General features: G+C 43.2%; 2 protein-coding genes across 2 annotated transcripts; one reads left to right on the forward strand and one right to left on the reverse strand.

Annotated features, from left to right (window-relative positions):
* Positions 1-864: 864 nt before the first annotated feature.
* LOC125768533 (T-box transcription factor TBX6-like) lies at positions 865-22499 on the forward strand. The gene is made up of 5 exons (XM_049436328.1): positions 865-1837; positions 7019-7181; positions 19589-19856; positions 19951-20088; positions 21071-22499. The coding sequence occupies exons 1-5, from the start codon at positions 1756-1758 to the stop codon at positions 21968-21970; spliced, it is 1551 nt and encodes a 516-aa protein (XP_049292285.1). The 5' UTR covers positions 865-1755; the 3' UTR covers positions 21971-22499.
* A 17437-nt stretch (positions 22500-39936) lies between these two features.
* On the reverse strand, positions 39937-46692 carry LOC125768534 (T-box-containing protein TBX6L-like). Its single transcript, XM_049436329.1, has 5 exons — positions 46109-46692; positions 44908-45067; positions 42113-42380; positions 41869-42006; positions 39937-41726 (listed from the first exon to the last, which is right to left on the reverse strand). Exons 1-5 carry the CDS (start codon positions 46194-46196, stop codon positions 41016-41018), a joined length of 1365 nt encoding a protein of 454 aa, XP_049292286.1. The 5' UTR covers positions 46197-46692; the 3' UTR covers positions 39937-41015.
* Positions 46693-72089: the final 25397 nt, after the last annotated feature.

The raw sequence follows: 72089 nt of genomic DNA on the forward strand, positions 1-72089 counted from the left end.
TGTGTAGAAAACCGTCCGTGTGTGATGCATTCGTACGATGCAAAATGAAGCAAGTGTAGGAGATCTTTTTACAGAATTCAAAAACAACGCAGGGAAAGCTAGGAGACGATCCTGCGGGACATGAACGGATTTAATTAAAAAGCAATAAGGTGGGCCATAAATCACCGATCGTGTCCATGATAAATCAAGTGAGCGCAAGGCTAATGTGTCGTGCAAATTTGGTGTTTTTCTTCCCCCTCGGTGGGGTGAAATGGTCACGAAAGCGTGTACGATCGTCCGGTAGAGACTATCCTTTAATGTACTTTTACACCGATAAGGACGATTGCGTAGGTTTTAGCAGCAGAAATTGAGGTTACTAATCATAGAGCGAAAACACCACCAATGCAAGCAATGTCATTTGAGAAAAAGCGGAAAGATTATGGTAATCTTCCATCACGTAAATTACACTCCATGTCGCTATACATGTTACCATCATAAATCATTGGGATCGATCAATTTTCAATTAATATTTCAAGATGTCTATTACTTTAATATATTTTAGATAATATTTTTAATTAATGTCGAATAAAGCCATTCGGGTTGTATTTAAGTAGACTCCACCATTAAGGGTTATAAAGGGAGTACAAGAACATTTTGGAATACATTGAAGATATTATTAAACGATCTGAAATTGATGTTATTAAAAACTTAACATTAAATTAAATTAAATTAAAGCGATAAAGACAGGTTGTTCAATATAAATTGAGAGAGAAGTTTATAGAAAAAAACACAACATGCTTTATTGGAAACTAAAGTGCTAAAAAACGTCTTTATAAATATTTTATTTATGATCCTCTCTTTTTTAAACTAATTTTTAAAACTTAAGTTAATTAATATACACAAAAAGGACACTTTAGTACAGCGCTTCATGCTGCTTTGTCTACTCCATTTTTGTTCAAACACAAAGAAGGCGTCACACACTCAACCGCAGCATAGACGTACACACAGCCATTTAGTAGGCGTGGCCATGCAACGTACGGCTGTGTGTGTGAATTTCTTCCATTTTCTTTCCATCGGGTCCGTGTATCGTCCGACTTCACCCCTTCTTCTTGCACGATTTCCCACGCAAAATCAACGCGAATCGTACAGAATTTTAGTTTTAATCCATCTTTTACGGACGTCGGTCCGGTCGAAACCGTCCGTAATTTTTTGTTTCTGTCGGCAAGCAGTAACGATCGTTCGTTTGGCCACAATTACCATTAACCCCGGTGGTTGTCAGGTGGCAGTGCATGGTAAATTACGTGTACTAACAGTGTGTGTCACGTTTTTTGTTTCTTCATATTGTGTAACAAATGTACCAAAAAGTTTATTTTTCGGTTGAGGTGTGTTCCGATGTTTCATTTTATAAACAATCCACAGTGAATGGAAGCTAAAGCTTGACTCATGAAAGTAGATGTAACAGTTTATAACATCATAAAGAAATATAAAAGAAATGAATTAAACAGTGAAACATGTTCAAAAAGTGATCCAGTGCTAGTAGCTTAGTAAACGTTGGTTTCAATAGTGCAAAATAAAACAAAAACCCCCATAAAAAAGTGTCACAATAAGCAATCAAATAATGTATTATGGGTTCCTCTCTATTGTACCCGTGTGTTGTTTGCTTTATGTAATAATGCCGACCACATAAACAACTGTGTGAACAACATCATCGAAACGGATCAGAAACACATCGATTTGCACAAAACAAACACTGTAAAACACCCTCCCGGAACCACCATGACGGATTTGATCGATTTACGAATGCATCAGCACATTGCACACGAAATCTATCGTCAGCAAATGTTGCAACGGATACCAGGTAAGAGATCTGAACGGAAGGAACCAAACATACCCAGAGATGCTGCCAATTAGGATGGATTGGTTCTGTCTCTGCTTTCTCTAAACCGAATCAAACATATGGAGGGGAAAATGAGGATGGGCCGGAAAACCAACAAACCAGCAGTCAAACACATCATCAGCCTCGGGAGCCTCAGTAAAGCAACCAGAATGTTGCACGATATGGCTGACGAGCCACATATATGTATATATGACAGATGCGTTTAACTGACAAATGATGGCCGCCTCCCTCCTGCGGTCGAGGACGCATCAATGCATCCCTAACTCTGCATACTATTCCACGTACGCATCATTACGAGAATCCGAATTGTTGTTTCCGAATTTCATTTTCGAATCCATTCAGAACTGATCACCTTAATGACAGGGAGAGAAGCACAAAGAAAGGAAACGAAGGGGAGAAAAACAGTTGGAAAATTTGTTCCCTATCTTTATAACAAGGCATGATCATCGACCAAACCGTCTCGCTTTCAAATGCATCAAACGGCTGTGTTTGTTTTAGAAAATTAGTCCCACAAAAACCACCGAACCGTTTCATCTGTTGCAGTCCCGTGATCGACGTTGTTGATGATGGTGATGACGAGGAGTCCTTTTTTTCTTCTGCCTTAGAGCGATCTCTCCCACACCGTCAGGACGACACGGGTCCGCATTGTTTTTGTAAGCTTTAAAAATGATTAATGATATCGATGCAGCTCCGGTTGCACATGTTGCATTTCTTCGTGCGCGAGTGAAAAGAATGTCCAGGTACCAAGTGTGTACCAGTGTACGATGGTAGATAGGAGTTGTGGAGGAACCGCATCAGGAAGAGGTATAATTAATTCCACACAAGACAATCCGTCAAATTTTTTCTCTCGAAGAAAAAAAAACAGTCCAAATCGATCGATCGATCTAGACGTCACCGTTGACGTCACTGTTTGAGATCCTGACGAGAAGTCATCCGGAGGATGACCATTATATCGGTGTAAGATCGTGGCGCTAGGTGGAATGTTGCTTTCTTTGTGCTGAGAATTTCATAAATCATACAAAGATCATAATCATAGGAAAAATGCTAACAAGCCTTGTAGAGGTGTCAGGGCAGAAATGAGGGTTAAGGATATAAGGAAAAATTCATCCTCCAGGAGGAGTTTTCTGTTCAATCGAAACAGTTTTGACTATTTGTGTTGAATAAAAACAAGAGTCATTAGTTTTTGGCAAAGGATATAATTTAAAAAAAAAAGTTTTGTATATGATCTATTGCTCAAAATTCTAAACAGATCATGAACAGGTGAAGATAGCCTGGAAGTCCTTAAATACACATGGCAAAACTTTTCCTTTATTTTCAAAACTGAAAAATTGTTGAGTATAAGAATATTAATTTGTATCAATGATAACAAATTGGCCAATACATTAAGCTATTTGATGTACCAAGTCCGGAGTTCTAGATGTGTATAAAAGAGTAAAGTACGATGAAGGAATGAAATGCCACCCTAGACAATATAGTCCTCAAACCACAAAACCACTGAAATTGTCTCACAACTAGTAGTAAACTATTCAGTTCAATGAGATCCATTCTCACATTTAATCATGTGAGACTACTACAAACTACAACACCGTCGGCGGGAAATTGGAGGATTGTGTTCTAGCCCTTTCTCGTTTGATCTGATTCTCCAACATTCCCTGTACATTACTCTAAAACATTGCTCTACCCTTCAACTCCCTTCTTTTCGTATCTTGGTCAATATTGGCTATTCGTAGATAAGGTTTCATACCACCTTAGACCTGTGAAAGAGTTCATTCATAATATTCCCGAAACCCGAATTAAGCATGTTCTAATGTGTGCTTAGGGCTTCCAGTTTGTCCTGACGCGGCTGGCAGTCATAAAACAATTTTAGCACCTCCAGAAATAGTTAAGCTTTAACGTTACTCCATGCCCGAAGCATTCGGTTCACTCTGGCTGGCTCACACAGCGGGCTTTACCAGGGAAACCTTCCAACTTTTCCGCCACTACGCACAACCTTTTTTCTGAGACACGGGAAACACATTAAAATGGCGCTGTCTCCAGATATTCTCCTCCCCGCCCTCCCCTTACCCGAAGGGCCTTAAAAGGAAGGTGTGCAAGCCGTGTCACGCAAGTCGTGACATCGGACCTCCGGATGTGGATCATAAACCGTCACAAGAGTCGCGCAAACCCGGGGCCTGGTCGTTTGGTACGAATGTTTCAACTTTCGGGGACCACCATCGTCGATCATAACGAAAAAGGCGGTTGACGATGATGATGGGCTTTCGCGAAATGACTTTCAATGAAGAGGCGAGAGGAATTTGTTTCAGTTTTTCTTTTTTGCTCTGTATACCAAAACAGCAAAACCACCATTCATAACGTTTGTCGTGCGTACGTTGCCCATGCGAGGCACGTAATTCTTTTACTCATGTCCGATCGCCATCATAGCTAAATAACAAGCTAAATAGAAACGTGCCATTAACCGCATGGTTTTTGCTACGAGATGAAGCGGCAGATGGGAAGTTGTTTGTTTTAGATTAAATCAGTTTTGTTTTGCTGTTGTGCTTGCTAAACGATTGAGGCATTATGAATTACTTTTTCTGAAGCATAATTTGTCATGGTGTCTTAATATTGTTTTAATGCTACGTTTATTTTTTTTTTTTATTTTAAAATTCATTTACGTGTTATAAAGCGAAAAAGTTGTTTAAAATCAATCAAGTAAAAGTGAAATGCAAAATTAAATTTTTTAATTTCCTTAAACCTTTTTTACCTTTTACTTCAGTACCTCTATTCTTAAACTTCTGACTAGAATAGCTCTAGAACTCCTCCTAAAACTTAACAGCCAATTGCTCAGTTCAACTCTCTTCATCTGTGAAAGATTCAAACGAGTAAAAGCAAGGCAAGAACGCATGAGCAGTACGAATTGATACGCGTGATGTTAAACGAAGAGAAAAACAAACGATGATCTTTATCATCGCTGTTGTCATTGCCTTTCCAGGGCTGACTTTTACTGGCAGGTCGAGTGCGCTGAAAGAATTGTTCGTTTCTTCTCCAACTTCCCCATCCACCCTTCACAACCCTGTTCACAACACACGTCTTGTTAACATTATACAGGGTTTCCCAGTTGGTTTTCCCATTTCTGTATTCTGTTCAAGTTGAACTAGAATGTGTCGAGTTAGATCTAGAAAGCTTTACATTTTTTAAATTTCAATTTCGTTTAAAGATTTCAAAAGTTTCGGAAAAAGTGGGAAGGATTCCAGATCTAATTTGCAGGAAATTCCGCATAACTTAAACTCGAAACCCCTGCGAGATATTGGGGGAAGTAAATGATGCTGGGTATAACTTTGATATCGACCCCCAAAATAGTGTGTATGTGGCAGCAAATGGATCGCAAAGGGACGTACAGTAAACGACGATCATCTTGGGACCATTGGGAAGCAAAAAAGAAAAACAATCAAAATTTTGCCCACCGTCCAGGAATCGGTTGAATAGGGATAGAGACATCGATACGAATGGGAGAGAAAAACCGCATCGTACCGAGCGATGCGATCTGAACCATCGGCGGTGGAATGTGGATATGAATGTTTGAAAAATCGGCGGCGCCAAAGCCTCACGACTTGTAACAAGAACGAATTAATGATATAATTTTTTCTTTCTCCTTCCTTCTCGTTTCGTTCCGAGACACTTGCTCGGCAGGCCGGCACTGTGAGACTTCCGCCTGAGACGAATCTTTCCCCAGCGATGAACTGTTTTTTTTTCGGTGTGTGTATTGCTGTTGTTTTCTTCCATAATATCGCCTCTCGCTTTTTCCTCGCAAAGCTTTAGCCGCTACCTTTTCTTTTCCTCTCGAAATAAATGACTATGAAATTTCCATTTTCACGGCTCATAATCCCTCTCGAGCGGGGGGAATGCACGGTGATCAGGCACGGCAGGAAAAAGACAAACAAACAAGCCCTTGGCGAGACGTGGTTGAAACAAAAGAAGACAAAAAAACTGACGCACAGAAATAAACATCTACCGAACCTCATCTTGACAGGGCACTGACAAACTGGTTGAGCTTCTCATTTCCCTTCCCCATTCCCTTCCTGCACCGCACTGTCTTGGGAGGGGGACATCAGCATCGCCCTTCTCCTTCAGTGGTGGTCTTGGGACGATTTGACGAAACCCTTGGAACCGGCACAATCATCTCCTCTCTATGGGCACTCTGGTACGATCTTCCTCGATCGCACCCGTTTTCGTTCCGTGAGAAGGCAGAAAAAAGTGCAAACTTAAGCACAAGCTGTACGTTGGTACAAACCCAACAGTGAGTTACGGAAAAGCGAACGAACTTACCTTCGGGTCCTTCTTTGGGCACTTGCGTCTAACACTTGCGAGAATCCTAGAGCTAATCGAATTGAGCTAATTATCTTTATGTAATGTTGTTCGGACACCTATTCTTCACCAAAAGCGCAACCCGGAATGAGTGGAACAAAGAGCGGAATTAACTTCACTTCCGGAGCTTCATTTAGAGAGTGAAGTTTTTCGTTCCGGAGTAGAGAAAAGGAAAGCAATGACATTAAAGACCATTGTACAATTTGGAAAAATAGTTGTCATAACGAAATCATAATATTTTTTAAAAGAATTGTAGAGGAGGGTTTCTAACGAATTCTTAATCATTAGTCATTGTATAACATTAGAAATACAAAAATTCACGAAAATCCTAAAATCTGTTTAATTTCAAATGTTTTAAAAGAAGGTTTAGATTCATTCTGAATCATATTTATTGTCAAATTGTTTTCAAAAGAATTATTATTTGCAATGTACAATCTGAATTTTAAATAGTTTTAAGTTACCTTATCAAAACAATAGAAACCCATCAAATGGGTACATACATTAAATATTTTAAGAATTTTTTTTCAAAGATGCTCCTTTTGCACTGAGTCACATTGATCAGGATTTGAAACATTTTATTCATTTCGATAATTTTCTTCTCTGATGTTAAACGATTTTGCGAACTTTTTTTATCAATCTTTATGTACAAGTATCTACTTCAATCTAAAAATGCTTAGAGTAATGATATCCAAAAGATAACAAATCATTTTTCTTCCCAGATCGGCGTTCACTTTACATTGTCTTCGTGAAGAATGAATTTGATTCTCTCACCATTTTTGCTTCGTGTTTGTATTACAGATCCGTTCCCAACGATGCTGCCTGTTCCGGTACCATCGATGCATGCGATGGCACTGCCACCACGCTACACCCTACCCGGCGTTGAGCTGAAGCTGCAGAACAAGGAACTTTGGCGGGAGTTTCACAAGATCGGTACCGAAATGATCATCACCAAAAGTGGACGGTAAGTGCATTCATTTTTAGTTTGCAGAAGAAAGTTTTTTCATGTTGTTTCGTGAAGAAAAACAGAAAGCATAATTTATGGCAGAAGTTATTATTTACAATGGCAATTATTATGCATGACAATATACTAACAGCTTGATAATGAGAGAGATAAATAAATGCAGATCAGTTTTTGGTTTTATTGCATCCAAATACCCAAGCAACGACTACTTTCCCATACCATATTGTTTCTATACTTTTCTGCAAGTGTAAAACCAAAGCTTGTCCTGAAGTACTCGCCAATGTCTAGGCAAAACAAATTCCTTCACATCCCTGCAACCCCGTCGGGTATGGCGGGACAACAACAGCAACAACGAAAAGAAAAACTTGCCGTTTCGGACGCAAATACATAAAACTGTTGTTTTACGCGCCGGATGTGGTTCTGGCGCCATCTGTGTTTGTCAAATCCTTCCTGCTGTTGTCGCCACCCATTTTAAAAGGACACAACGCACACACAAACACACCCGTAGCATGTTAAGGGCCACGCCGGTGTTTTCTTACTGGCGCCCTCCCGAAGCATTTGTTTGTTCCGGAATCGCAATGAATGGTTGCCGGTTTTACATGTGTTTGTCTCCTTGATGAGTAGAAGACATTGAAGACATTTGCCGGAGCTGTCAACGGTATAGAGCGGATGTCAGACCGCCAAATTCCAAAGGCGTTTTTGCTTGCCAGCGGGGTTTGTCTCAAGATTGTTTGCGAAGGATGTGTCTTTTGTTTTTGTTCCTCGTTTCTTGAAGCATTTAGTTTTTTTTTGGTTTCGGAAAAGAAGAAATTACCACGGTACGCCTGTTTGCGTACCTTCTCCGGTGGTTTTTGTTTGTCAACATCAATGTTAACTTAAAAGTCAAGCAGTTTGTTTGGGTGGGAAAATAACATGGTCAAACGTTTCAGGTGTGTTGAGGATCTTTCAAGTGTTTTCGAAATCCTTGAAGTTTGAATGTCCTGAAGTAGAAATGTTTATAAACATCGAACTGTCATTCATAACAAAGTCCTGAAAAATCCTAAATGTTATACTCAACTGCTTTAGCTGCTCCTTTTTTCCACAATGCAACAGGTTATCAATAACAAAGACTTAACGTAAGATAACGCATCTCCCCATTCCTCCGGCGGGGAATTTAAAAGCCTTTCAAAGAAATGTTTGGTGTTTGAATAACCAGCCGAGATGGATACCTTAAAACAAAGCTTTTACAATCCCATTTACTGTAATCGCAGCCTATATCATCTCGCTCTATCCCACCTTTCCAATCGCTCGTCATGATCGTCATCGATCGGCGGACGAATGCTGACGATCGAAGTGCACCGTGCGATCCTAGATTAAATCCCACCGAAACAGTGACTCTGTACAATAAGGGAACCTGCCACCATCATACCTGCAGCTGACCCTTAATCCCCGAAATATAATTTCCCCGAGCGAAACTGCACCCGAGTAACTGGCGCTCGGAACGAAGTAAGCCACTAATCAAAACTCCTACTTTACATTCCCCTACCCCAGTAGGGTGTACCTACTTAAGATTCCTCAAACCCTCTGGGGTTTAGTTTTTCGCATCCCGCACGCACTCGGGACCGGTCGATGTGTGATGAGATTATTTATATCCCGAAAGCCTATAATTAGCCGGAAGAAATATTTCCATCTATAATGCGCTACATTAAATATTGTGATAGCCTCGCGCGGGTTTGATACAAATATCTGGAGGCTCACATCTATCTCATCCCATTTATCCGGACTAACAAGCCTGACCCCGGACGCTTCACGCCGAGGCGCCTTGAGTTGTTGTTTCACTCACATCTCTTCCAAATGCGAGATTTGTGGCTGTGCCTGGAACAGTGCGTATGAGTTTGTTATTAATATTTTTTATTATTATTCCTGTCTTGAGATCACGGAACCAACAAAAACCACGCACAGCAACAAGTGTAAAGTTTATCACACATTACCCCGTAGGAAAGTGATCCCGAAAGGGCGTTTGCTTTCGGTGTCCCGAATCCGCTACGAGCGGTCCCGTTCGATCGAGACATGATAGACGGCGGACATGAGCTGGTGCGACCTAGAACATTGTAGTCCACAGGAAAAAAAAACACACAAAATCCACTTGACACACAGACACCCCGAGACGGGAGATCTCGATCGGGCCTGGGAAAAGCGAGTCTTCGAACCCCTGACCGAACGGAGGTGTTTCACGGGTTGTCTGTCTAGCTACCAGCATGTGGTCCTTGGCGCCCGAATATTTTACACCCCTTGAGCAGAAGCTTTCCCGGGGCACAAATGATCTGGGCCAAAATCAAAAACACAGCAGCAATCTCGAAAAACAACACGAGACACCATTCGGTCGCAATGTACGATCGTCCTACAAGACACATCGTGTTTCCAAAACACACCAACGGAACCAGATGATGGACGGGTTTAAAAAACATAAAAAGCCACAAATATGTACATTTGTCCTAGCACAAGACAACTGCTGCTTAGTGGCGCAAACCTTTGCCGATTGAAAAACCCCCACATATTGAAGCTAAACAGCGAATGTGTAAAGGATGTTCACAAGCCCACAAACAAAATGTCACACCCAAAATAAACCGTTACGGGAAACACATCCATTGTGGACGATCGCTTCTGTCACGATCGATCTTGGTGTAACAAGGGATGATTGGGACGCGTCACAAGTGGTAATATCTTCCCGTGGTAAATGACCGAACTAGAGCAATTTGTGTCCTTTTTTTTGGTCCTCCACAGGGTTTGCTCCTTACAAAACCTCAACGATACTGAAACGCTTTGACGCGGTGGTGCGTAACGATCGTAAAGGATATATTTTCCCTTCCTATCAGGTCTATAACCGTGTACACATTAAGATCGGGAACGTGTACACGATTGGAGGTATTGACAGTTTCGGTAACAGCTGACGAACAACGGCAACAAGTGGGTGACAGTTAAGCTGTGAATGATCGAAACGGGATCTTGGAAGCGACAAATGCAGCTCGCTCTGTGTGTTTCGCTGCTCGAAGGAAATGAAGCAGAACGGATGACAAGTGCGCTGCAGTGTTTTAATTTATCTAGGGTAAAGTGTTATTTTTAGGGTAATTTTCACTCGTCGTATAGTTTTCATCCGCAACAAGTGTTTCGAAGAAATTTATTACATTTCTAAACAAAACAACTGGTGGTTGTTGTTTCAACATGAAATCTTTCGGCGAAGGGAGTGATTGTGTATTAGGATATACTTGGAAAAATAATAATTAATATTTATACCTAATAATAAATAAATAACTCTCAATCTCTAATAGGATTCTTCATGAAGTTGCAATGATTCAATGTTCTTAAATGAAAAATCGTGCTCTGCACAGTTTGCATTAGACATGAAAACAATGACTCTTTTCAGAGAGTTGAAACAGAGTGGAAGCGTGTTTATAACTAATTGAATCTTTTACTCACTCTTTTGAGCTACATAAAAATACATTACAATAATCCTTTAACGACTTTCGATTCTAACTCACTCACCCTCTGTGTCAAAAAAATAGTATTGTTACTCTACTTGAATTATACTAACGTAATTGCTTTCTTTTTATTCAACTGTTTCGAATTGGCATAAAGAGTAATGAACAGATTCATAAAAACTCTAGGTGTTAAGTTGGATCCATAGATGCACCCGCAGGACTCAACTCTTTCACCAACTCTTACTAAAAGTACATATCTCAGTTTATATGGTGACTGAAAGTTCAGTAAAACTTAGTTAAATATTGATTAATATTAACTAAGCTATAATTATTTTTTGTTAAATTGCTTCAACTTAATCTACAATCGTTTTTCTATTCAACGAGCAACATTTAAATTTTCACTACCGCTGGAAAATTCCAGAATTTGGAATGATTTCTTAAACTAAATACAATACTTCATCATATGGTTAGTGTTCTTGAATAAATTACAAAATCTTGAATTTTTCGAGATTCATAGGCAAATAAAGAATCAATAAAGGTCCATTGGTACGCAAAGATTGGTAGAACATTCAAGAGTCGGTTTTTCTGAAGAGTTTTTGTTGAAGATATAAATGACTCTTCCCAAAAGTTTCAGGCTCCAACACTCATAATAATTCATATCCTAATACTCGATGTCAATTAAAGCTTGTGTGGTACACTTTAATCATGTTCGATAATTGCAAAGTAAAAATCCCATTGCAATAATTTACTCATTTTTATGAGTAGCTTACAAAGCAGTAATGAATCACACTAAACGCGTGTTTATTGTTTGTGCGTGTTTAGCTATCATTCGCAATAGAAAACGGGCGACTAACGCGTTTGTTAGCAACGCGTTTACATATGCAACAGATTCGTGCCGTTGGACAATTTATCAATCCATCAATCCGCATGATTCAATTTATCTCTAGCACGTCAGCCGACAAGCAATAGAAACGGTATGAATAAATTATTACACTTTGCTAGCTAATGCTACCGAGCGTAGTCATTTCATCCCCCCCGTGCCTAACTCCAACACTTGCCAATGCTGTGAACGATTATTAATTTGAAAAGTCAACATAAATTAAATCCAAACTTACCATTACTCGTTACACGGCGTATTCTCTCATCTCCCTTGCTGCTGCTTTAGCTACAACAAGACACAGTTTAACAAGACGCCAGCGATTGAATAGTGACGTGACGATGTGGAGAAGCCAGACACTAATAATGAGGCAAAAAAAGCAACAGATCAGTCCGCGAAGAAACAAAACAAAACGAAACAAAAAAACAAAACCACGGTCAAACGAGAGAAGCTGGAAGAACCAAACAAAAAAATGACCCGTGAAAATTGTTCTAGCACTGTGAGCGCCTGTACGGGTTCACAAGGAACGTAATGAGTATAATCAAAAGCACGCAGGCGAACGCAAATACCGTACGTTTGTGTGTGATAAATGTGGCGTAGGGCATTTTTCACGTAATAAAATTATACGCACCCGAAATTTCTTCCCCCAAGTGCGACGACGACGACGACGAAGGCGTCGTCTCGATTCATCTCTACTCGTCGTGACCCGCCCGGATAGACGCCGGGGCAATAAATTCGTTCGATGGTGAACCGACCACCATCCTACCGGAAACCGTTAAATTCGAAGCACCAGCACCGAGATTCTTCCTTCGGCCTTTTCCTTACGAGTAGGGACCGGGATTTTTTTCTCGTCTGCATACCATTCTCGTCAATGGGCAGCTTTTGTCCATAATCTCGCATCCTAGTTTTCTAAGTCTCGCGATAGAATTGAACCATTCGGGGCCCTTCCCTTGTGTGCTTTTGTTTTAATGCTTTTGTTTCTCACTGCCCTACTAGATGAAGCGCTACATACTAGATTTGATTTATGTAGATCCATTCTTGGGCAGAAACTAAAAAAAAACTAACCCCATCGAAGATCATCGGACCACCTGATGATCTGTGGTTCAGCAAAAGGGAGCGAAATGGGTGGAGAAAAAAAAGGCTGAATTGAAAAACAAAAACAAAAAAAAAAACAATATGACAGCCCCTTTTTAGAGGTCCCCAACGATCACGGAGGGATCATTTCCTTCGGGGTAAGACGGGGGGTAACAGTGGGAGTTGCCACCCTTACCAGCGAGCTAATGAGCTAGTGGCAAACGGGAGAGCGGAAAAAATACACACACACACTCACACATTCACATGTGATCACATAAAAACATATAAAACATAACCTGCTGGTGTGACTCCCGCTGCTCTTCTGGGCGAGCCCCACCGGGCGCCCCTCCCAACACGCTTCCGCGCTTCGGTTGCATCGGATAACGAGCAACGGGTGTTCGGCCAGTGCTTGCTTTCCGTGAATGAAGCAGTCCACCCTCCGGGAGAATCGAATGAGAACCGCACACACACACACATAAGCACGCCAGCGTCCACCCAAGGGATGCGAAAAGCGATAAATATCAATGAAGCGAAGAGAAAACGAAGAAATATAAAATGTTATTACCATGTTGGCGCCTCCCGGACGAGCCGCGTGCAGAACGGAGTGGACACTCGCTTCCCCCTTCGCTTCGCACAAACGGCAAGCCTTGGAGCAATGGTGGAATGTGTTTTTAATTTTTCAATTTTCAGAATTACCCGCCTCGGTTCTCTTCGGTTTTGCACCCTCGGTTCGCCCGGTGAGGTTCGTCGCTTGTTTTGGAGCAAAAGGGAAGTCTTTCGTTCTTTCGTACAATTCATTCGTTCGCGTCAGTTCGATTTCGTTTCCATTCGTTTGTTTTTCTTTTTTGCTTTCGAATCGGAATCGAAGAGTTTTGCGTTCTAGCGGGCACATAATCACCCATCAAGCTCTCCTTCTGCTCCTCCAAATTCTACAAGCTTGATAATTATGCGCCTAAAATAATAGTTGATTGTCAAAAACAAGCAGAGCGCGATCATGCGATCTTGCGGAGGTGGGTTTGAAGGACAACCATCGTAACGTCTCGGTGCGGTGGTGATGTTCATGATGATGATGATGATGATGACGGGCGCCCTTGTTTTCCTCCGGCCATGTCCATAATCACCGACACCATCACTTCTTCCTTTTCCGACACCTCCCCGCCGATCGTGCCACGAGGAAAATCATGCCACAAAAAAACCACCTCACCGAACACAGTTCGATCGGTACAAAACAGAAAACACACCAGAAAACTAGCTTGTTAGTGATCGTCGAGAAAATTTTTACGCATTCGTAACAAACGCACACACAAACGTGCCAGATTAAGCGCAGAACTGTAAAACAAAATATCCAATAATTTCGCCTGATTTGCCTCGATCATCGGGTTGTTAAAGGGTTGTTTGGTTGGTGGTTTTGTCCGTTTCACCCAATATTTTGGGTATTTCACGTTCGTTAAAGCATGCCTTGCGTCCGTTTGGGTGTTTTGATTTGTTTGAGTTTTCCCTGACACCTTCCACCTAAAAATCGTCCCATACCCAGGGGGGGGGGGGTGGCGGGAGAAGTTCGAATAATAGGCACCGAAGGATTTTCACTCCTTCACACCGGCCATGGGGGTGCTGTTTCTTTTTTTTTCGGGGCAGTTAACTTTAATACCTACCGGACGGCTCTTGCGTCTGATTGATTGAATTGATTGTTCTTACGACCTTACCAGGGTACCGGACAGCCGGCCTCGATCGCTTCCAATCATTCTCCTACGCAGGGTGAGATGCCCTTGCGATCATCTCCAGGCTCCCATTTCGTTTGTTTGCATTTCAACTGTTGCAGTGGGAAGCGTTAGCGCTGTTTGGTGAGCCCTGTTTGGGGCAGTTTTGGGTTGGGTAATGCCACTATCAGTCAGGGTGAAGCTGTTGCGTGGTGCACGGGGTGCTGGGTGCGAGATGCGAGAGGCCAAAAGTAAACAGACAATTATTTACTTCTAACCAAATCATCACCGGTAATTGTAATTCGAACGTGTTGATTGTATGTAATTTTCCACACTTGTTAATGAGAAGCAATTATATCTTCGAAATAATGTGGAGGAGAGCAAAACGAGCATCTCACAGACGGCTAACACATTCCAGTAGGAATGGTCTCGCTGAATGGAGATAATCTTCTACATTCGATCGCTGATGCTTTGCAAACGTTTTTGAACGCCCTGATGTTGTTTTCTTTTCATTCTTCACGAAAACACGATGCTTAAATTGGTACCGATCGTGTTTGGATGGATTGTTCTATTGTTGTCTTTGTGTGTAGTGTGAAAATGCAATGGATCGATTCTGTTCAAAAGATAAATGGGAAAGATAAAAAAAAAATATATGTAAACAGGTTCCTAACTACCAAGCAAGCAAGCCAGATGTTGCGACTCACCAGTCAAAAAGAATAAATTCCATAATATAATAAAATATCTTTACCCGAGCAATCCCTTTTCGAGATCATCCCGCAGCTCAAGTTAACACTAAACCTTCCCTTGTCAATCACGATCAATCTTCAAGTGCAAAAAAAAGAAGAATGATCAATGTTTCATCTCATAGGGCGCTGTAAAAACAAACACCTAACGGTGTATGCCGAACAAAATCATCGTTTAGCTGCCAAGCTCAGTAGCTCCCAATTAGCAAAATACACATTCCTACAGCTACTACCTACTAGCCCTCCTATTGGGGCCTTCCATTAAAGGTCCGACATGGCGTCTAGGAACGTGAGGGCCATCGCTAACAGGGGCAGCGCACTCCCATTAACGGAAATCCAGCCACCGTACAGTGCGATCGTACGTGAAGGCGCAAAAAACTGTCTAGCACGCTGATTGATTTTATATTGTATCGCTAATTTGCTGCACACACGAAACATACATAATTCATGCGCGCGCGTTACGTCCGGCGAAAGAATCGGTGGAATCACCTGCCATGACTAGGCTGACATATTAACTTGCCACTCACCATTACGCGGACGGGAAATTGGGAGTGATTTCTTGTTGATTTTTTTGTTGTCCATATTTCGATGTGGAGTCCTTTTTGTAGCCCACCCCTTCATACTCTGATTTTGTGGGTTTTTGTTTGCTGCTTTTTTCAACTTGAATGGGGAGAAAACAAAAACTTCTCAATTGTTTTTTTTTCTTCCTTTTTTATGATAATTTTACGTACGTAACGTTTAACCCGCTCGTATCAGGAACTGTAAGGAATTCCGTTGTCGAGTATATCCATATGAAATCTCACAGTGAAAGACCATACTGACCCATACAAGGTGATGCAGTTTTTTTGTTTTTCTTTAATGCACCCTACGTCCTATAAAACTTTTTTTGTTGTTCTACCATCAAAGTGGTGGGCTTCCACCAAGGCGATATTTTCTTGACAACACAGCGATACTGAACGCTTGACGATTGGTATCACAAAACTGCTATAAAAAACTGCCACTCATGTGTGGATGATTTTATGTGCTGCTCATAAATTGCAGCATCGCTACTGGTAGCTGTCCGACTTCATCAGGAAGCTTCATGGACAGCGCTGGAGTAAAAAGTTGTTTCATGTGTTGAATTGCTTCTCACTACGATCAGGAGAGAGATCTTGTGGCTTTATATCTTACCACGGTGCAGTAAATTGGCACACAATTGTACGTTTGGTTACTTCGCGCCTTCCTTGATTGACAATTGAGTTCATATTGACAGTGAGTCCAACAAATATACGTCTATTGCGTTTGGTGATAGATATAGCAAATGTTTTATTTTGTACCAACTTATACAATAGAATAATTCAATAAAAATATTCTGTCTTCTCAAAAAATATTTCCCGGCATGGCGTTAAACGAGTTAAAAGTCGGATTTCTGTATATTCTTCAAGGAATTGCATTTATCGAAAAATCAGCATTTGAGTTCAAATTGGTACTCTGAGAGATTTGATTTGAGTTGTGGTATTGAAGTGTGGTATCAATGCAACAGCTTTTACATTTTACAGTACATTTTAAAATCTATAACCATTGCATTTAGATGTAGTATCTTCATGCCAGATTCATAAATGTCCCAATTCGTGCTGCCATGTTGGAAGAATATTTTTGGAATTCACGTTCCTGTGACTTACATACGTAGGTATTTGGTGAAATTCCAGATGATCTTCTTCGTTGTAACCCATTCTCAAAAATAATAATTTTTGAAGATATTTGAAATCGCAATGAGGTATACCATTCTAGAACTACTTCTTACGTTTTTTTTATGAAATTTCCTAATATTGGCTTCTAATTCTTATGGGTTAACGATCGATAAGTGTTTAACTAGAAATATTTTACTCTGATGATGCAAGCGTATGTAAGATTTGCCTCATCTCGGATCATTTTCTTCCCTTTTAATTACATGATCACTAACTACCTCAACTACTTTAATGATATCTATTTCATTGTCCCATCTCTACTAGAACTCTATTTTTTTGCGCTTAAAAATACTAAGCTAGATGAATATTATTTCCATTCTCTGTAATCTTCTGCTTCCGCTCAAAAGAACGTGACATGGTGTCAAAAGTTGACAACTACCAGAAAGCTCGTGTTCAGCTTTCAGTCATTCAGCCATTTGATTGGTTTTTTCGTTGGTTTTTCACCTCAAGGGAGACGTTTTGAAATCCATCTCCATTTCCTGCGGTGTGTTTTAGTCGCGCGGAGATTTTTCCCCCCTTCCTTTCTCGCATGTTGGTAAGCGAAATCGGATCATATTACAATTTAAATGGGTAGAAATTACAGTTATCAAAAACGGCGGGAGCTAAACCGAGCTAGCGTAGCGCGGTTTTTGTTTGCTAGATTGGATATCAAATATCTAGCGTCCGGTTTGTGGGCAGTCTGCACTAAGCGGTTGAGTTTGCAGCTAATTTTAAGCGAACTTCAAGCCCAGCAGTAACAAAAAGCAATTAAATATTGTTCGAAAATGTGAAACATTTGTACGTATAGTCATGATTGTAATGGGTGTAAATAAATTCTACTAATTGTAGATGTAGAATGGAAAACAATGTTACCAACCGTACAATTTCAAATTCCACCTTCAATACCTTCACATTAGTCAAGCTACAGTTTCCCTCCTAGGGATGTATGTGGCCCGTACCGACCGAGAAGAAACGAAAACGCGCCCAAAGCATAAACTAACAAACCTATTTGTTAGACTATATTATATGATCCACCTCTCCGGTATCAGCTCGTTACATCTCGTGGAAGAAGCTGCCTGAAGTTGCTGCCGCGACCGTTTTGTGGTTTTGATTTATGCGCTCCATCCGTGGCGCCAGGGTGCAATTTTATGGTGGCCATTTCGGAAGGGTTTTCCCCCTATGGTCCGATGTGCGTATGCATGTCGAGCATGGCACGGATCAGCGAAACAATATCTCAATGGAACGGTATGGTTGAGGAAGAATGAGCAAAAACAGTATCAAAAAACAAAAAAAAACTCATTTCGAACCTTTCGCTCCCACTCGGCCAGATGCTTCTCTGCTTGGTGCAGGAAGCGAAAGGATGCACTGCCTTTTTCTTTTGCCTTTTTACCTTATGCAAATATCGCTCGTATACACGAGCATCTGGGTGATGGGTTGTTGGGTTTGAGCAAAAGGTCTTCCAACGAGCTACGGCAAAACAATCCAATTTGGAACCCATCTTCAGTGGGGGTCTTACGCGCGAAAGGTAAACAAACAGCGTTACACAAAGCCACAATTGCTGACGATATTGCTCCACTACGAGACTCGGGGGAAAATTGCTCCCAGGTCGGGAACGGATAACTGCTCCAATGTTTCTGCCGTACGTCAGCGATACCTGTACAGTGTGGACGAAAAACCGAACCCGGCTTCTGTGTTTGTGTTGTCCTCTTTTTTTAGGTGAGGGTAGTTTTTGCTACAGAATGGGGACGAGTGAGGGAACCTCTTTCCTACCTCCTCCCCTCGCCTCTTCACTATTCTTTCCCCTTCTATTCTTCCCTCCCTTCAATGATGGAGAAAATTTGTGAAAACGTATCATTAAAATTGATTTGTAGCGATGAAATAATAATTTAGCAGACCTGAAATTATATACGGCTACGGGCAGTAGGAGAAGGTCCGAGAATTCAACAAAAAAAAAACCCCAAACCGGGTGACGTCGTCAATGAGGTGTGCAAGCAAGAGAACGCAGGTTAAGTCGTGAATAGAGTGTCCCAAGAAAGCCTTCTCGTTGCTGAAAGAAACTCAAAAACCCCACTGGCATCCCCATACGCCAACGAACCGATCTTGTTAAGTTGATGCCTTTTGTTGGTTTTTCTCGTCGTCCTTCGAGTTTTTGGGTTGGGAATTTGCAAACATGCCGTGGGGAAAAGGGGGGTTTGGGAATTTCGTCGAGAAGATTGACGAATTAAGGACGACGTACGGTTGGGAGAGAAAAGCGGCACAGAGTGCGTCCTCATGATCATGTGGTTTGCAGGACACTCTCATTCTCTTCAGTATCAGCTGGAAGAGTTTTTTTTATTTTTACGGTTTTAAGTTTGGGAGAATGTGGTAAAGCCATCTATTGATAGAAGGATAATTGTTGTACAAGGATCGATCCAAATTATCACCTGTTTACGAATTGACGTGGGTATGATTTGTACGAAACAAATTTTATAATTGGAGAAAATAACTCATTTTCTATGCTTCTCGGTACGGTTGTTATTAAGATTTATTTGTTTTATTTATACACACAAACGGACTGATTGGAAAAACGAAAAACCTTACTCGAAACGCCCCTAAGCTTGCCTAATGACCGGGACAAGGGACGCCTAATAACCGCCAATTGGAACAACCTATACCACGCGTTGACAGTGGATGTGATTCTAATAATTAGGCAGTTCGGTGTTGCCTCGCATGAATAGAATCCCAATTCCGATCGGCGTCATCTTCCGCACATTCATAATCATTATCTTTCACCACTTCCGGATCGGCTCACGAATGCACTCTATGTAGGGCTAAATCACACTGTTACATTCTTTCTCTTTGCTTCTCTGCAGCCGTATGTTTCCCTCGATGCGGCTCACGGTGGATGGACTGGATGCGGACACAAATTATTGCGTGCTGCTCGAAATGATGCCCATTAGTGACTGTCGGTTCAAGTTCAGCGGTTCCCAATGGGTACCGGCGGGTGGTGCCGAACCGCAGAGTCCCCAAAGGTTTTGCCTTCATCCGGACAGTCCGGCACTCGGTACGCACTGGGCCTCACAACCGATCGTCTTCAACAAGGTGAAGCTCACAAACAACACGCTCGACAACAATGGTCATGTAAGTATTCGAAGATGTGAATTCTATTTCTATCGCAACAATCTTCTAAAGATCTATAAGATGTGAATTCTTCTACCATATCTTACACGCGCAGGTCGTACTAACCAGCATGCACAAGTACCAACCGAGGATACACATCATCCGCACATCGGATCCATCCCAGATTCCTTGGGCTGCCCAGCAAGCGTTCGTTTTCCCGGAAACCGAGTTCGTTGCCGTCACGGCCTATCAGGTAAGTTCACACCGAATACTACAGCAATGACTGTGGAATGAAGCAAACACTGCTGCTAGAACAAAACACGAATCGCTAACACGAAAACTTAACCACTCGTAATGCCTACTCGTCCACCGTTAAGGCATCGGCAAATCCATCAAACGACACGGCTGGTCACAATTTTCATCGATCGGCTTACGGCTTTTTGGCGGCTCGTGATCGCCGACATCCAATTTTGATGTACGGCGACAGCTTGAGTTTTTGATCGATCCCGATCCGGATTGGTGCCGATGAGAAGGAATTAAACATGATACCCACCCGTCACCATTTCGCTTGGACCATCGGCAACGGCTCCGTTTCTGGTTCGGGCGTAACCGTTCGAACGGCATATGGAAACCGGAATCGCTTGATTTGGCTGTGCACGGGCTGTAGAGTGGCAAAAACGATCGAGAATGACTGATTGGTTCGATGGTGGTTTTTCTTGTTTACCGCGCCGTGCTAATGCCTGTTAAAGATCTTAATTACGAGCTCACTGGTTTGAAGATCGATAAGGATGTTATTTTTTTACGCTGCTATTGCTTTGATGCGTACCGGGAGGGTTTTGCAAAATCTAAAGTGGAATGAAATTAAACGAGAGATCTTCAACTATTTGTGCTAAAGCATCGAAGCAATACATATTGGGGAGACTCGGTGGAGTCAACACGACAGGACCGGATATTAAATCTCATCTAGACACAGGAATGACTATCCTGCAACGGGTGTAAAACGTCAAGAAAAGTCAGAAATGGTCGACCTAGACCCTCTTGAGGGTATAGTGCCACAAAAAAGAAGAATACCTACACTACTACTACCTACTATTAAATATTTACATAAATTGGAGGCGCCACGTTTACTTTGCCGATTGACATCCTTCAAATTTCTTCTCACTCCCCTTAGCAAACGTTCCTTTCAACCTTATGTTCCATTCTCTTCTTTATTCTTCCTGCTTTTCTCACCATAGAACGATCGCATCACGAAGCTAAAGATCGATAACAACCCATTCGCCAAAGGGTTCCGAGAGACGGGTCAGTCGCGCTGCAAACGCAAGATGGGATGCAACGTCTCGACATCGTCCTCGTCCTCTTCGTCCTCCTCATCGGGTGCGGGTCTCGGTGGTGCGGGTAGCGGCAGTTGCGCTGGTGACGGTGGACCCGACGGTGGTGGACAGTTGACAGACGACGAAGATCGCCACGACCTGCACGACCTGATCAAGCGACCGAGATCAAACGGTTCACCAGCTTCCGACTGTACCGTGCACGAGGGTGGACCACCGATGCATCATCCCCGGCTGCACCAGGCAAGCCTGCGTCCATTCCCCGCCTCGCCCGAACTGCTGATGCGCCAGTACAATCAGATGTTTAATCCGAGCTGGATGGATCTGATGTTGCCATACTTTGCCCGTCATCATCATCCATACCATCAGCCGCATCCACACCAGACGCCACATCATCACCATCATCATCAGCATCATCCTCACACGCAACCACCCGGACCGTTCGTTGGAACGTTGGGGCATCCGGGAATGTTGTCCGTTACCGGCACCCAAGCTACTGCTCCAATCGTTTCGCCTGCCCACTCCAATCCGGACTCAACCGATCTCGATCGTACGTCGGCATTTAGCGTACGGACTCCTCAAACCAGTGGCAGTGATTACGAGCCAAATGAGCAGGCACGACCGGACAGTCCGGCAGGGTCACCGAAGCCGACGGTTTTGCGACCTTCCGCTATCAGACCGAAGGGGTCGAGTCCAGCCACTCCTACCGAAGCGCCCCATCCGCTAGATGCCGTTGATCCAACGGACCCCAATGGAGATGCGGATCGCAAAATTAACTTCAGTATCGCTTCCATTTTGCTGCTGTAGCAAATACGCAATGTAAGGCGTCAACGCTTCTTCCAAATTCTCCTGTGAAACAAGTGCCTTAATGCGAGCCGCGATCGATCAGCAATCTTCGTGACGATCTCGCAACGAAACTCCACGAGCAAGCTGCACCTGCAACGATGTGCAAATATTATGGTGCTGCACGGCCATGTTAGTGTGTTCCATGTGTAAGGATGCGTACAGTGATCGTTCTGCATGCTGACAAGCGTATAGAGCTAAATAAAATCGTATCGAAGTATGAGCCAGATGAGATGAGCCGGTTGCTTTATTTATTTCCTTCTGTCCCGCAGACAAAGGTCTCACGCATAGAACTATCCGAAAAGCCATCAAACGAACCATGACAACTAGATCTAGCTGGGTATCCTTTTACAGTAAACGCATCTTATTATGGACTGCAAGGATTCCGCCTTGCCACCGCTCAGGTGAGTCTTCCTATTTCTCAGGTCCTTCTGGGCTCAGTAGATTGGGCTTCAGAATTAGAACAATTGAAACAATTTCTTAACCATTTGTGTGTGTGTGTGTGCGAGCTTCCGTTAAGACACACCGGTAAGGGTTTTACAAGCCTCTCGAACGAGCTCATTGTGCTGCACCGCTCACTCGAAACGTTCATTGTGCGTGGCAAATATTTGCCCCACGCGACAAAAGCGAGCCACTTGAGGACACTATGGTGCTGGCTCAGAAGGTGCCCACTTCAGGAGCAAGTAAACCTTATCGTTTACCCATTTGTTCTTCGTCTTCGGTGGTGGAACGACGCAGTCGTGCCTTACTTTGCCTAGGCCACTTAGGCGTAATAGGACTTAAGAAATTTGTCAAATAATTGTCTTCCCCATTTGAAGGTAAGCCGGCTTGCGGTGCATGTGCATATCCTTACGGTTGTTGAGCTATTTCCCGATGAAGCCACGCATTGTGGGTGCGCTCTCATAAAAATCCCTAGCCTCCGATTAGCCACGATCGTACAAAAAGGATCACAAACCCGGTGCGCTTTCCTAGCTCAGCTAGCTGGTTTTGTTTTTATTCATCTCCATACTGCCTGTTGTCCACACTCAAGTGGATACCGTGTACCAGCAGAAAAGGTTTTTGTCTCGAAATAATGAAATCCACTCGAAAACAGAGCCAGATATCATTATTATGTTAATTCGAGAACTTAATCCAGTTTAGGGCAGATTAGCAGACCCTACCGGGTGAGCTTACCGGACCGGCGATGCTAACAATAAGCTTGAAGAGAAAGCGCACGACGAGTGGCTTCTAGGGATATCTGGACGGGTGAAAGGTATTTGTTTCTTTCTTTGTGTTGAGTTCTTGGTTTGGCAGGAGCCACCGGAGCCTTGTGTTGAGCCGCCTCACTGCACACTAATGCGCCCGGCTAAGGAGATCTCTCGGTAAGGGTCTTATATGATAGCCTCGAGGCTTTGCGTTATTTGTGGTATTGTATCTTGTTTATAAGCTGCACCGATACTTTAACAGGCATTTCGTTCGGAGTAGAGTCTTGAAAAACAATGTTTTTGTCTTAATATAAAAGCGATAGCTTAAGGCAAGAATTGAAGAAGTCGCATTGAACATCGACATCATAAAAGAAGTCCTGCTCAATAAAAAGTAAAAAAAGCACTAAAGCATATTAAAATATAAAAAAGATTGTAAAAATACAAATGAACTTGAAAAGCTCAACATGAAGCCACCCTGCACCCTGAGTTATGTTCAGTCCCTCATCGCTTTTCTTTTCCTAATCACACTCAAAACTCAAAAGATCTTGATTTGATCGTATAAAAACGAACATAAACACATGATAAAAAAAACACTTCACCCAAGCCACGAACACTCAAATTTTACGGTCATTCCTCCAGTACAGAAAGTAAATCTTCTCGATTACATCAGTTTCATGATGCGTTAACGATGAGTGTGACGAAAATGGGGATTGTTCCCGTACATTCAAAGGCACCGTGTCGTGTCACCAGCATTAACGGTAGCCATGCTCGAGGGCAGCAAACCATGTCACCTTGCCCATCGCGCTGCCTCAATCGGTTCACCTTCTGCGGCAGCTAACCACCAAAAAAAAAAATACAACCGAACCCAAAAGCGGCCGTGGGAAAAAGGTTGCCCCGAGGGTGTGTACACCCCAGACGCAACCGAACTAAAAGTCCACGGGACGCGCGATCGAAAACGAGGTGTCAAAAGTTGCCTTCACACATTATTCACTGATTTTTATTGGAAAGCCGGTAGGCATTAAACGAAATCGAGCCGCACTGTACTGTTGGCCGTTGTACGAGGATGGAAAGAAGCGGCGACCACTAATCGATAGCAACCGATCTAGCCAAAGACGGAACTGACGAGTGGTCGAGTGGACCCATTTGGACTGATTTGGTTTTATTTTTTTATTTTAACCACACACCGGTCCCCTTTTGTCGCTGTCAGCCGCTTGTTTTAGCCTGCGTCGAAAGAAGCCACAGCCTCCGGTGTGATCGGTTTGCCGTTTGCAGGGCATCGTTGTTTCATTGAGAAGTTCCCGGTGGAACCTGTTTGCACTGGTTGGGCGTTTTGTTGAGTACGCATCGGAGTTTCAAAAACGATTGTTGAACTGTTCATCAAACGCAGAAACTACAAAATTCTAACATCCACTTCGAGCGCTTTCATGGTTTCCCCTAGATGTACAAAAGGATTCACAAAGAGCTAAGAACTGAGATATAAAAATGCTTAAGCAAGAAACACATTTAATTAATATTCATGCTGATCCGCGTCCATAAGAACGGCGATCGGCTATTAGTGATGAGTCAACGTAAAATTGAAACACATCGATTTCACGACTCCACAGTCACTCAACGGTCGACTCCGTTCCACCCAGATGTGTTTGAGCCCTCTGCTGTCCGCTCGCAACCGGTCGGAATATAACCAAACGATGCGGGAATGGTGTTTGAATGGGGCACTCTATCGATGAGGTCTCATTCGAATTTTGTTTTGCAGGTTATGGGCCGGTTTCGCCGAGTGAGCGTTTTCGTCGATAATTAGTTTATCACGTTGTCGAAAAGCACCGCTAGGGACGTCTTTTCGTCATTTTCAATTTCCGGTCTCGAAATCGCCCTCACGACACAGGTTCTGGACGTAGGAGATATAGCCCATTTCGGGTTTATTTCGAGTGTGGGAAACTAAGGGGAAATATCACAAAACACGCATCAAACGACCTGATGGACACGTTTGAATTTAGTTGGAAAATGTTACACTAGCGAAATCAATCTCCCGAATAGCCCGAGTAATATATTTTTCAAGTTTCAAGACTTGAAGATATCCAAAAAAAGTTTCAAGATCTCTCACCTCCAAACGTCGATCGTGCAATAATATTGCCCAGTGTTGTTAGACGCCGGAAATCGTCAATTGAAGCGCTATCTCGTTCCGCAGGTAGTGCACCTCCCACAGATAGATCACAACCTGTAGAGCAACACCATTTAGCCACACTCTCTCAGTACGTCGAACGATCTACTTCACTAATAGGTGTGGTTTATGCTGTGATCACTATCTTCGCGCATCACAGCACTGCAAGAAGTTGGGAACTTCTTCAAGGGTCTCGAACCCCCTGCACGGATGTGGGCTTCTTGACGTTCCGAGAAAACAAAATAACTAGGAACCAATGTTAGAGGTACAGGGAAACGAATATAGGCAAAGGAATGAAATTTCGTCGGCAAACAGGCAGCGAAACGGAAAATCGTTCTTACTGACGCAAGCAAATTAGTAGCGAGGGTTGTACGGATCGGGCCGGGTCGTTTGAATTTCGTAAGGTTCTCTCCCTAGCTGGAATGACTCTATCATAGACGATGGGTTCTATTGTTGTAGGAACGTTGAGTGTTATAATTGCTTCCTGTCGATGGAACCCTACATCGCACCACCATTGGGTGCCAAAGATCGCTTCAGATCGTGTGGAATACATGTTCAGGTCATCAGTTCCAGAAGACATGAAGTTGTAGTTCCATTTTCCTGTTTTTTTAAGTTTAATTCGCCATTAATACCCTTTTTTACGGATAATCCTTATACACCGTCACGTGTTTGCGTGAGGTAAACATCGCTAATGAAACGATAATAAAAGCGAATATTTTAATCAGTTCATTTTAATCATCGTTTTTTTTTTCCTTTTGGCATGAGCCTTTCTTCGATAACATCTCAACCAACATACGGGACATTTCTTTAGAAGTTTTGCTATTTTTCCCCATTGGTACAATTTGCTCCTCTCCACTCATACTCGAATAGCCAGCCCATAATGATGTTGCTGTGCCTCGGTATAATAATCTTGAATATTCTCTCGATCAAATCAAGAATATTTAAGTGATTCTCCACAGCTTGGTTCGCTACGAAAGCTGTGCCGCAAAAAAGGGTTACAATCTAGGTTCACAAATGGCTGATCAGCTCATCAAACTCACAAAAGGCGCAGCGCCACAGGTTGAAATCAACGCGGTGGTCCATCAACACCGTGCGTGCTCATCATTTATGTGCTAATAAATGAATAGCGGTTTGGCTGTTTCGATTCATGTTTTTTCGGCTAATCATCGCCGTAACGAGTTTGACCGGTGAAATAAAACTACGGCATGGGCTAAGCAAAAAAAAAACACAAAACCTAGCCTCGGTTGCCTTGGTTAGACGATAGTCGGCGGTGGGCCAACTCACAAAAGTGGCCACACTTTCATCGGCCAGGGCCGTGCGCAACAAACACACACGATTCGATTTAGACTTGAGCGCAGAAAAGTGGCTTAATTGAAAACAACCGAACAGCAACACAGCGTCCGGCGAGCGCGTTCTGTGCGGGATCGTTTCGGCCGGAAATGAACACCAAAAAAAAAAAAAAACAAAATAACACTAAAACCAAACCACCCTGCTCTTTCGCTACAGCGCCACAACGGAATGAATGGTACAAGCTTTATAGCGCTCGTAGGATTCGCCCCGCCACAAGGAGGCGAAATATCAGCCGGATGACGATTTTATTGCTGTGGCCTGCGGCGCACTAGCCGCAAAAGCTGAAGGCACGCTCGGGCACGCTTTCGTCTTGCTGATTTACCTTAAGCTCCCCGGATCCAATCGGGTCGGTCGCCAGTGAACCAGTTTCGATTGGCCGATCGGCCGGTGAAGGCTTCGCACCGGGGGGGTCTCACTTTTATGGCCGGTCGTCGGACCTTTTACATACATAAATAAATCCAACAACTCCCCCCTTTCGAAAACAGCTCGCTTGGCACCGGCGCGACAAGGGCCAGAAATGGCGGATTTGTTTTGGGGCCGCTAGTTTGAACGTGGCAAAACGTGTGGTTCACGCCCCGTGCTGGTTTTTGGGACAAGTATGGGAGAATGTTTAGCTGGTGGATGGGTGGGTTGGTGAGTTATCCTCCGGGCAGGATGGATTGGTGAATGTTGTCTCGAGCAAAAGGTGCAGCAAAATGCAGCTCAGCTTCTGCAAACGGTCAAACAAAATGGAGTCACACATTTGTTGTGTTTCTTTCAAGGTATTGAGTGTTTCCAAGCAGACCATAGCATGTGATAAATAATTACTTCTTTAATTTATATACAATATAGTTCAAATAAGAAATACAAAAGCATAATATAGATATCAATCAAATATAAAAACAAACTGATGTACAAAATAATCTTCAAAAAATATGAAGATGATCAATCTCAACCTCTTTCTATGGTTTGTACACATTTGCGCTTCAAAGATACATATTCTTGAAGAGTTAGATGATAGACCCTACGAGAGCATAAGAGCGACAACGAACGCATGGCTTTGTGAACCTTGGGCCCAATGCCACGCGCATATCCCCGTGACGGATAATCCGCAAAACGGTACCGGGCCGGCAAAAGCAAAAGCAGCAGCCACCGCTCATTGCGGAGTCGCAAGTGTTGAAGTACCCGGGGACTAGCCGAACAAGGGCCCACGGTTAAGACCATCGCCGACCGAATCGCTTTGGCGTTGGTAAGCTGCCGATCCTTACACTCGTGTGCGTTCGAGTGTACATTCGATCGTAGCACGATCGACGGTCGCTTCGGATCGTTCCACCCGGCCGCCAAGCAAGTCGTCGAAATCGTCGCAATCCTCCAAACAGCATTCCCGAGTTGCGGTGATCGTTTGATATTGTGCCGAGAAGACTGTTTGAAGCTACCGAATAGATCGCCCCGTTCGGTACAGGTAGGGTGCTTCAAAGGCAACATAAACCTGTCGGCGTTGAAAGTCATCACCGGGCGGGGTAGAATGGGGACGCTGTAGACTTCCAGCATGGAAGGATTTTGGGATCGTCAAAGATCTATTGCCGCTGATGAGACGGAATCACTTCACGGATCCGCAGAATCGGCGCATCTTTCCGGATGAAGGTTAAGGTTTGGTTTTGCAGAATGAGCAGAATATCTCACGGTTGTTAGGCTAATAATGGAGCAGTTAGTAGATAGATAGCCTTGTGGATGATGTCCCTGAATGACAGGCTAATCATCATCGAAGGCTACACCCAATTAAGAAGATCATTTCAAGATTTAAATTGTTTTTTATTTTAAATCATCCAAAGGCTCTTTAGCCTTCAATCAACGCCATTGATCGTTCTGATTGTTGCGTCGGTAGTGATTTTTTTTCATTCGCACATAGTATAAAAAATTTCTCATTCATAGTAAAAATATTGAAAATCATATACATATGATTGCCAACTATCAAACCTAGCAGTTTATTTTTAGGACTAGAGAACGACTATAAAAGACAAATATAAATTATTAGTACAAGGTTATTGCAATCTGGAATTAAAGCTAAAAAGCCTAAACGAAGAACTAAATATTTTCGCAGAAATTCTAACACTGGCTTTTTATTCCATTTAGGCAGATTTAAAGAACCAATGCGTGACGCTGTCTCGCTGAGAACTGTTCAATAGATTAATCCTTTTAGCAACAGTCTCATAATAGTTAACAAATCCCCAATATTCGTTTTTTCGATTAAGTGACAAAAACTATGATCGATCATGCGATGTGATTGACGAGCAAAAACAAAACTTCACAAATAAACGCAATAAAATATCCCTGAACAAAACCATCTAATCTGAGCGTTAATTCCTTTCGGATTGAAACCCTACAGGATGATGCCTTTTGCAAAAGTTGACGAAGTTAAAGGAACAGCCTAAACCTGCCAAAGACATATTCAGCAGCATGTAACATACTTTTTTTTTCTCGTATCATCTCGCTCTCTATCTCTCCTTGCCTACATCACTCCTTCAGCATCACCACGCAAACAATACTTTACACGCGGTATGTACTTCGTGGTTCTCTGGACCACGCTTACTGGGTACCGTTTGGCCGGAAAGGTGAAGATATAAAAAGGTGATTGAATAATTTAACACGCGGCATATCGGCATCCCTTTTGATGTTAGCCGCCTTGTTAATCCGTCCGGCCGTGTGCGCCGACGAAACTCCGGGTCAGTTGTCCGGATTCGAACGGTTACGTTCCGTTGTGTGCTGCTTCGTCTCCTACAGCATGCTAGCGGTCTCCGTCTCGGTTCGTCGCTCCATTGATCGTACTGTCGTGGTGACTTTGACATAGCTACGTTTCGACACGGATGCACTTTGTTGCAAATTTTCCTGCATCCAACCCGGGATTGGAAGATATCGATGATGCTTTTGAGCGAACGGAATTGTCCGGTCCGGTGCGCTCATGCGTAAATCGCTTGATACGCGATCGATGCATCGGAATTTGGTCGTAATCGGTGGTATTCAGGGAGGCATACCTGCTGCGATAGGATGCGAAGGTTTGGTGGAGAACGGTGGAAGCAATTAGTGAAATCGCTAATGGGCAGATCCTGAGAGTTCGGTGTGGTCGATGCGATCATGTGTCCGTAGCAGTTGCGGTCAACAGGTTTACCCAAGTTTGTCTAATTACTGAGTAACATTTTTATCATACAGAGCAAAACTCTTTAATGCTTGTCAACTGTAAGGAGGAAAGATGTAGCTCATTAATTTAGAAGTTATTAAAGAATGAAATTCCTTGGAAAGTAATTGTTCACCTAAAGGCTAATAAGAAAGGTAAACTAATTTCTTTCATTTTTATGATACAATTATAAATAATTTAATTTTTCTATTTACTTTTAAGGGTTAATGTATACTCGTACATAGTATTGGATTAAGGGCAAAAAAGGTAATTCACTCGTTCCACAGACCTAAAGGAATACGGTCCTTGCATACACCCCGGTATCTCCATATTGAGGGATGAGCAAATTTTGTTCACCTTGGGAAGCACGAGCGGATCGTTCAGCTCATTCAAACGAACCACTTGACACAAACCTACTGTTGACAAATTTTTCCCACGCTACCAACGATGGAAAACTCGTCCTGATGCTACCAAACCGATACGGCCTGTCTGCTTGTTGTGATAACAGCAGCACAACTCTATTTCCGTTTTTAGCCAAACTGCATCAAATTACGTCAGTCCTTGTTCGGATGCGATGCGTCTCGCGCTCAAACAGGCAAGGCGGGAAAAGCGACCGTTTTGAACAAACCTTTATACACCTACCTCCATCGCGAGGTGCTAGAAAACATCCTCGATCAGGAGATCTTCCACCGTTTTTTTTTTGCTGCATGCTCGTAACATCGCTAACCTGAACGTGCCGGCACTGATCGTGTCACTTTGCGACTGGGCAGTCTGCGATCGACAAACCACATTAAATGAATTGTAAATTGTCCGTCGACCATAAAATCAATCATCACCCATATTAGCGACCGATCGGTACCAAAGCGGGTTCGCGTTAGACGATCGTAAAAGGAACCCTAACCCGATCGTAAATGATAATTACATTTCGCATTTCGCGGCTAGCGTGACTACGATCCGGCCTTCAAAAACGCGACTTGTCGAAGTCAAAAAATGTAGGGGAAAAAATAGTGTTATAAAAATCGTTAAGGTAAGCGAATGTGGAAGAGACCCAGACTTGCAACAATGCCATGCTGGGAGGTCCAGGTTACAAACATCAACCGCTTGGTTGGCTGTTAATTAGCAAATTCCAATCATCGATCAAGGTGAAACAATTATAATGTATTAGGGGAAAAGGCGAAACTTCGTTTTACGATACGAAGCAAGTGCTCTTCCTAAGCCCGGTATGGACATTTGGAATTAAAACTCTTTCAACATACTCTTGTCAACAAGTGTCAGTGTGTGGTGGGCAAGCTCATCCTAAAAAGTGAAATAATTTATTTTACGATCCCCACAGATCCACCCACCCGCTTCACGTCCATACAGTATGGTTGATTGAACAACGAAACGTTCGAAATGGTGTTTCTTCGCCGAACTCTGCCTCACTTTCCATCCCGATTCCCGGTTACCTTGTGCGTCCTTAATCACTGCTCCACTCCCGACGGGTGTGATTGCAGTGAAGATGATTATGACGTTCGGCCCCAGACCGGTGATCATCTGCACACCCGGGGTCAGCGAGTTTGATCTGCGCCAAACCAGGCAGACCGGACCGGGGAGTTGTTTTATTGTGTGCTAAAATTTTAACACTCTCCAAAGGAACATTATCAAGCATCATCTTCATCATCGACGGAAACGTCGTAGCGTTCGTCTGTTACACGCGGCACGCAGGTGTCACGGTGCACATTAAGCATTTAGCCGTGTGTGGGGATCATTGTGCAGTGAAAGACATGTTTCCTTTTTTTCCAATCCCTTTCACACTGAATGACCATCACTGTGCTACATCATAATCAATTAAAGAAAAAAAAACGCCGAACATGGACGAATAAATTTAACAGCCGTATATTCTATCGCTTTTGTGGAGTCAGGTTCATTTTTATGGAAAACGATTATTTATGGCACATATTTCTTGCATACGTTCTGTCAAGCATTTGCTTTGTGCTTTTTTGTTGTCAAATGATGTTTTGGTTTTGTGTTTGTGTGTACTACACCATATTCGGACAAAGTTATGATTTTATTAACAATATCTCACTTATCGTATTCAATAAGCTGTCAAAACATTATAGCACTCGTCTACATCATTATAGCACTCTGTCTCAGTTACAACATGTTAACTTCATCACTTGATTTCGTTAAAAGTTACGCACCTAATGAACCTTCGAAATTTACTACCAGTAAATTATTTCCCTATCGAAATTCGATTTTCAAAAACAAATTTTCAACTCCACCAACCATACATCATCGAATCGAATGTCGTCGAATTCTTGCAACCCTTTGCCACGATGTGTAATAAATTTCTATCCCCGACACACGACACTGATATTTGCTGGCCAAAAATGGTTTGCTTACACTTGCTGCTGGCGTCTTAAGACGATCGGCTGAGTAAACAATCGATTCCAATCTTTGCCTCGAAAAGATCCTCAAGTTCAAGTGCATTTAACCTTCCCTGACGACGATAAGCGGTACCGTGCGTCCCGTAAGGATCCGGTACTCGTCCCTTTTGCACTCGAACTGCAGACGAACCTAGGGTACAATATAATAATTAGCATAATACGTCTGCCGCCATCGCTTATTAGTGTTCGTTTTGCCGCCAGCGACCTGAGCATTACGGGATCCTCCCAGGCATTCGTCACAATGGCCAAACGACCAACGGGAATTGTTAATGAAATTATTTAAGACGATTATCTTCCGGATTCTATGTTGCACACACAAAGGACAACACAAGAAAAGGACCGAATAGAGACAGAGTTTTTGACGGAAGATACCTCCGATGGATGGGTTAGGAATCGGTGTTCGACAAACCGATCGACTCCCTCCACAAATTTCGATAGTCCTGCAAAAGGTGCTCAACGTGGCAAAGACATTTTTGGCATAATGTAATGAAACCTCGTGAAGAAGGAAGGATTTGTTTACGCTTCGGTACTTAGACATTTACGACCGAACCATAAAAGAGCACTTGAAGCACCCGACAAGACGATAGTATGAAAAGGTGTGTAAAATGGTTTATGAGCTGCTCGCTTCTCAACCGATACAGGGAAAAAGCTAGTCGCATCCCTCCTGGGACGTTTAAGGTAACGCGAACAAATCACCACAAACTTGCTGCCAGTTCTTGGTCATCGGTAGGTTTTTTTTTTAATTTTAATTTAATCACGACTTTCCACTCGTGTAAATTTTCCCAGCTAAAAGTATTGCCACCTTCGCGAACCGTGTCCGTTCCCGAGGGCTTTCACCGGCAATTGCAGTTGCATGTGCGTTGAAAAAGCATACCGTTTCAGGGAGCCTGAACGATCGTGCGTCTCGATAGTCGTTTTCTTCATTTTTTAATGCTGCGTTCAGTGTGGCCTCCCTAGAGACTACGGTACCTTCGGTACGTACTCGACCGATCGGGATGTAATTGATTAATTCGTAACAGGTTCTCTTGTACGGTTGCGTTGTGTGCATTAATTCGCCGGTATTCGGTAAGGTATCTTCAGGGTATTTCTCACACTAACCTCACAAGAGTGCTTGAAGAGATTCGTTAAATGTTTAATCAAAATTAAACACACCGATTATATTGAAACAATGAAGCTTGATCGTCTAATGCAAACGGAATAACAAATATCAACAAAACACCCAATGTTTCCCAAATTTACAGTCACTACAAAAAAAAACTGGTTAAAGCAAATTAATTAAGTACATATTAATCAACCTTCAGAGCCCTTCTTCGTACCGGGGAGTCTTGTTTTTTTCATCTCCGTTTTTGGGACGATCTCCATTTTCCGAAACCACCATCACCATCAACATAATCGAATAAGCTAACGAATCGGAACATAAATTCCGCCCAAAACTAGGACAGCTCCAGACGGGCTCTGGTTCCCGGGACACCCGGGATCGTTGATATTCGCAGGTGGAAAACAGTGATCTAATATGGCAGCACAAAAAAAAAACCAACGATGCATTCAAGTTTCACGGCAAACAGGAAATTCGAATAAATATCTCCATTCACGCGGTGTTGGCCAAGCATGGCTAAAAACACTACCAACAGGGCATCAAGATTCGCGTTGTAATTTAATATTCATTACAATCACTCAAGGAATTTTATTACCACATTTCAGACACTGTCCCAAAACCAGAACTGACTGCGCTTTGGGAAGCCGGGTTATGTCTGGTGCCACCAAAACACTGAAGCGTTTCTTATGATCGAGAGGGGGGGAAAGGCCGGGAGCACAAGTGAAGAAAATGGGAAGCAAAAACCAACAAACCAGGGCGAAGGGCTAGCGAGAATTATCTCCTGAAGTACGTGAATGTTCGTACATTTTGAAATGCCATTTCACCAACGTTTATTTCACTGTCACGAGTTGTGGCGGGATATTTGGTGCACATCAACTCGGAGCAATAAAAAATAAAGAATGATCACAACAATAAAATGAGCTTCTTTAATTACTCTCTTACAATAATGGCGATGGTATTTTGCACCCAAAAATTGAGTCATTAAATAACGCTTATTGTTCGCCCATTGTTTCATAGCTTCAAAATATTTTCATTTTAACCAATATTTCGTAAACCGTATCAAACATCAGAAATCAAACACACCGATGATCGCCGTCGCTAGTCTTGTCAAAGTGAAAAACTATGTTTAAACTTGATTGAAGATACCGAACACAGGATTAGCCGTGTCACTGCGAAGGAATCAATACTCTATCACAGCGCTTGGAAAACATCTATTCAATCGTCCACAACGAGCCAAAAATGGATTCGAAAGGATTGCCGATCTGTTGGTTTAATCCTTTTTCCCGGCAAGCTGTAAAAAACAATCCGTACGATCGAGATAGCGAGATAAAGAGACCCTCAGCCATAAGGGAAGAAACAAGCACAGGGCGAAAAAAAACCCCGAAAATGAGTCGCCATTTTCACTCCTCATCATTAGACCGCTGAGATCTCATGCTATTGCGGGGAAACGATCGCATCCATTAGTGGTTCGTTCTTAATGCACACACACGGTCTTTTTTTTTGTCGTCCAGGAGGCACCTGCCATGGCGGCGCCCAACGGCAAACATTCACGCGAAGCTTTGAAAAAAAAGAAGCTAGCAACAAGTTTCATCCCGTGCCACAAGGACTCGGAAGCAGCAAAAACCTGTGTATAGTAACGAGTGAGACAGAGAGAGAGAGAAAACGAGCCCAAAAAGCAAGCTCTTCCAATCGACCAATTTCTAAAACAAACATCCAAAGCATCCTTCTCGCACGCTTTTATTTGGGTCTGCGTCCTATCAGTTTTTAATCCGGCCGCAGAGCTTAGCCTTTCGTGTCGGATGAGCTGCAGCGCTCCAACTGTTACCATTTGCCGGCCGTGGTCGAACATCTGCCACGATCGTCGCTGTAGACCGCAACAATGTGCCAAAGCCTGGAACGTTCGTGCACCATTTTGGGTGCACATTTCTTCTTTTTTAATAACACTCATCGACAGCCAACCAACGCAAAAATGGGAGCTTTATCGAGAGGCGCTTGTCTTTTGCTGCATTTACAGATTGTATCATTTACAAGCGACCTCAATTCTCTAAACCCTGTGCTTACCTTTGGTCCAACAACTAGCACCATACGGTAGGCGAAAATTGTTGGAAAAAGAATGGACGATGCCGTTGCGTTTTTTTTTTGTTTCAAATACCGAAAAAATTACCGAAAAAAAACCGACAAATCGATAGTCAAACGACTAGGTGTAAAATTAACCACCAACAGGACAGACCAGCTTTTTAGCCGATCGTAACATTGCCGTCACAAGTTTGGAGACTAATATTTGGCTCTAAAATACAACTGTTTACCTTTCCCCGATGGGGAACAAAGGTAATGGATTCGGTTGTTTAAACTCCAAAAGGTGAAAAGAAATTTATTTGTGTGAATCACTGCATTTCTCTAGCGACCGGTCAACCGTACCGTAAGCAAAGATCAGTTATTTTAGGAGCTGAGTGTTCCGGATGACATAGGACACGGTTTGTCAGAAATTAGTTGCTGCTAGATAGAACGTTTGCTTGGACGGACATCTACACCTTCAACCGGTTCCATTTTCCTTATTTTCCTTACTTTACAAAGCATCCAGCCATCTACCAACGGTTCCCGAGATTAATACTGTTAATCATGCGAAGAAGTGAGGTAAAAGCACGAAATTTGACACCTATCTTTCTTTGGGACGAAGAAAATGTAGACGTCCGTTGTAGCTGGTAGCTGGTACCTTAACCAGCCTAGAAAATCCAAGTCTTCTCGCTTAAAGAAATCGAAGGTGAGTGTCAAAATTGGAATTGTTTGAGAAAGTTGATACATCGGATGTTTGAAGGTTCTACAGACCTGATAGTAGCGACCACAATACGCATGTGAGATGCTGTGTGGTTTTTTTCCTGAGTGCTCTAAAAGATATTCTTTCCTGCTAGTTTCAACGTTTTTCCATTCTTTTAGTTCATTCGTCCACAAAAAAAACACGTTCATCTTCGTTATTGTAAAAGTCAACAATGGTACGAAACAAGAACCGAACCAGCCTATACCGCAGACCAACTCCCGGAATGGAACCAAAGTGTAGACGAAAAGCGAGGTCCAAACTTAAACCCCAAACACCGTACAATATGTACGATTGGTAAATTTATTTTTCCTATTTGAACAATCGCGCTGCACTCTCGAAAAGCTTGCACAGACCACAGAAAAACCAATCCGTTCGACAGCATTCGTTCCGGTTCGTTTTACAACACCCCCCTGTCTGCTCTGTCTGTTTGGTTGAACCATCTTCTTCTTCAGAATACCCCGTAACAAGGGCCACTTGTGCTTGGAGTTTTTTGTGTTTTTTTCCTTTCGCAGTGTAGAAACCGCACCGTAAAACCGCACGAGACTACTACTCCGTGCAGTAGGACACTTCAGCGCCGTTCGAGTGCGTAACGTAGTTGCTGAGATTTGGAAGCTGGAGATTGATTAATGATGGATTGGATGTTGAACTACGGTTCGACGGACACTTCTGGCTGGTCTGGAGAGCGCTAAAATTCCGTCGAAAAGCAAAACCTCAACGTCCATGTTTAACTCGTTCCAATTTGGACATGATTCGATGGGAAGGTTATGTATGGAGGTGTTTTTCTCCGTTGTTGCTATTCCATCCTTAAAACTCCTATCGTCGACGGTTGAGAGTGGCAAAAACGAATACTTAACCTTCTGCGCTGTGAAAACAAGGGTGAAAACAAGGAAGTGAGTACTAGAGCCGCTCATCAACAGACACCCAGGAGGGGGAATCTTATTTAGGAGCTAGTTTTTAAGTGTCCAAGACATCGCCATTATCAACCAAAACTGTTCACAACTCGTCTCCCTCGTCGTGGCCAACCACTGGCAAAAGGGTGCGAAATTCGTAGAATTGGGATAGGGTATTGGGAAATAAAAGCAAAAGACACATCTTTAAGATGTTTTAAAATGGCAGCACGCCCAAAAAACAAAATACCCTCGAACCAGTTCGATTCCTGCACACCGAATACGCCGAAACACACCAAATTCCCCAGACGAATTTCCTGAGAAATTTTTCCCCAACGCGAACGGGCGGGCGTGGTTCGCATAAATGATCACTCGGCTGCTGGCGACCAACCGGAAAACCTTACCGACGAATGCCCACTGCTTTGGCCGCGCACATTCGAACCCGACGAATAATATTTGTAAAATTTGGTAATTTAATTCGATACATTTGTGCTGTTTTTTTGGGGCGAAATTTTTCTACTGGCCGAGAAAACACGCAACACGGGGTTTTTTGGGAATTTTTCACGTTTTTCTCCGTATTTCTGGTAAGGTGGAGAGCGTACGTCCAAAAGTACACGGTGCCTGAAATTCCGCCGTGGGATAAAGTGGATATATGTACAATTGCTTCGAAACGTTTAACATTCTGCGTTTTGCAGAAGAAGCAAACGAACTTAACCAAACAGTTTCACTTTCCGATCGAGTATTTGTTAAATACCGGCAATTTGTACATACGTTGGATAATTGTCGAAAGAGTGATTGAATTGTTCCAAGAAGATCAAATTCAAGCAAAACAGAAATTGTTGATTGATCGAGTGATTGATTGATCGAGCGATTTGATTTTACATTAGCAAATACGTTATAGATATTATTTTTTCCATCAAAATTTAGTTTTTTTAAATATTGTAATCCTCTTGATACGACCAGGCCGTTCTAACCGAGCAAAAAAAATATTGGAAACGAAATTTAAAAAAAAATCCTTCACGAAACCTAAACCTTATCGCATTATAAACATTGCCACCGTTTTCCGAAACACTTCAACATGACAAAATATTCCTACCCAAGCGATAAGACCAAGCGTGCAGATAAACATCCAAATAGGCCCTATAGGCCCACAAAAAAACCTTATCCTGCCTGCTACCGTTTACGATCACTTTTCGCACGTTTGTGTACGTGCTTCACGAGTGCTATCGGAATGCATCCTGCAAGCGCAGATGCATCTATCGCAGAACAAACAGTGATTGCAGCGTGATGCGACAGGCTAGAAATTATAGCACGTTGAGAGTTAAATATTTACTCCCATGTGAAGGCCCGCATAGAGCGACAACATTAGCCAGCGGATGCACAGTAGCCGTGGCTGTAAGGCATTAAAGTCGGGCACTCGGTCAGGACTTATCGGAAAAGATCCGGGGATCGACGCTATCCCTACACAAATACAAACACGGTACAGTCTGATAGCACATCCTAAGCTGTATATCTTCCTGTCTTCTGTGAGAGAGCTGTCTTCTGTGAGGGTAAACTGTGAACCGTGTAACTGACTGCCAAAAGCGTTCGGCAAACATTTGTCATGATTGTTTACACTTGATAAAACTGAGCATATATACACACGCATAAGCTATTCGCTCGTTTCCGAATATAGCATGTCGAGAGAACGATATGCATTGTAATTTGGAAGAAAAACACACGTGTTGAATTTAATATAATATAATTAATTATAGCTGAATTATGTATAACCAGAATTACTTTAACAAAGAAACAACTTATTTTCCACCAAAAACATCAAAACACGTGTTGAATACAATTCAAATTCTTTTACCAAACTAAACAACAGCCGACTAAACAGAGTAAAGAAGGGTGATCGTATGGGGACTGAAATCTGAGTCCTAACTTACTAATCCTAACCACAACAAATTGTTTCTGCCACGTGTATCTGTCTGTACGCGTGGCTACACATCCGCATCTAACCACGCGCAGCCCTTAGCGCCAGCGGTTTACCACATTGTCTAAACAAATCTAAACAATTCAAAAGCTTACGCAGGGAAAGACAAGGTAACTATCAAATGAATCCCTCACCCTTCGAACCCCAAAGGTTTGGCGGTCCTCTTAACGCGCCCGTTACGGTCGAGTAGCTGCGGTAGAGTTTTTGGTAAGTGTTCTCAAATCGTTGCCACTGGACAAATTTCCTCCCCCTTCTGGAAGGCTACCGAATTCCGTTTAGCTTGCACGATCCTAGACCACCATGATGTAAATGGGGCGGGTGAAGAGAAAAAAAACCTTTCCCCCTTTGGAAGATGTCACTTGAAGTAGTTGATCGCTTCACATCTCGAGTACATTGTTACGTTCCCCTACTCGAGGTTGTGTGTGGTTTTGTCTTCACGTGAACCATCCAAAGGCGATGTGCGTTTGTGCGCCATCTTAAGCAACAAATCTCAGTAAACCCCTATAGAAACGTGGAGGAACAAGGGGGATCCTCGAAAATGGAGAGAAAGGAGACACTAAGATAGCTGAGTGTTCGGTGGCTTTCGGCACGTGGAGGACCACCAAGAGAACTCGCTGTGCATGTGACGCTTTAGATGCATTCATTGTGGTTGTGTTTATTTGATATGTTGTTTTTATTTTCTTAAGATCATCATCTACGTTGCTTGCGGTGAACGTATTGCCGCCATTCAAGTAATGGAGACGATGCGTTACGTGCGTTACTATTCCGAAGTAACGCAACAATGCATAAGAAAATGAACTGGAAGTTTGATAGTTTATTTTGGGAAAGAAACAAGAGATCTTTTGTGATATCAACTTGCAGTGATTATGGATTGAGAAATACAAATGATTCATTATTTTATATTTTCTATTTATTTCTCTTCTTCACATCCTCGTGGGCTTTCTCGCTTAACTTTTAATGAGATAGTAACTTATATTTATAGCTTTACTGGATTTCTATGCACTTTTCTTAAACACACAAAACAAAACAAATAAAATGGCGTGACACAGTACGCACATTAGTTCGCGCCTTCCTAAAACTATTCTGCCGATTCACATCTTTAGAGCGCCGTTAATAAATTATCCTATCTTGCTAGTCTAACATAATAAAACACTAGAACCAACTATAAAGCATGAGGTTTCTAACAAAACTTAAGCAAACGTACACCTACCTTTTGGCCAATATGTGTATGTTAAAATGGATTCTAACTCCACCGAAAGCTGTGACGCCGTTTCGACGGAGTTAGACATTCCCTGAGAGGTCTGAGGATATTTGGCCTTAAAAATAATTAACAGTCTCATTCTAAACCTAACCTGTTGCTATTCCTTGAGATTTGAGAAGAAATTTGGATCGATCGTATTATGTAATGTAGAACGAACAGGCAGCCGGAGGAAGCAACCAAACCCAACACATCATCATGCTCAGGCAGCCATTTGTTTGATCGCATTCCACCGGTGCCATTTCGTTCTAACCAATTGCACACGTGTTAACTTTCTGCCTTTCCTGTTCTGAGTGGCTTTCTGCTTCGTTCTGCTTTTACACCTTCAAACAAATGTTCGCACCCGACACTGCCAGCTCACACCGGTAAGTAAACCCACCTGAGCAGCGGGGATTTACGGCACCGAGCATATCAAACAATGTTCTCATGTGTGCCTCCACCATGTACGATCTGTGAGCCCGCGGTAAACCGTCCCCCAAAACAATCACATACACACGCATCGTTTGCTCAGTCACTTAGTACAAACACACGCCACGAACGGAGCTGAAGATGGAGATGTTTGCCTTCCCCGAGTTCCTGGGTTTGTCTGGATCATCTCGTAGATTACAGCCATTGCGCTTTCGCTTTGCAGCTCACTTTGTGCGCCTGCGGAAAACCACTCACCTCTCGGTTGATGTTATTTGAGCAAACAATTCACACCCACGATCGTCTACCGATCGTGCCCAAGAATGGCGGAGATGCTGAAGGGTAACTGATGCTGTGGAAGCTGTTGCTTTCTGCTAGAGCTTTCTTCCTCACTGTTGGTGTTGATGGATGTACGCGGTGATGGTACCGGCATTGGTAGGAACTCACGGCGCGCAAACTGTTGCAGCTGTTGAGCTGCCTGGACGAGGGCACTTGGTTCGAGGCTGGGCGATCCGCCTGTTTGTGAACGGGCGAACGAAGGGAACATCAGATCCATCCAAGAACCTGCGCCGGGTTGCTGTAGCATTGGATGGGCATGGGAGAGATGGTGAGGATGGTGTGCGGCAACCAGTCCGGCATGCATAGCCATGCCTGGGTGATGGTTCTGGTAGAATGCACTTGCTGCCATCGAGGAGGGTGAAGGACGTACCGGAGATCCAAAATCATCCACCACCACCGGTGAGCTCGTCCCGCTGGACGATCCATCACTGACGGAGAGTTCACTGTCGTCCAAGGAGGACAAAGAACCAGCAAGGCTACTAGTGCGAGGACGCTTTGCTTCCGGGCCCGTTTCCTGCCCATCAGACTCATCGTCTTCCTCCGAGCTGCGGTTGCCAAGTCCGGAGTCCGGTGACATCAACAGTCCTGCCTTGCGCTTGCATCGAGACTGACCCGTCTCTCGGAAACCTTTCGCAAATGGGTTGTTGTCAATCTTCAGTTTGGTAATGCGATCGTTCTGGAGTAATGGAAGAGAGAGAAAACAAAATCGGACATGTTTTATTAGGTTAGTTACCAAGAATGTCACACTTTGAAAATATAGTTGAGAACTTCAATTTCCGTTCAGCTTGAAGAGTAGTTTTTAGTATATGAGTACTAACCTGATAAGCAGTGACAGCAACAAATTCTGTCTCAGGGAAGGTAAAAGCTTGCTGTGGAGCCCAGGGAATTTGAGTAGCATCCGAAGCTTTGATGACGTGAATGCGTGGTTGATATTTGTGCATACTGGTTAGAACAATCTGTGGAGGAGAAAAAAGATCATAAAGTCGCCATTAGTCATTGAAAGTTTATAAGAGAAGTTTAAATGAAATTAAACAAAAAAATCGAAAAAATGCAAATACTTACATGACCATTACTGTCGAGCGTGTTGTTGGTGAGCTTCACCTTGTTGAAGACGATCGGCTGCGAAGTCCAATGGGAACCGAGTGCTGGCCCATCGGGATGGAAATAGATGCGCTGCGGGCTCTGCGGTTCGGCACCACCCGCCGGTACCCACTGGGAACCGCTGAACTTGAACCGGCAGTCACTGATCGGGACCATCTCCAGCAGGATGAAGTAGTTCTCTTCCGCTTCCAACCCGTTCACCGATAGGCGCATCGAGGGAAACATACGTCTGTAATACGAAAAAAGAATAACGAGAAAATTTGAGGATTAGAACCGGTTAACTTTCGCTATCGAGATGCGCTGAATGGGCTGAAGGATTTGTCTCTTTGATGTCTGTTTCGTTAGATTCGTCTCGTGCGGGGTAATCACAATAAACGCAACAAAAGCGTACGATCGTTCGATCGACGCTTTTTTACGACCACCCGAATAACCAATTTAGCTCAATCGTTACTACAAAATATCGCGGCTCAGAAAAAAAAACCGATCAACAGAGTCAGAGTAGACAAAAAAACGTACAAAGGAAAAGAACGTGCCCCAATCACTACACTGGCGGGTCTCGGCCCGGGAGTGTGTTTTGCTTAATTAAATTTTATTGGCCAACCGGCCTCCAAGAACAGGCGGAAGGAGGTTTTCTACCTAACCAGCGTCTCCCCCATTCCTTTCCCACAAACACGGCTTCAATCACCGCTATCGCGTCAGGTTCCGAAACGAAAACGCTTGGCGACGCTCTTTTACGAGCTTTTATGATTTGTGAGTGATCGTAAAAACAAATTTTAACTATATTCGTTTTGATTCGAACTTTTTTTTTCACTCTTCCCTTCTTTTTCCTTTGATCGACATTCGAACAGATCGAGTGTTTGGAGTGTGTACATTGTGTATCGAGGGAACGATGGAACGGCTTCCCTAGCAGACAACCGCTGTCGATCCATCCAAATCGAATATAAATCAACTTGCTCCGATTTCGGATCAGCGCATCAAAAAAGCTTAACCGACGACCGACGAGGTCTCGAGGTACGTCGAACGGTGATCGTGTGAAATGGATAATAATCGGACCCAGACCTCTTTACCCGTTGGGGTTCCCGCGTCACACGTGGTTTTGCCAGGCGCCAGGGTGCGGACCGAACACAACCACCCGAGCACCGACGAGACCCCTGCTGGGACATCTGACAATAAACACTTCGTTTCGTTTCAAATGTCCGGATAGGGGGAATGGCGTAGTGAAAAACGAATATGCAAGCGAGGAAGAGAGATTGGAAACATGAACGCAACATGACATGGCGGTAGAGACCAAAAAAGCCATCCGAAGACGGTTCGACTGTGTGTCCTAATAGGTCTTCTTTACGAGTTCTCTCGAAGCTCGTACCAGGAGGGAATGAATGCGATCCGAAAACAAGCTTTTATTCTTCATGGTTTCTTGCATTGCAGAACTTGCAGTAAAAATTACTTCTCATGGCCAATGTTTTATGTGTTATAATTAATGTGACATTGGAACAAAGTAGTGTGAAACTTTGTTCTATTGATCGTATAATAAAAGTTTTAAAATGATAAGTGTGATCTTCTGCTTATCCACTCCCAAATTTCTCATTAATCACGTGTTTCTAGTCACCAAACAAAGGATATACAGAGTTACATTAGCATCCCAATGCTGCTCAGTAGAACTTTTCACAACCTTTCACACGAAAAGTTAACAAAAAGCGCAAACAAAACACCAGACATTTCAAGAAAGATATCCCTACAGCCTGCAAACAAACAGAATTTGGCGCCAGGAAAGGCAAACAAGCTGCAGATCGATCTTTTGCTCGAATTGCTCGAATTTGCTACGATGTTTGATCCTAAAGTTAGAACAATTCTGACCAGACATTGCATTTCTCAGGCGGCAGCAAGAAAGAGAACACCCTGTAATAGGGTCCAACAACAAAAAAAAAGCTAAAGAACCAAACACGCAACCAAAAGTCTTGGTGTTGCGGCACGGTTCCGAGACAGCTCGTCCAAAGTTACGGACGCCGCAACGTCAAACAACATCAACATGATTTCAGGACAGTGAAGAGAGAGAAAAAAACCCATCCTTCCCGGCAAGATCCCTGTGTGTGTGTGCGTTTTTATGAGCGTGCTAAAACAAAAAGAAGCGCACCAATAAAACACATTAAAAATCAAACGGCCAAAAACGTGTGAAGCTAACAAGAGTGTACGGGAGAACGCGTCCAGGGGGATCGACTTTTCTCCGGACATTCGCTTCACACCCGAATGCAGCGTCGAGAAGCCTACAGCAAGGGAAGCAAGAATTATGATTATTGTCTCTGTAATATCCCGTGAAGTCGGCTGGAGGTTTCTTTTTTTTTTGTAGTATCGGAACAGGTCTCTGTTTTTCCCCGCTGTTCTGGTTGCTGGTGAGACGAGGCGAGATAAACGTAACGGAAAGCTTTGGTCCAGATTGCACCGAAAGGAAGTGACAGCTTGAAACGATGTTATGTTTTTTTTCTTTGTTTCGCCTCCTTCTACAACACCAAGTGCACAACATTGAAGTGGTTGCTTCCTTCGGGATGCCGAAAAGGGAGAAACTTTGTAAGGTCCTTCAATATCTCGGCAATCGGGTAGGGTCAAGGTCTTGCGCTCATCGTCAGAACCCAGGCGTAGTATTGGGTTGTAAAATTTGGCGCCACCGTATTGTCCCGAGACCCGGGCCCGATCGAAGTCCCGGATCGGATGGTGCTGTTGTACTGTCTGAACAAATCGTTTTTTACCCACTGGACACTTACCGGCCACTCTTGGTGATGATCATCTCGGTACCGATCTTGTGGAACTGACTCCAGAGATCGCGGTTCTGCAGCTTAATGTCCACATCCGGCAGGGTGTTGTAGCGCGGCGGTATCATCAGTGGACGGGGCGGTGGAACTGGTAGCATCGCCGGATACGGATCTGTATCGTTTTTTTTTTCACGGAACGGGGAAAGTGAGAAAGAACGTACGGACAATTAGTGCGCGGTCTAGGGCACGGTTGCATGCTGGTTCAATTTTACAGTTTGATTTGTTTGCGATCGCGCGAAGCAACAACAAAAGAGGGAAACCCAACAGTTAGAGACAAAGGGTGAACGTAAAGAAAAAAAAAACAACAACCAAATATGACTCTCAAAGGCGATTAACGCCTGAACGAGCAGATGCCCTGCTTCTTTCTTCTTTCGCGGGCCTAAACAGTGTTTCTATTGCTTGCGATGATGCTGGGTGCTAATGATTACGATATTTACGTCATTATTTTCCCGATTCGGTACGCTTGTTAGGCATTCTTCACGGCTATTGGAAAGATCCCGGTGTGCCGTCCAAACACCAAAATGTGTTGATTAACTACAGCACCAACCTTCCCAGCAATAGTGTGAGGAAGCGGAATGAAAGCGAATTTAAATGGAAGAAGCTTTGCCAGTTACAAGTTACGCTTGTGTGTATGGTACACAACAGTGATAACATAATTGAAACATAAATACACAATCGCAAATCATCGCTAATTGATGTTCACACGCGGCTGATTGTTGGCGAATGCATTAATTCAATCCCGCGCATTGGGGAGTGAGTGAAAATTCACGAGTTTTGAAAATCGAATCGCTCACCATTATCGATCAAACACCGTCGGTAAATGCGAACGAGTTTTTTGCTACTTTTGAATAACTAAAAAATACGCATGTTCTGTGTGGTGGAATGTTATGCTTTCTACCAAGCAGTTGTAGGGTTTCCTTCTTTCTTTGAGGCGGGAAAAAAACAAACTCCCAGCAGACGAAAGCGTCCAAATGATTGATAGCTTAAGTATGGTACTACAAGCTTCCAATGCGTGTGATTCAATTTGTTTCTATCGACCCTTTTGTTGGATTCCCTTGTTTTTCACTCCCTTCCCTTGGCTTCCGCGAATTCCCAATGTCAATCAACCCAACCACCGAATGTATCAATTCGCCACGAATCGTAAATGGCTTACCCGGCAAACGTTGCATCTGCATCCGGTAGAACTCCGTCTGGAGCGCTAGGTGATGGTGCATCCGTAAATCCATTAGATCGGCAGTCATTTTGGTACGAAGGGGTACCGGCAAAGGGTGACAGTGTACACTTTGGACACGACACAACGGATTGCAACGTTGCACTCACAGCTTGCGGTACACGCACACGCACACGGAACACTTGTAAAACTTCGTACAACTGCACTGTGTTTCAATCGACTTTTGCACTCACTCGTAAGTCTTCTCAGTACACCGATGCAACTGATGCACTCATTGATTTTCTTGTTCAATTCTTCTTGCACACCGTAGACAACGCACAAGCAGACGCACTAAACAAACACTTGCCGTTCGTTAAATCTCTTAACGATCACTGAAATCTTTTTTATATGTTTTTTGCTTCTCACAACTTCAACTCAGAATGTGTTCTCACAGAAACCGTAGAATGATGGTATATTTTGTGCTTTTTTTTTGCTCCTAAAATGTTAAGACACCAAGAGCAACACACCCGCACGGTTGAACGTTCGCTCGGAAAATAACCTACGAACGAGTTCTGGTTTCGCTCGTTACCCTGCGATGTTGTGCCGTAAACATGCGGTATGCTTTTATGCTTCCACACATACCATCGCAGGCTGCAAACGAGTTTTCGAATCGAGCGAGAAGGAATAGACCAACTTTTTCTTTCCCATTTACACACACTGGGTGTAATTGAGGTACCAAGAAGGCGTGCCTTAGCATTGTCTACGTTTTGAAAATGAAGAATTTCTTTGGAGACTTAAAAACAGGATCACATATCTGTTTTTTTTCTTTGCTTCTAGTTTTCAAGCAAAATAGCTAAGGTAAATGTTAACATTATATTTCAAAATTATGTTTGTTCTTTTATTTTTTTCAACTTAAAAAGTTAAAGATTTAATTTCCTAGTCGAATTCGCGAAAGGATTTCAACTTCCACATTCTGCCCAGCGAAAAAAAACAATCTCTTTAATGCCAAAATAAATATGAGCGTTGACTAACAAAATAAACCAGATACCGGATGTATTATTAGCTATGAACTAATTATGTGAATATTTCCCTGGGTTTGCTATTTCTATCAAGAGACAATATTTTTTTAAAAGAAAATTTAAGTCCACTCTTATAAACACATACCCTCGAGGATCTCTTCCACAAGATCATTTCGATCCTTTGTGTTACCTCTATCTTACACCTTTATGCTATGTAGACAGTGCTATTCCCTGGTGAAAATTGCTACCCTGCAGCATAAAACAACCTGTTTACCAATCAAGTAAAGCCTGGTACTCCCTAGTGTACCCTGACGCATCATTTTTGACCACCACACAATAGAAGTCGGGGTGGAGTCGCAAAACAATGCCGTCCATTTACTACATTGATCGTTCTCGCCTGGAAATCCCAGCCTCCATTTACACTGAATGGGGTTTTCCCCAGCAAGGATTCGATTCATCTCAGTGTGTACCCTGCACGATATTTGTTATACCCGTTGGTACGTGGAGGTACCAAACTGCTGAGCACCTTGAGCCAAAGTGGCCAAAGCTTTATAAAACTCAGGGTGCAAAAATCTCAAGTACCGGTGCAATAAAACAATTACACCTCTCGTTCGCTGTGGGTCACGTGGTTGCACTGTGGCAACAAGATCCCTCAGGCACGGGCGTCGATCGCAACAGATCGCAACGACACTTCAAAAAGCATCACCACCAAATGCTGCTGCTAATCGTTGTTGTCTAGAGTAGAAGGTAGCCCTTTAATGTGTCCCTAAAAGGGGCCGGATTTGTTTTAATCCCAATTGTCACCTGTGCTTGATAGCATACTTCTTGGGATGGTCCCGGGGGTAGTAGCAGACACTCGAGTGGTCTTTCTTTGGTAAGTCATTAGCGTAGGGACATGGTTGTAATCAGCCGGTATGCATTGTAAATAGACCGTACCTATAGCTCTCGATCGACGTGAAACGATCGAGTTGAACTCAGTGGCAGGTGTGAAGTTCAAAAGGTGAAAAGGATACATTATACAATATTTTAAAATATTTTAAAGAAGCAAAGTTGAATGTTTGAACTAATTTTGAACTTTATTTAACAGGTATAAAAAATTTATAACTTTATTTTCTGACAATTGAAAGGCAAAATTCTTTCAATAGTGAAGTTTCAATGTAGAACTAACGTATCTCAATATAAAACCAAAAAATTCCTTATTTGGAAAATTGCATTTCCCAATTAGACCACCAAAGATCTTTAGCACGCGCACCGCTATCAATTTATCGTAAAACGATAAAAAAGACCCCAGCCATATTGTTGTTTGGAACCCACTCTCGTGCGCATGCAAACCATCGAAATCGTGTCCAATCTAATCTCCCATCTCATTCACCACGGACGTGTGCAAGATGGCTTAAAAAAAACAAGATCCACCTAGCCGTTCCGGCCCAGTTCCACTTTCATCCTCCAACACGGGCAAGTATTCCACCAGCTTGACGGTTACTTAGTTTATGACTTTTCAGGCGCCACCTTATGTTTCACAATAAATTGATCGTGTCCCGAAATGCGAGACGAAGAATGTGCCGAAAGTGGAAAAGGATGCAACAAAAAAAAGAGGCGACCAGTCACAGACCGAAACCTACCACAAGGCACACAGAACAGAAAAAGCCACGTCTGGAGCACTACGAGTGCTAGGGAAAAGCTCACCAGAGGAAACAGCAAAAAACTAATACACCCCGGCTGCTTGTCGGTATCTGCTTATCGTTGGGTTTTTTGGAACATTTGTACTGGAGTGGTTTGCGCTCGGCTATTCCACGATCCGGGGACTGATTGTGGTATCCGTTTTTTATGTGAATATCTTTCTGTATGTGTCTGCTACGCCTCATTGCGATACGGATATCAACGAAAACGACCGAAAAAAAACATGTGATAATTGCTGCTGACATTGAAATGATTCAACCTCACCGTACCCAAAATCCGGGTGACAAATGTGTACACGATGCATTTGCTGGATGGTTGACATTATTCGGTTTGTACTGGCTACCGGAATTGTTACGTATCTCGTTAAGTATAGCCAGAGTTTGAGTAATAGTGCTTGTTGCTTAACATAGCGCATGAGAGATCATTAGAAAGATTATTTATAGTTTAAGGAGAGTGTGAATAAAAAACTGAGGAAAACAAATTAATTAAAGCCTCACAAAAGGTGTACTAAATAGCTGTAATATTTCCGATGAATTCTTTATCCATACCGTTCACGTTAACGGCTATTTAGCAAACAAACAGCAGCTTAATGGGAGCTACAGCCAGAACCACAACTCCCTTCCAATTACCAAGCGCAAATAAACGACGTCGTTCTGGAAACCGTTTTTACCAGCAATGGCCTGCTTCGTGGATAAAGCTTTTCCAGGTTTAGCGTTCCGGCCGATCCCCGTGGAGTAGTGTCCGGTGGTTTGCTGAGACGGCACCGATAAATGCTTACATCCGGTCCGATCAGAAGCCAAAGAGCGGTGCAATAAAAACACCCCCTTGAAACCTTCAACCTTTCGGGTGAACTGAGGCAAGCTAGAACGGCCAACAAAATAACACTAAATAGCTTTACTGTACGGGATTCGGGCGTTCTAAATTCCATCGCATTGCGCCACGCGCTAGTTCGAACAGAAACGATTTTCGACACGATTTGCGATCAACAATTCTCGATCACTTCCCGCTCCGTGGATTAGAAAATCTCCCTCCTTCGATCGTGCTACCCCTGTAAGGGGTTGATACACATTAGCGGATTTTTGTTTCTAACCTACTCTTTCTCTTGTTTACATCAAAGCGACTTCCCTTCGAGAATTGTTGGTCGCTTGGTTCGGGTGGTGCTAACGAGTGCTTTTAAGAACATCTAACGGGGCCCCCGGTCTAATGGTGGGTAAACTAAGAAAATGAGCTGTTTTCCCCCCAATCTTTTACCCAACCACCTAAAGCGAAAGGTTAGAACGGACGTGTAACAAAAAAAAATCAGAACAACTCACGAACGGTTCCCGTTTGCCCGGTGGCTCGTGATGGCGGATCGTCATCATCCCGGATGAGCCACCCTCAACTGGATCGATTAATAGGGGGGGGGCCGCACGAGCGAACGAAGTATATTGGTTTAAAATCACTTCACTTGTACTTGGGCAGGTTCGTTCGTTCGCAGCACTAACTATAGGTGCAAGGAAAGTGTTTAACTATACCGTTGGAAGTTTTCACCAATTCGTCGAACGGCATCGGCCAGTTTAAATGAGAAGCATTGGATGGAAAGAGGAAGTGGAGCTAACTGGGCAAGTTTAAAGTAGCTTTGCAATGAATACAATGACCTGATAGAAGGCGTACATGACTACAAAGTACAGTTAAATTTTTTTGAAAGTTTTCTTTCCTTACCTTTAATATCTTTTCATGCTTTTTTAAATCATTCAATCAATCAAACATTTTCGTAGAAATCCACAAAGAAATACGGGAATCAGAAAGGTTACAAACACGTCGGTCAACCGTAGCTAATACTTGCAGAACGTATGATCTACAACGACAATAAGAACCATTGATCATGTTTGCTAGAATGAATGAATTCGGAAGACTTGCTAGATGTTTTGATACAATAAATGTCGCCACGGTTATGAGACATTAAAATTTGATGCAATAATAAAAATAATTCAAAATATACTAAAGATGAGAATAATAATTCTTTTTAGTGAGTCAACTCATAGTGAATGAGTCCTTAATAGGAGTCAGCTCGTTTAACGACTCATTTCGGGTTCATAAAAAAACCCGGCATAAATCTCCTAAGGCTGTAGCTTTTTTTTGGAGTAATTTTGCAAAAGTTTATAAATTGATTTATTTTAATGCGAATTGGTTGAAATAAGTATCTTTTCACTCAACTAATGGTTTAAATAGAAAAAAAATATAAATAAGAAAAAAAAATCGTTTCAACTCATTTTTGTTAGAACTCACTGGCACATTTTCGTTTCAATTCACGTTTTTAATCTTTTTGAAACTCGACTCATCACGAGCATGTAGCCTCATGTACACTCATGAGTGAGTAAGTGAAAAAAGAGTCGCTAAAACTCCTCGTGGTGAGTGAACGAAACTCGTTCAATACAATACGTTTCAACTCACTATCTCACTCTTACTCACTTTGCACATCTCTAACAAAATGCACATGGATGGCGAATAAGATGCATTATGTTACACGAATCTACGTCGTTGAATATGAGAACATTGGTTCACGGTATTAGAAGATTTTTGAGTTCAAACAGTTGCAGGAATTTCTGGATTCTTTTCAAGTTAAACTAGAATGTGCTTAGGTAGATCTTGAATTCTTGATACTATCTCAATCTTGATTCCTGATCAGGAAACTAATTCTGAAAAAGGGTTCCTCGACTCTCACAATGAAAGTTTTGTTAAATGTGTGAATTCAAATGTGTAATCTTCAGTTTAAAAAATGAGAAGAATTCCTGATCTTCCCCAACACATTCACGTTTTGCTTCAAAAGTATCCAAAAATCCTTCCAATATTGCCACTGAAAATCCAAACCCCTGTAAAATGTATTATATTTGGTTTATTTTTCTCTTTTCATTATAAATAAATATATCCTAATGTGTTAAATGTCCATCAATCGAAATCGTTTAGCTGATCGAAATAAAAAAAAACATACTTCCCTCCCGAAAAGCTTCACAACCCCCTCTACACTACTTTGGATAATTGAATGTTTTCTATACTTTTGCCAACCGAAAGTTTGCCGTGAAAGTAAATTTGCCTCATCAAACGGAAAGGTGGGCGTATTGCTGCCTGTCCAATACCACTCTACGCACACTATTTCCGGTTGTTTGTTTTGCTTTTTTATTTCTGGATTAGCCTAGCGACTAGTACCATTAACAAGCCAAAGGGTTGATGATTTGCATTGATACGATTTTTTCGATTTCATCACGGATGTTTATGCGCAACGCAGCTTTGAGCGAATGAAAGCAAATAGACGAAGCACGCAGACGGGAACGCACATTTCCTACAACATTTCATGCTTACTCGTTGTGTTGATGGTGGCACGTGCAAAAAAACGGTACGGTAACCATCAACCCACCAGGCCAAGTTAAGTTTCGCACAAGCGTTGCATTTGACACTGTGTTTTAGTGTTGTGGTCGCGGTGTTTCCGTTTCATGTCTACGCCGGTCCCAATCAATCTCGCGCGATAAAATCATCGCTGGGGGTCCGAATGGCTGCCTCCCATCCCCTCACAATGAACCATAACACACACACAGACACACAAACACGGTCACAAACAACATCCCGAGGAAAGACCTCACAGCGATTAAAGTTCCTTTATGGAGGGACGTATGTTTCTACGCCACTTCTTTGTTTGCCCTGTAGCCTGACGACTCTCTCTCTTGCCGTGGACATTCGAATCATTTTTTTTTGTTTTTTCTACCGGAGGGAATGTTAACGAATTGTTAAGTCATAAAATCAGCACCCATCACAAGCGGTCTCCAACACCCCCCCCTCCCCCCCCAAAGGAAACCCCTCCTAGTTGCGAGGTGATCCAGCAGCAGGGTTAAAGCCAGTTTCGCGACCATATTTGGGACCAGCGAGGGAACCCATCCCTGGAAATTGATGGATCCAATAAATTATTCACCGCCGGGCCAGCGATTAAACGTCCGGGGCGTTCGGGGGCTTCAGCAGCGAGTTTCTTTTGGGGTGTTTAAAAAATTGTATCTGTGGCTCACGAAATTAGTTTTCGTACCTTTGCCGATTGAAATGCAAATAAATGTAGCCGATCGGTGATATTCGATTATTCACTCCCTTTTTTTTGTAAGCTTGTACGAATGCGCATACAAACAGACACACACACACACATCCATACACCAGCTGTGCAATCGAAACACGCTGCTAATTAATACATAATTTATGGTAAAACAAAATTTGGCAAGCGTTTTAACAACTTTGGCGTTGCTTTCCTGTGCGTGTGTGTGCGAACAGAGGGTTAGTTTGCGGAGGGGTGCTTTTGTCGTGTTTGAACGCATTCACACGCTTGTTGAGTACGAAGCGGGGATGATGGGACACCGGCAAATAGTATTTTCGAGACCTCACACGTCATAAAACGCGAAACCGTCCGATCGATTGAGGACTAATTTTTGGGGGATCTTTGTCTATATTATCTCTGTTCGCGTTAAGCAGCGCGCAACCTGCTGCTTGCGTTTTTTTCGGGGTTGTCCATATTTAAAACCCGCGTGCAAAGAGAGTGTGTTCGTTGTTTTCGTGGAAGTTAGGCTCCGAGAACTCACAAGAAACAACAACAAAAAGCAAACACACACACACTCCGTCAGCCGACGTCATGTGGATTGGAGTTAATTATTGAAGGATAGAGAAATTTACGGCTGTTTTTATTGTCCAAATCAATACGTTACACACACGCACGCTCACCTGATGGTTCGAGTTCTAGCAAGAAGGGTGAAGATTTTTTTTTGGAGTCGAATAGCCGATTCCACTTCACGAGCTGTCAAATTTTTTAACTTCATTCCGCCTGCACAGGGATGATGGGCATATGGAGTTGCAGATTTGGAGATGATATGTTGGTATTACAATCCACAAAAGATGCTGCCATGGTCAAGGTTAGAGGCAAGATTTATCGAAGGAGTGATAATCAGTTCACTTCACCACAGTGATCATGCTGTCGGAGGTCCGATTGAAATGTTTTGAATTTTCAACACCTCCAACACCAGAGAACTCCTCAACACCTTCCATTATGCTTTCCGAATTTGTGTGTTGTAATTAAAATTTTATGTACCGTCATTTTTACGCCCCAAAAGGCATCGAAATATTCCGTCACGAGCTACAATTGTACCCAAAGTGCGTTACTAATTCGTGCCCTGATAATAAAATTGTTTACCATTGATGCACTTTAACCACGTCATCTAGCACCATTTAGCACGCCAAAATACACTATTATGTGTACCATATTTACCAGCATAAACAAACAATTAGCACACAAGTGCGATGCGTGAGGGTAGACGATCAAACCCGATCAAATCTTTATGCGTTCGCACTTTACTGCTAAAAATCCTTCCATACGCTTGTCACCGCACTGTAGACACAAGTAAAGGAAGCGTATATTCACACAACCCGTAACGATGGGAAGAAACACTTGGCGTCTACTATGTATTTGCCGTGCGATAAGTGTTAATCAATTTTTTGGCACCTCTGCGAGTGACATTAAATCAAGGTTCAAGCTGTGTCTGTCCAAAGCTGTGGAACGTTGATATCACCAGAGGGGAAGAGGGAAGAGTTCCTAATTGATTCAAACGATGATCGTGGAAGCGTAAAACTGTTCACAGCTCGATGTTCAGTGGACGGTGGTCACGCTCTAGTGGCCACTAAAGGGCCGTTAGATTGTGAAGTGGTGAAGGTGTTGATGACGATTTTGCGTTTGCTTTGACAAACGATCCTCGATGAAGTGGTAATTTGATTGCTAAATAAAATTACGATCAGTTTGCTTTGGTTGCAGTGGTTTTGTGGTGAATTATTGTGGCATAAAATTTTTACCAACTATCAGGGAATTCTAATGTTTTCTTTCTGTCTATTGTATGACTTTCTGAGTGCAGTTCTTCCTTTCGGATATAAATGCTTTACATTCGTACCAAATGGCATCAAATTACTTTGATTACTTTGAAGTATGGCGAACAGAAAAGCACTAAACCTTAAGGTCAGAGTTACTACTTTTGGGTGAAAATAAACAACACCACTTTGGCTAGGCAAAAGCTCCTCTGTATGTGGTACTTGGGTAACCAGCTATTATTTGACGAAAAATCAGCATAAATTAACCTCCCGATGACCCTACCGCTACTTGCAGTAGCAACAGTAGAACCACATCGATCGATTAACTTTTCAACCACTCCAGTTTTTCTGGGAGTGTTGTTGGAGGATCATCCCAAGCTGACCATCACCGAAGGTGTTCCGAAATCGTGCGAGAATTAGATACTTTCGCACATTACTACACAACGGTGATTGAAATGAACTTAGGCCATTATTTGTGTGGCCTTCCAGTTTTGTGGCACGGTGGTTTTTAGTTGGTGAGGGCAAAGGTTTGGCGTGTTAAGCAAGCTACCTACAATTAAAGGGTGATTAGAGGTTTCTGTGCGCAATCCAACAATGGATGGCAAACCGAACGTTGCCCCATCGGTAGCGTTTGGTTGCAGCTGCTTTGCTTGACGTTTCTGGGTTGAATGTCAGCCAGACAAGGTTAGCTTGAAATATTCGAGTACCTAGCGTAGTGAGAGTACCCGCTGAACCTCACTAAAAGAGGTTCTAATTCGTGACATTTGAGTGCCCAGTTTCAAGATAAATAAGATTCATAATTTTAAAGTACTTCATCATGCTTCATATTGCTCAGTAACGTTGTCTGAGCTAGCGATCGTTTCAATGGTACACATCCACCATTTTGTTTAGCTTCCTTCGGACAACCTTGGTCTGCCTCTTTACTATTTCTCATCTCTTTGATTTCCACTCTCACAACACACAACGGGGTGTGGACGATGGACACCAACCACCAGGAGTCATCTTCCACGCAAAACGGGGGTCTTCCCCAACACACGCTGAAAGGGTACAAAACACGAACGATAGAGAGCAACATAAACATCCAAAACCACCAGCATATATTCTGCTCTGTTGGCTACGATCGGTTGGAAAACATTAACTAGGAGGTGAAGAAAAAGCACAACAATACGAACGGAGCCGTGTACGACAACATGCAAGCCCGAGAATGGTGGCGCAGACAAGCGCACAAAGGACTTCTCGAAGACCTCCCAAATGCTGCGTGTTTGGACGTTCGTGCTTCTTGTCCGTAGCGCGGACGACCTCACGCGCGGGGAGTCGTCTTCGCTGTGTTGCTGTGATGTGATCTTCCACATTTACACACATTCATTCCACCATCAACGTGTTTTCTCACCCGAAAAAAGTGAACGCCCCATGCGTCTGCGCGGAGGCGAATAGGTACGAGGGGTTGAAACCGTCACGAAAACATGCCCACGTCCACGGAAGGCCCCTCGGGGATACTTCGACGCAGGGCCCACGAATCGTCGCTGCGGAAAGTTAGGCTCCCCACAGAACCCACCCGAACCCACCCGGTCGCTCCGAAAGGGCGGAGAGTTTACAAATTTAATTACTTCATTATATCGTTTCGGGGTGAGTTTCCATTCAGTTCTGGACCGAAGGCTGCCCCAGACCTCACTCATCTCACTAATCGACTGTGAAGAATCGTATCCCGAAAACGAACGCAAACAGATGCAGGATTCCTTTCTCGCCTTCGTCGCCGATACGGGGGGGATGAGTAGTTTTTAAAGCTTCATCGGCCTTGACTTGCCAACATGGCAGTCGGTTCATTTCGATCGATGATAAAACCTTAAAGTCGGTGTTGCTTGCTCGTCTGCTCGTTTCCCCTTTCACGTTCTTTGTCTGTCTAAGCACGTTGCTGTTTTCTATCCTATCAGATTTGAGCTAATCAAAAAGATCACCCGTTCGATCTGATCGATGGAAGAAAGGCTTGGGCATGCGGGGTCTTCCGACCATTCTCCCGTGGCGTCAAAGACATATTCAGCTGGCGCCAGGTCGCTTCGATGTCGGGTGGATGGTTTCCTCTATTAATAATCAACAAATATTTATCCACAATCGTATCCGGCCGAAAAAAAAGGCTAAAGAGAACGCTTTCCCGAAACCGGGGCCACCGACTAGGGAAAATGATCCGCAAGATACGCTGGACCACACCTTTCGGCCGGCTCCTCGACAGGGTACCTCGAGAAACACCTTCCATAAATAATCACCCTCGGTGAAGGAGGGAAAACCATATTAGAAAATATTTTAATTATCAAATATTCTAACTGCTCCTATCCACAATCTAGCCGGGCCCAAGCTTCAGGATAGGTTTGGGATGTGTATTAAAATGGCCCTGAATCCCATTCCCGTTTTAATGTTTTAACCTTACATGAGCTAGGACATGACCTAATTTCGATTCCTTTTTAAGAAGGAGGATCTACTCTACCGTAAATGCGTAGGCCTACATCCTTTTCTTCAAGGGTGGTAAACGAGGCTCCTAAACTATCACATATTTTATCGGGATTTAACAGTTTCGCTTACGTTGAGCTTCCATTTTTTGTGCGTTTTGTTCCACTTTTTTAGATACCTGCCGGTTAATGCGCCGCCTAAACAACGCTAACAAGCCATAAAATGGTTACAACATTTTGAACAAATGTTTGTTTTCCCACCGTTGGTATCAGGCTAAATAGAAGACTTTTTAATTAAGAATCCTAGCAAGGATGCATCATGTGGACCGAATGAAAAGCGTTTAATTGTCTGATTTACGCCCTGAAACAATTCTCTGTGCAGGGTGAATCGAGAGTTTGTTTTTTATTATTAAAATCGGAATCTTGAAGAATCAAAATGAAGAACTATCAAATATCGTGACCACCCAACTAGATAGTGAAATTAGATCAATCCAGTTAGTTTGTTGGCGAAGCACCTATACTTTCTACTACCTTGAGACTTCATCAATGAGCATTGAAGAGCATAAGAAATATTTGTCGTACTTCTAGGAAGTACCAAAGCTACATTTTCCAGTCGTTATACTCTCCATCGACCTAATTAGAATTCATAATAAACTGCACTTTGGGGCGGCCCGATGGTGCATGTGATAAACGGTGCCAGTCCACACGGCCGGACCGGGTTCAAATCCCATCCGGACCGTCCCCCCGTAGCAAGGACTGACTATCCGGCTACGTGGTAAAATAAGTCTAGTAAGCCAGAAATGGCCGGCGTGACCTGTAAGGTCGTTAAAAGCCAAGAAGAGAGAATAAACTGCACTTACTTCATTCACCGCGGTTTGGCTGTGAATGGAAATGCAACGTTTCCAAGTTAACCAGTTCTCAACAAACGCTCGAGGGAAATATGGATCGTTTCGTTACTTGTTGTGTCATTTCTTGGAATTTGGCGTGAACTAACGTGTATCCCAAACTACCGTCGTGCTTATCGTTGAGAAATTTACATGACCCACAATAATCCCACAAAGCCCAGGCTGAAGGTGTAGTAGGTATGTACCCTCGGGCGCTAAACGCTTGATCGGTCACAAATTGGAAGCTAAACCGTTCGACCATCATGTCAACCTGTTTGCAATCGTATTCAAGTTGTCCACAATTCAGCGTCAATACATCCAACATCGATGGAGAAACGATTTGATTTGCCACCGCTCTTCGTATCGTCCCTGACCCTTGTGGTAACAGCTGCATTGTGGACTTGTCACAATTAACACTAATCATAATCACGTTTGCCGTATGACGATCGACCCAAAAACTGCTCGCGAAGCAGGGGCGCAATGAAGATGTTATAGGCTATAATTATACCGACCCTTGCACGGGTCGCTGCTTAACGCGTCCCAGAACAGGACAGACAGGGGCGCGTTCGGTTTCCACCTTCCGATTGCAGAAGACCAACCAATCCCGATGCCCTCGAAAGGTCAACCGTGCCGCTAGGGGAAAAACGTCATTCCTGACTGTCCGGCAGTTTGCTGCAGTTTGAACGATCACTCCGATTCACCTAACTCGTGCTCGTAAAATGAAAGCCAACGATGATCCAACGCTCTTTAGGGATTGATGAGCAAATGAGACCCTTGTTATGGTCCGTCATCTAAAACGGTTTTAGGCGCTAAGGCAGCGCGAACGAATGCGCAAGAAGGAACGATCTCTGGAATATAAAAATGAATTATTGAATTGTTGGTGGTCTCCAGAATGCACACGGCGTCGGCTAGTGTTGGCTCCCACTGCTGGCACGGTGAATCAGAAGGCACTTCCCAAGAATTTCACCCATAACAAGCGCATCCATGACCGTCCGTCTTGGGCAGGAGGCTCCAACTCGCACCAAAAACAAAAATGAAAGAGAATGAGAGAAGCAAGTTTGAACAAAAAAAAAACACAAGCTCGCACACACAGCCACACAAAAGCACAATAACGAGCTCCAAGTCCTTGTCGCATTTCCGAGACCCTCTTGTTTCATCTGTTTGAAAGATTGGGCGCGATTATCCGTAGTTCCCCTTGTTGCTGGACCGTTCGCCCCGTTTAAGCCTTGCGGGCAGATCACGGGAACGGGAGATCTTCTGGACAAGCCCTTCGAGGCGCCTTCTGTATCTTTGTGTTTCATTTTCTTCTCCCTGCTATATGCAACCTTCCCTTCCAAATGCTCGGTTGCATGTTTCGGTGGACCATTGGACCGGGAGCGGCAAGATACCGTGGAAAAGGTTGTGAAATGGTATTAACAACTTTTTAGCAAGATAAAGTGATCATCATCATCTCGTTTAGTGTGGGCCCCATTGCCAAACGCCAGCAGGCTGAAGAGTTAAGGACGCTAAGAAGGAAAGGGCCGTTGGATGAGTTCTGTTGTTTTTTTGTTTTCGTTTCGCCATCCTGGCAATGGGCAAGGCAGCTGGACAGTTGGAGCCGTGCACAAGAATGACTCGCTTCAACAACGGGAGTATCGCATTGTAACGTTTGGTCATAAATAGGAAAATATCAACTTCACACTTACTAAGTAAGTAGTAAGTATACTTATACTTATAATTGTTAAAATAATCAAAACTCCAACTAAATGATCTAAACTTTCAAAGTCCACAATGCTAATGCATCGAACATAGTGAACTTGTCCACGATGATGATGTCAAGCGTACATAATCAAGCTCTTGCGTTTCGTTTAATCCACAAAATCCCGGCCACTTCTTTTGCATGCACCGCGATGCAATTTCTGGGTGGACTGCCGTTGCGAAGTGAAATTCTCAGAAATTTTTCAATCAAATTATTCCACACCATCCCATTCCATCCCATCACAGATCGTCCCGGTCCGGTGCGTGAGGATCTCTTGCAAACCAAACATCATGATGCCTTTTTTCGCAGCTTTTTTACAATCACCTACCGGCCCATTGTTATGTCCACAGCATCCACCCCGCTCCGGACATGCCTTTTACAGACATTCCAAACCACGGTGGCGGACATTCCAAACAAAACCGAAACATGTTTACCACTGAGAAATGAAGTTTCCTCCAGTTGGATCGCGAGAAACAAAACGAAAGCAACTAAAACTGGAGATCTCCCAAATTGAAGATCGTTGTCCAACGAGCGTATCTATGTTTACGTTACAGAATGGTTTTTTTTCAGGAACTCTGTCTGGAGTATGATGCTGTACCACATTTTCGAAGAAGCAAGCACCACATTCAACCGAGATCTACCTGAAGTTAGATAGATTTCGCCCATTTCGTCGGAACTCTTTCTCTCGCCATGCTCTCGCATCACAAAGGGCTCTGGTACCGAGAATTGGTACCGAAATACGCATTCGCAGTCCAACCAAATAGGACAACGTCGATCCACTGCCACTGGCGTGGATGCTCGCTTTAGTCGCGAACAATGCAATGCCCATCCGAACACATGTTGCTTGGCGCCTTCTCCGATTCCACGCCACCCAAATCGAGTGCGACCTCGACTCGACTGCACAAACAAACCACGGATGATGGGTTTTTGCTTTTGCAGGGCGAAAGTTGACAAGTTCCAATGAAAACTCCGACAACGAAATGGCACATGGTGCCTATGAAAGCGGATACTGATGGGATTTTGCTTCTTTGCGGGAACTGAGTAATCGAATGCCGAATAAACATCGTTCCATATGCAATACTGTGACGTTGGGTGGCGCAATTACACTAAACTCCAAAAATTGGAAAAACAGTTCCGGGGGCACTACAGTTCACCACTAGTCACCGATGGAGGTAACGTTCAAACTCGGCTTAAAGAGCAATTGAAAGCATTTCTCGCCCATGCTCAGGTTTCGCCTCCCAACCCCCAGGAACCGGCCGTTGACGTTGTCGTCGTCGCCTCGTATCGTTTCGTGGGACCTGTCGCGCTCGGAAATTATACACTCATCAATCTCCCGTCGATGCGTGGCCCCTTTTCGGGGCCCAAAGGTGTCATTAGCGTGCACGATCATCCACGGGGAATCGCGACTTGAACGGGTAACAGCTTCCAGCCAAAGAAGGCTAACGAGAATGCCTTCTGCATATGCGCACCAGGGCGTGAACAGCGCAGAATCCCCGACAGGCGCATACGTGAGAGAGAAGACACCAAAAAAAAAAAAGGTACGATGATGATAGTCTTTTAAAACACGGCCAATGAATCACTGGACTAATTATATCAATATCGTAAATTGAACCCAATTTTATATCAATCCACGTTGGCACCGGTTCGCGCTGATCGTGCGCAGGAAGGCGAAGATGCTAGGCGTAGGGGCGCATCCTGTTATCGTGTGCTTCTCATTTTCCTTCATCCACTTCGCAGCACAAAACTTTGTTGGAGGGACGTCAATGTGTTAACGTCAATGGCATCTAGATATTATTTATGATGGATTGATCGCGTTGCCAATGTTGCCATTGATTTCGACAAAGGAAAAGAAAAAAGGGAAAACAAGAGATGAAGAGAGAAAGCGCGACAAGCAAAAATGTTGTTAAGAAGTGCAGTTATCGATGGTAATTGAATTCAAAAAAAAATTCGCACATTCCCAAAAACCATAGTTTCTCCAGTTTGCATTTAACGATTATGATGTGTTTCATCGCTCAAAGACATGATCGTTTTGCAAGCAACGCGCAACGTCACGGGTCATGTTTAACAGGTTCAAACATTTCACACATTTATGTAAAAGATCACTATCACTTCCGGGTATTAATCGTGAGGTATGCAAATATTTGCACGCTCATGTTATGTCCTTGAACCACGCCGTCAGAGGCCATTGTCACATGTTCGGAATTTCGTGTCCATTCGTGTCCACTTATCGATGGTCATCGCCGTTATTATGGTTGGTAAGGAAGCCTTAAATGCTTCTTCAGATTCCCAAACACTAGTGTATATTGCAAATATCGAAAAACTGTCCCCATCCAACCGTATGGCACTTTCATACCGTGACCGTGATGGGTAATGTGCAATGCAGCGCAAAACGTGCAATTATCGTCGCTGTGCTTTTTTTCTTCTCGCCGTTTAGCGATTCACCAAACGATAATAATTATTATGCATTGGAAGGTAATTTATAAAATGGTATGTTTGTTTTCGCTGCCACAGTCTGTGTGCACTGCGGCGCATCCAGTTTTTTTTTGTAGCTGGCGGGCGATTGAACTTTCAAGCGCCGTTTTCACCACCGACTCTCATGGGGGTGACTTAATAAAAATCAATTTATTTACTCTTGCGCAGCATAATTTGCCACATTCTGGTTGTCGTTTGTTGCCAACCTTTGGTGAAAAACATTCTTATTAATTATTTTAAATACATTCTTTCGGGCAAAATAGTGTAGTTAAAGCAAGCTTTAAAACTCTTACGCTTCAAGACGATCAATGCTTTGCGATCAATCTAGCTATCTCCCTATCATCTCCATTAGGTAGCAACTCGGTGGAAATTATTTACCTTCTCTTCTTCCATTTACAAGCTGCTAAATACAGCTATCCTCGTTGATTTGACCCAAAGTAGCGCTGCAGGAAAATGTACGAACGCACAAGAGTCTGGCGTATTCCTTGCTACCCCTTAAAACAACACCTTCCCTTTGGTGCTGCTACAGCTACGAACCCGGCATAAAAGATCACCCAGATCACAGGTCCGGCGCGATCGATGAGCGAGAATGTGTTAAATTATAAGTTTTCATGCAACCTAACAAGGTAATTTTCATGCAGGTATTTATTGACCCATTCGAGTGAGCCGAGCGAACCAGGGTTCCAGTAAGATAAAAGCCCTGGCATGACCAGTGTTTAGTTCGCGAGGGGAATCAGTTTTACAGCACACTAACACAACAATACATGGCGCATAAACTGTATCATCTGGGGAAGATGGTTCTATTCTTTCGTTTAAGCAAACGTGAAAAGGGGGGAGGGGGTGCAAAGGGTGAAAGCGCCAGCAACAAGCCCAACCGACCCTTTTAGCAGCATCTACCAAACTTCATTGATGAAGCAGAAAAACTAATGCCCGAAAAACCTTTGGATGGTGAAGAAAACCTACAATCAAAGGCAGGCAGGAAAGCTACGGCCCTCGTCAAGAATCACACATCGGATCGATGGCCGGTCAGATTGCAGGATTTCTACACCCGTGCACCCCATGGCACCCCCCGCCCCGTACCATGGGCCGGTTTTGATGAGGCAGCATTATATACACATTACGCGATGAATTGGAGTATGGATCGAAAAGTGGAGATGAAAACGTATAATTATCACATGCGTGGATTTTAACATATTTCCCCTGCCTGTCTCGCTCGCTATTCTCACCGCGTTCCCTGTTCGTCTTCATCACTGCCACAAGACTGTGAGATGCTGAGCAAAGTTTCGTGTTGGATTGGGTTAGAGCTGCTCCAAAGCTCTAGCATGGATCCAACATGGATCAAAATAGAAGGAAAAAAACCCTGAACAACGGGGAAAGACGAGTAAAAGAATGGGGAAATCGAGAAGATACGAATCCTGCCACCATTTGCGTGGCAACGTTAGGTGATCGTGCAGTTGATTGATGCTCCCCCTTGTGTTTGTTTTATTTGGGAATAGTTTTTTTTAAATGCATGTTAACCCTTCGAATCGAAGCTGCTACCAATTTTGTTTTTGTTAAAGAAAATTTTCCTATTTAAATAAATTTTAATAGCTCGTATAAGTTATTATAAACGTCACAGCGAAAAGCACTCTAATGTTTTAATCGGTTTAGGGGATTTTATGTTAACCGAACTGCTGTTAATTGTTAAATATTTTTGATCGCAAATTAAAGACCCTAAAGCCTAAATAGGGGTGGCCCGGTGGTGCATGTGATAAACGGCGACAGTCCACTCGGTCGGACCGGGTTCAAATCCCATCCGGACCGTCCCCCCGTAGCAAGGACTGACTATCCGGCTACGTGGTAAAAATAAGTCTAGTAAGCCAGAAATGGCCGGCGTGACCTGTAAGGTCGTTAAAGCCAAGAAGAGAGAGAGAGAAAGCAAAAATTACTATTAACACGTGGAATAATAGTTTTTCATTGGTGAGAAATACTTAATGTTCTCTAGAGTTTTTCTCTCAAGTCTCATTTTTTCTCGTTCTTTCTGTCTTTGGCGACAACTTTATCGATGAACAAGTAATCTATAAAACAATCGATAAAATGCTAAATTTATCGACGAACAGACACGATAAATTTCAACGACACACGCACTCAACAGTCAAGGGTTGATCATCGTCTCCTTTTCCACTCGCGTGTTTAAATCAACTTTTGGCCCTGCAAAAGTAGAATTATTATCGACAGCATCTCCGATGTATCCATCTTTCGTGTGCTAGCAGGTATCACAAATGTATCCATTTCTTGATCGACAGCTTTAGGGTTAGTATACCCCAATAGATCCAGACACGGCAGTGCTTTCGTGCCGTCGCGTGAAGACAAAACCCTACCCCGTTGTTCGGTAGCGAATTGAACCCGAACCCGCAAGAGGCACCCCTTAACAATCTCACTCACACGCGTTTCAACCGCACAAACGAAAGCAAACAGAAAAAACGCACAAAAATCGAATCAAAATACCTCGCGAGGTGTCGAACTGTGAAAGCGAAACAAGTATAGGTGATGAAAATTATAATTAACTGGCGTCCGGTAGAGGCACATGGCATCGCTACTCGCACCAACCGTTGCCGAGCAGCGAGCGGCAATTTTAGTCCCGCACGATCGTGAGCCTCCCTGATGACTAGGGGATAAATTTACAAGCACTCAGCACTCACTTCCGCCTCTTTTTGCAGGAAGATTTTCACGCGATAAAACCTCATCCATCTGGTTGGCCGGTTTTACCGGATGGCGGCAAGCGACGAACTCGTTAAAATCGTTCACTTCCATCTCTTGTTAATGAAACACACCTACCGTGATGGATTAGGAAAGTGAAGCATTTCGCGGTAATGTAGTGGCAAAAAAAGGAAAACAGAAACAACAATATTTAATAACGCCGTAATAGCTGGGAAAAAGTCAAAAAGGAAGTCGTACATTATACACCGAATATCAATGTTTGTGCGGCACAAGGCACAACACGAACGATTTGGATTCATTTACACAACCAAAAACGCAGGTGTAACACACCCCCAAGGGGGAATTCATGATACGTGATACCGTGTGATCCTTTGGCTGTGTCGTGAAGATCGTGTGTAGTTGACAAATTGCTTGCCCATGTAAAATTTTCCACCAATCGCAACCAATATTATTCCCCTGGGGAAGGAACATATTGGAAAGCGTTGAAAAACGGCACCAAATAACTTTCGTTTCATGCCACGTCAATGGATCGTCCTGATCCATTATTCCTCACACCCATCCACCGGTCGCATTATGTTTTCATTCACGTGCCTGAACTGTTTCACATTTTACTTTTCCCCCTTTCGCAGTGTTGTTCACAGCATCGTAATGAAGATGAAAATCAATGTTAAGCAAAAGCAAGCGAAGTAAAAAACCAAATAAACTACACTTCCATACGGTTTCGTCCGTTTTTAATGGATGCTTTATTTTGACTTTAAATATGAAAGGCATGACGGTTAATGAAGGTTGACTCGTTAGTGAAACGTTGCACGGGGCCGTTTGGGTTTCGGGAAAATTAATTCACTCCGCACATCGCAACTGGTTAGTGCAATGAAATGTACAATAATGAAGCAATAATGTAAATCAATTGACCGATCCAATCCGATCGAATGTGTTCCATTCCGTACCGTGAATGGGAAGCATTTGCGTGGAATGTTAACATTTTATGCAATTTTTCAATACTTGCGTGGTGAGTGTATTTAATTAAAATTTTAACAAGTCGCACTCAAACCTGGGGGAAATATTTTGTCGTTTTAGTGCGTGCTGGTGCGTTGCAGTTCAACAGTTGGTTTATATAAAAATAAATAAAAAGAAAGTCCTTGGCTATTGGTAGTTTCTACAGTTCTTGTCATAAATATAAGTTTACTTACGGAAAATTGGTGTCTTCATTAATCAATATCATCTTAAAGGTTATTATCACAAACAAAAATGGCAAATGAATCCGTGTGCAATATCGTTAATACTTGAAATTTTATAAATCAATATCATTAATTTGCTAGTCTTGCCTAAAGCATTTCAGTAGACATTTTGAAAGATTTAATTAACATAAATTAAAACAAATTAATTGAATCAAATTTAGAAGATTTTTTTAATGTTCGCTTCAAATTTTCAAGATGAACTTCTTGAGCTAGTAAGTTTCAAAATCCGCACATCAGGTGCAGTGTGTCTCGAGGATCACCTGTACACCTTTGGGTAAAGTGCACTCATAAAACGGTTTTCAGAATTATTCTCTTTTACAGCATTTTTTTTTGTAAACCCATCTTCAGCACTTCTAATGCAATCTTACACATCCAGCGCCAGAAGAGTCACCGACCATAATTTATGACCACAGACTCCTCTCGGTGAGCTTCTGTGCAGGGTGCACACCCGACGACATATTCGGCGACACCTTGCGGATTGTCTGCGTTGCCGCAAACCCCCGCTCCACCTCCAGTGCACTCGGTACCGTAGATCGACTTTCGAATTCGAATTCCCGCTACGATCCTTGTCGATTCAGGTGATCCGGCAAGCGGTAACACTGTTCTCCTATCAGCTGCATATCCATTACACACTTTAAATTTCACCGAAAACGTGCGCTCAGCAGCAGAAGAAGACGGGCGACAAGAAAAACATATATAAGCACACAGCTAGTGAAAAGGGAACATGCCGCCAACGAGATATGGTTGGGTCGGAAATTGAATCCTAGATAAAAGTGTAAAAAAAAGAAACTGTATCCGCGACAGCAGGACAGGACGAAAAAGGCTACGCAAGGGCAAATGGCTATAACTTTCCACTTTTTTTGGTACTGTTGTCAACCGTCTGTTGTACGAGGTGTAAATGGACTGATGTTCATGGGGTGTTTTTTCCTCTTTCAGTTCAATCTTTCTGGACCTTCCAATTCCTCTGTCCACTACCTGATCTGGCAGAGCGTCCTGAGAAGAACCACCATCAATGGCTTATGCAACATGGCGATTTATTTTTTTTAACTTCCTTAGCTACTATCATAGGTGCGGGATCTGTTAGATGATTAGAGATCCTTTACCGCTTTGGCCCCGGTAAAAGGATAATTCTTCTGGATGGGTTTTTTTGGGACAAAATTGCAGAGAGTTCCAATGGTGTGGAAGTAATTCGATACATCAGAGAACGCGAGAGGAATATCCGTTGGATTAGCTTCTCGTGTTATTGTAAATGCTTTTTGGATGTCCGAAGAATAGCAATCGATACCGAGAGGTGATCTTAAACTACAATAAAATAGCCACTAAGCCGCAGCGTCAGCTGGTGATCGGATTGAACGCAACATATAGCCCTTGAAGATTCAATTTATTCTCTTGAAATTGCTTTATTATTGATTCTTTTAAACCACTTTTCCATTAACCAAGGTTTGCAAATAACTTCCAATGACGTATGCCTTGCAATTGCCGCAAAACAAGAATTGATATTTATTTAGAAGAGAGAATGTTACTTCATACTCTGTACATCGCAATGCACTTGTCGTAATTTATTGCCTTTCACCGGCGCCATCCCTTGACCCAAAAGACAAAGACCCCGCTTAGTAAAGTCCAAAATACAATCCGACACTCTTAACACCACGAGGCGATTCGGCAAGCATCGCCAACAGTTTCGTCCCGATCGTTACACATCTGCAAAATATTGTACACCGCTGACACCCGTGGCGACAATACCCAAAAAAGGCAACCAGCAAGTACCGAAGCTGGCGTCTTAAAAGCAATTTTCAAGAGCATGAAATTTCGAGGACGTCCCCGTCTCGCCACCCGTTCGCCAAATATGAATGCCCGACAGAAGGAAAGCAACGACCAACCAAAAAAAGAAAAAAAAACGACCATTGCGCCCTATTCGCTGGTTGGCTCATAATTTGTGTGTTGAATTTTCCGATCAACCCTCGTAATACCTCCAATCCAGGGGAGGGCTTTATGTTACCCATTCCCTTCGATGAGCCGCTTACGAGGTTGGTGGTCCGATTAACGGTTACACGGGGCCGGTTTACTTTATTATTATGAACGGTTCTTTCTCGTTCGATTGTTTCCCTTTCAACGGTTGCGGTTGCTCGTTTTTTTTTTTTTTTGGTTTTGGCAAATGGATCGCTAAAGGTTTTGGAAGGTCTTTACCTTGTCTGGGCTTGCACTGGGAGGATACAGTGATTTACGTGAGCAAACACCTTAATTGAGACGATCTCATTAGTGATTGGTTGTACGGACTTTATAATAACGGAGGACACACTGCAATTATTAGGAAAACTAACAAAACATATTTTACAGTTTACAAATAGAAGATCACTCCACGCTGATCTTTTATCAAAGAAAAGTCTTTTATTTAAGAAGTTAAGAACCTCTTTCAAGTTAAAGATATACTGAGAATAATTGAACATAAGCTTGAAAACATATTTTTAACGTCTAAATTTCATATTAACCTCTTTGCCAAATATCTTTTCTCTAAAATATATTTTCCTTTCTGTCAAAGATTACAATATGAAAAAAAATCTTACACTAAGTCTATGATAAAGCTTTCGTATTAATTTTCTAATCCATTTTTCATGTGCCATATTCAACCGCACATAAAGCTAGAAATCTGTTAGATCATAACTCCTGTTGATTAAACTCACATTATTCAACGAAAAACAAATATGAATGCGATACAGATCAGCCTGGTGCTAATAGGAAGCAAATTAACTTTCTCACTGATAGTGGCTGCGTCTTCGGCCTTTTCCCGCTTTTAAATTCATTGACAAATATTTCACCATTCATTTCCTTCATTAACAAAAAAAAACACACACACAAAAACCTTCCAAAAAGATCATACAATTCGAAGAATAGTTTCTCGTTTCGTTCCCGGTTGCTTTGCCGGTTCTTCAGATGAAGTGATTTACATATCCCTCGCAATGAAACCAGCTACAGCCGTACTAGAAACAAAACAAAAAAAAAAGACCTTCCCATCCCAGAACTCGATCCCGGTGATCATCCTTCCGGCACACGGTTGCGGCAAAATTAGCAAACGTGGACCGTGGACGCCGGCCGAACGCGCATGGCCGAACGCCTCAGCATCCTCCGGATCCCAGGGGCGATATCGATCGGACCGGAATCTGCCTGTACAAGAGAAGGAAAGCCCGTGTTACCACGGGCAAGATTGCTTGACAGCTAATTTCAAAACGATAAATCGTGTCCGAGGCTTCACAGTCCGAAGCCCGGGGGTGGGTTGCGGGCCCGGCTCATGTTGATGATCGAAAGAACAAACAGTCCATTGTCTGGGCACAGCATGTGGCATGGCGCCTACGAGCTACTTTTCATTAGCCGTGTCTATGTCATTTCTCCCTGCTGAGGAGGGCTTTTGGGCGTGCAGACACACAAAACACACACACACATTGGGATCTGGTGTCTTCCAAATGTTTCCAGCTCAGTTTTCTTGCCCTTTTTTTGCTGCTCGTCATAAGATTTTTTTTTCGTTGTTACTTCTTATGATTCTACAAATTTCTCACTCTTTCTCTTGTGCACTTCGTAGCCGACCAGCATTCCAACCATTCCATATCAAAGTGTGCCCCTTCGTGCGCCTTCGTATCTTCCCTTGGCCCAGCTGAACGCACTTGACGGATCAGTTTAGTTTGGCGGACCTGTGTCAAATCCTGCTGCCCGTCATCGTTCCACTGCGGAAGGTGTCCCGAAATCACCCGAAATCAACCGCTTCACCTGCACTGCCAAACTGTCGGCCGAGAATGAGTTCTTACCGCTTCCATCCTATCCTGACGGACGATCGTCCCGCTGTCTTTGGTGGCATGGCGTGGTAAACCAGCATGAAGATACACGAGTTTTCTGACTTTTAAAATCTTGTTTTCTGACAGTTTTTTGTTCCCCCCGCCCCCACTCGAGATGTCCCGTCCTAATGTCTTGGAGGGCTTGCGAGATGCGCACTTACGTGACGCTAGACGCTAGAAGCTACGCATGCACCAACCGCAATAGATGGATCGATCGATCGTTCTGAACGTTCCGGGGGTTTCTCAGTTCGTGGGAAATTGATCTTTCGTCACCCCGCCCTTAAACCCTTGATCACCGCCCGCCCGATCCAGAGAAAAGGGAAAAGCTCCTGGAATCTGTAGACCGCTGCTCCATGCTCGATCGTACCCGGGCACTGGGCGTGATTGAAAGGTTCCTTCTCAGGGTGTTTCAGAACTACCGAACGAAGGCCGATACTCTCAAGGGGCCGACAGGGAATCTCCGTTCCAACGTGCGTGCCGAGTGGAACTCGAACTAGCCGGCGTATATCTGATTACCACGAAACGATAAAGGATTTGTCGCACCGTACACTACCCAAGGTCAAACAGACACACACCGTACGGCTCGATGCAGACAGAAATCAAATGGAAATCAAATCCCACCTTGTACGACTACCGTAGTACCGCGGTACGATCGTCATCCAGCGGGAAACGGGTAGCATCGATGATCGTGCGGTTTCGAGGAATTGTAGAAAGCCACCATAAAACCATCATCAGCACTGTCCACCAGTCCCATCAACTACGCCCGCTACGTGGCGATAAATTTATGTAAAACACCACTTTTCACTCATCAATAAACTATCCGAATGGAACGCATGTGAACCGTACCGATCACCGGGTTTTTCGAGATGCTGCCCCGTTTATGTGGCTCCGGTTTTTATTGCTTTATGGTTTCGTTTACGACTCCGTTTTCGGTTTTTAAATACAACAGTAACAAAAAGTCGACGCGACGCATAATTATTACTTCACCACAACGCGCAAACGAACCCGATAAGCGAAGGCGTTAAAATCAATTTTATTGAATTATCAATACACTCGGTTCCATTCCTAGAGATGCCTATCTTTTAGGCCAAATCTTTCTGAACGGTCTCTGACAGCTACGACTCCACCGAACCGGGGTAATAATAATTCCGTTTGCATGTTTTATCGTTTCCTAGCAGCTCAGGCAGTAGTCCTCTTGCTTACCGTTCCAAAAAGTTTGACTCCGACTTTCCGATTACATTTTCGAACTGGCGATGGAGAATCGAAATGTAATTCAATCCTTCCCCGGCGAAACCATTGCCGTGCATCATCATCAGCATCGTGTGACATTGTGTGAACTATTGCTACCAGGCTCGGACCCCGAATCGTTCCGATGGGAATGGAAACGGCATTTAAATAAATAAACGGTGTGAACATATTTCACGGTTGCAAACTGCTAATTTAGCCTTAATTAATGTCCACTTAGTGCCGTTACAAACGGGGCTTGTGTTGTTGTGAATGAATGGATGAATGAATGATGCAAAGTGCCAGTATTTCATCATCAGATGTGCAGGATATATAATTTAGACCCTTTAGCTCTGGGACAGTTTTAAAGTTTAGTTTAAAAAAATGAACTATATAAGCATCATTAATCACTGGAAAAATGCCACTAGAGTTCTCTAAGGTAGGTGTTATCCTGGTCAAGGCACCAAATGTTCCGTTTCAATAGAAGAACTCTTTACGTAGAGTTCTGAGTTCTGATTGCTCCTTACCATACCTCGTTTATTATTCAACTACCAATTCACGGTGTGAAGATATCGGAACCATCTGCAAGTCATTATTCCATCCACCAGTTCTAAACATCCTCTAATTCGGCGTTACTCCACAACTTTGCCAACAACTTCAGTGCAAATAAAAAACAAAACATAACCTGCAACACACTTTTCCGAGTATCTATGCTCGTCAAACATTTTTTCCCAGAACAACCTGCAACAAGTCCATCAACGGACGTCCGGACGCAAAAAAAAACCCGCGCCTCGTTATGATACCGATGATACCGCTGATAAATGTCATACCCGGGACAGTGCAGACAGGACAAAACGGTTGATCGTGCATCTTGTCGGCTGTCATCAAGCCGGAACCCTATA

This window comes from Anopheles funestus, chromosome 3RL (genome assembly GCF_943734845.2).
Source record: "Anopheles funestus chromosome 3RL, idAnoFuneDA-416_04, whole genome shotgun sequence".
NCBI lineage: Eukaryota > Metazoa > Arthropoda > Insecta > Diptera > Culicidae > Anopheles > Anopheles funestus.

Excerpts from the sequence above, each read along its gene's own strand:
- LOC125768534 (XM_049436329.1), bottom strand. The coding sequence starts at position 46,196 with ATGACTGCCGATCTAATGGATTTACGGATGCACCATCACCTAGCGCTC. Across the intron at positions 42,381-44,907 it reads ATCATCACCAAGAGTGGCCG|ACGTATGTTTCCCTCGATGC; the intron begins GTAAGTGTCCAG and ends TTCGTATTACAG. Across the intron at positions 42,007-42,112 it reads CGCTCGACAGTAATGGTCAT|ATTGTTCTAACCAGTATGCA; the intron begins GTAAGTATTTGC and ends TCTCCTCCACAG.
- LOC125768533 (XM_049436328.1), top strand. The coding sequence starts at position 1,756 with ATGACGGATTTGATCGATTTACGAATGCATCAGCACATTGCACACGAA. Across the intron at positions 19,857-19,950 it reads CGCTCGACAACAATGGTCAT|GTCGTACTAACCAGCATGCA; the intron begins GTAAGTATTCGA and ends TTACACGCGCAG. Across the intron at positions 20,089-21,070 it reads TTGCCGTCACGGCCTATCAG|AACGATCGCATCACGAAGCT; the intron begins GTAAGTTCACAC and ends TTCTCACCATAG.